At 39.1% G+C, this 72,089-nt stretch overlaps 4 protein-coding genes and 1 long non-coding RNA gene across 6 annotated transcripts in view; 2 read left to right on the top strand and 3 right to left on the bottom strand.

Moving 5' to 3' along the window:
- Positions 1-8,066: 8,066 nt before the first annotated feature.
- LOC145770253 (uncharacterized) lies at positions 8,067-8,762 on the bottom strand. The gene has a single exon (XM_082581852.1). It carries the CDS (start codon positions 8,760-8,762, stop codon positions 8,067-8,069), a length of 696 nt encoding a protein of 231 aa, XP_082437978.1.
- Positions 8,763-12,239: 3,477 nt separating this feature from the next.
- Positions 12,240-48,972, top strand: LOC145770257 (serine/threonine-protein kinase ATR-like). The gene is made up of 42 exons (XM_082581855.1): positions 12,240-12,361; positions 13,673-13,802; positions 14,071-14,200; positions 16,198-16,368; positions 17,563-17,744; positions 18,278-18,430; positions 19,747-21,692; positions 21,925-22,155; positions 22,458-22,665; positions 23,013-23,164; positions 23,838-24,054; positions 24,403-24,515; positions 25,237-25,366; positions 25,580-25,756; positions 26,055-26,300; positions 26,658-26,859; positions 27,201-27,267; positions 28,001-28,145; positions 28,611-28,769; positions 29,230-29,355; positions 29,717-29,856; positions 30,863-30,979; positions 31,240-31,405; positions 32,166-32,318; positions 32,851-33,024; positions 33,147-33,214; positions 33,864-34,067; positions 34,420-34,582; positions 35,069-35,248; positions 39,429-39,538; positions 40,284-40,428; positions 40,767-40,885; positions 41,579-41,767; positions 41,899-42,016; positions 42,481-42,612; positions 42,863-43,060; positions 43,932-44,089; positions 44,760-44,904; positions 45,633-45,737; positions 46,220-46,371; positions 47,603-47,807; positions 48,451-48,972. Exons 1-42 carry the CDS (start codon positions 12,303-12,305, stop codon positions 48,508-48,510), a joined length of 8,145 nt encoding a protein of 2,714 aa, XP_082437981.1. The 5' UTR covers positions 12,240-12,302; the 3' UTR covers positions 48,511-48,972.
- A 3,879-nt stretch (positions 48,973-52,851) lies between these two features.
- On the bottom strand, positions 52,852-55,374 carry LOC145770783 (uncharacterized). The gene is made up of 3 exons (XR_014289169.1): positions 55,108-55,374; positions 54,204-54,338; positions 52,852-53,925 (listed from the first exon to the last, which is right to left on the bottom strand). It is a non-coding gene; the product is annotated as an uncharacterized LOC145770783 (long non-coding RNA).
- A 2,688-nt stretch (positions 55,375-58,062) lies between these two features.
- Positions 58,063-66,001, top strand: LOC145771358 (protein disulfide-isomerase A6-like). The gene is made up of 10 exons (XM_082583112.1): positions 58,063-58,166; positions 58,401-58,597; positions 60,789-60,915; positions 61,100-61,188; positions 61,429-61,589; positions 61,797-61,911; positions 62,141-62,281; positions 63,999-64,235; positions 64,658-64,849; positions 65,736-66,001. The coding sequence occupies exons 1-10, from the start codon at positions 58,151-58,153 to the stop codon at positions 65,787-65,789; spliced, it is 1,329 nt and encodes a 442-aa protein (XP_082439238.1). The 5' UTR covers positions 58,063-58,150; the 3' UTR covers positions 65,790-66,001.
- Positions 66,002-70,225: 4,224 nt separating this feature from the next.
- LOC145769981 (large ribosomal subunit protein eL30-like) overlaps positions 70,226-72,089 on the bottom strand; it is a 7,019-nt gene continuing 5,155 nt past the window's right edge. For both annotated transcript variants that reach the window (XM_082581552.1, XM_082581553.1), the window contains 2 exons: positions 70,758-70,888; positions 70,226-70,314 (listed from right to left, as the gene is read on the bottom strand). In XM_082581552.1, the coding sequence (XP_082437678.1) occupies positions 70,253-70,314; positions 70,758-70,888 (193 nt within the window). In that variant the 3' untranslated portion in view covers positions 70,226-70,252. The remainder of the gene's footprint in view (positions 70,315-70,757; positions 70,889-72,089) is intronic.

Consider the following 72,089-nt stretch of genomic DNA (forward strand, 5'->3'; position numbering starts at 1 on the left):
AAATCTCGATATGTCATTAAACGAATTAGCAAAAGCTGCCGATCAAATGTCAAAACTAACAAACGTTTTCCATGCCACAGTAAACGCAATCATTTTTTATTATCTCGTTTCACAATGAGAGTTTCACAGTCAATATATTTCAGCCAGCGTAACTCAACTGAATTACCGGCTTTCGCGTTGGTTGGAATGGCTACCTGGAATACAAGCGGAAGAAATTCGCCAAATGGTGATTACTCACATCGTGAGCAGTAGCCTATCGAGAACGAGGGATCGGAGAGCGAAACCGAAAAATCAATGAATGTCATCGCGGAGGTTAAAGATACTTTATTTAAATTGAGCTCTATATAATGCCCTGAAAAGATCGATTTTGTTGCAGTGGATCTCGTTAAAAGATTTATATATATATATGCTAAACTATCAAAGCACGCTTGGAACAGTGATACCTTTCCAAGTAAACGTTTTCAAGGCTTGCTTTTAAAATACAACACACCAATACCATCCAGCACGGGTCCCACGAATTACCCATAAGCCCCATAAGTACCCATAAGCACCATAAGTCACGTCGAATTACCCATAAGTCGCGTCGAATTACCCATAAGCCCCATAAGTCGCGTCGAATTACCCATAAGCCCCATAAGTAGCGTCGAATTACCCATAAGCCCCATAAGTCGCGTCGAATTACCCATAAGCCCCATAAGTCGCGTCGAATTACCCATAAGCCCCGTAAGTCGCGTCGAATTACCCATAAGCCCCGTAAGTCGCGTCGAATTACCCATAAGCCCCATAAGTCGCGTCGAATTACCCATAGGCACCATAAGTAGCATTGAATTACATAGAAGTAACGTCGAATTACCCATAAGCCTGTATAGTGTAGAGTGTAGTCTATAGCCATCTAGAAGCCTAGTAGTCGGCTGCATAGCCGAGTGGTGAGGAGCACGAGCTGGGCGTTCCAAAATATAGTTCGACACCGCTCAAGAGGGCTGTCTTTAAATGTAGCAAACCTAGCAAACCTCGCAAACGTAGCAAACCTAGCAAACGTAGCAAACCTCGCAAACCTAGCAAACCTCGCAAATCACAAAGTTGCCAGATGGTATTTTTTTTAATTGTATTTTTTTTTATTTCTTGGCGTTTTATTTATCGAGTGCATTTTTTTAAAAGCCCTTTTGATTATGTTATTTGTTTAGTGTTGATGTCTTATTTTTATCAGTAAAAAGATATCAAAATCTCTGCTTTGTTGGTTATGGTTAGTTTTGATATAAATACGTTTAAAGCAATGCCTTTGCGATCAACATTTGTGAGATGTTGAAACTTGAAAGGTAATATTAACGCAATTTATATTTGGTAGTCAGACATTCGAGAATCAGTACTTAATCCCTTAGACCATGGTTGGGTGAGTTCACTAATCAGTGGTTCTCTAAAAACCGTGCTGCAGACGATGAATAAAACTTAACTTTTGCAGGTGACCGTAGTTCCTGGGCTACGCCGTGTGACACAAAAGGAAGAAGTTCCTAATGACAAGTTTTTGTGTGTGTTTAGAATGTAAGGCATATTTTGTAAACGAAACCGGTTTTTCCAAAAGTTTTGGTCATTTGAAGTGTGTTTAAAATGCCTATATGCTTTGGCTCCTTTTTGGGCTACGGTACTTGCAAAAAAAATTGGTTTGAAACGTGTTTTTAGCTGGGTAATTTTGTGGAATCTGGCAACTTTACAAAGTTTGCTTCTTTAAATATAGCAAACCTAGCAAACCTCGCAAATCTTGAGAAAGGTTTCTACAATAAATTGATGGCCGATGAGGTTTTCAACTGTTCATAGTTTGCACCAAATAGATAGGCCTAGACTACAGACAACCTTATCATTACTTGCTGCTAGTCTAAATCTATCATCTTTAGGGAGACTATGAAAACCTATTGCGGTAGGCTTTCAAATGAAGAAACCTTCTCAAGCTTTGCGAGGAATTCGGAGTTCGCGACATTTAAAGACGCCCGCTGAGAAAACCTCATAACACAAAAAATGTTTTCCCGTAATTGTACAAATGTTCAAACCTTGTGAGGTTTGCGAGGTTTGCTACATTTAAAGAAGCAAACCTTGCAGAGTTGCCAGATTCCACAAAATTACCCAACCAAAACACGTTTCAAACCAATCCCAAAAACAAACCATTTTTTTGCAAGTAGCCCAAAAAAGAGCCAAAGCATATAGGTATTTTAAACACACTTCAAATGACCAAACCTTGGAAAAACCGGTTTCGTTCACAAAATATCCTTTACTTTCTAAACACACACAAAAACTTGTCATTAGGCACTTATTCGTTTTGTATCACACTGCGTAGCCCAGGGCTGGACGTACGGTCGTCTGCAAAAGTTAAGTTTTATTTATCGTCTGCAGCCCGGTTTTTAGAAAACCAGTAATTAGTGAACTCACCCAACCATGGTCTAACTAAGGGATGGAGTACTGATTCCCGAATGTCTGACTACTAAATATTGCGTTAATATTAACTTGCAATAGGCTATCTCACAAATGTTGATCGCAAAGGCATTGCTTTAAATGTATTTATATCAAAACTAACCATACCCAACAAAGCAGAGATTTTGATATCTTTTTATAGATGAGAATAGAACTTCTGCAACATCAACACTAAACAAGTAACTTGTTCAAAAGGGTTTTAAAAAACATGCACTCGATAAATAAAAAGCCAAGAAATTTAAAAGAATACAATAAAAAATACCATCTGGCAACCTTGTGGTTTGCTACGTTTGCTAGGTTTGCGAGGTTTGCTACGTTTGCTAGGTTTGCGAGGTTTGCTAGGTTTGCTACATTTAAAGACGGCCCTCAAGAGCAGGACACTTGAAGGCATGCCTAAAGGTGGACACGAAGATTGGCTTCGTTGCCTTCCCGTCCGCTTATGTGTAATCTGCAGTTTGCTGCAGCAGATGGAGTGTTTTGTCCAATAAAACACCTTAACATTGGGCAATTTTCCCTATGAACCAGGTGACTGCAGCATAGCAATCGTTCTCGCACTCAGCTAGAGACTTAATTCTTGCTTTGAACTTGATAATTAAAGAAAAAAAAGAATTATGGCAAGGGTGGGAATCAAACCCGTGTCACAAAATTCAATAGCCTTTGCCTTAACCACTCAGACACGCAAGCGCTCGTGAAATCTTCGCTTAATTTGTTTATATGGGTAATGTTTCGAGAATGCTCACAATATTATCAGTTTAGTTTGTTTTTATTTCTGACCATCACAACGAAAAAACAATACACGACAAACTTAGCACAGATCTATAAAAGGTAGAAGCGACAAAACGCGGACGTCATAACGTGCACGATACCAAAGCCTGCAGATTACATATACGCTGACATGAGGCGTAAGTAATTCCACGTTGCATTTGGGTAATTCGACGCGACTTATGGGGCATTTGGGTAATTCGACGCGACTTATGGAGCTTATGGGTAATTCGACGCGACTTATGGGGCTTATGGGTAATTCGACTCGCGTCGAATTACCCATAAGTCGCGTCGAATTACCCATAAGCAACGTGGAATTACTTACGCCTTCATGTTAGCGTATATGTAATCTGCAAGTCGCTGTTGCGACTTGCGATCGTGTCACTTAAACTGATTGTCCTGCTTTGGTATCATGCACGTTATAACGTCCGCGTTTTGTCGCTTCTACCTTTTATAGACCTCTGCTAAGTTTGTCGTATATTGTTTTTTCGTTGTGATGGTCAGAAATAAAAACAAACTAAACTGATAATATTGTGAACGTTCTCGAAACATTACCCATATAAACAAATTAAGCGAAGATTTCACGAGTGCTTGCGTGGCTGAGTGGTTAAGGCAAAGGCTATTGAATTTGGTGACACGGGTTTGATTCCCACCCTTGCCATTATTCTTTTTTTCTTTAATTATCAAGTTCAAAGCAAGAATTAAGTCTCTAGCTGAGTGCGAGAACGATTGCTATGCTGCAGTCACCTGGTTCATAGGTCTATAAAAGGTAGAAGCGACAAAACGCGGACGTTATAACGTGCATGATACCAAAGCAGGACAATCAGTGTGACACGATCGCAAGTCGCAACAGCGACTTGCAGATTACATATACGCTGACATGAAGGCGTAAGTAATTCCACGTTGCTTATGGGTAATTCGACGCGAGTCGAATTACCCATAAGCCCCATAAGTCGCGTCGAATTACCCATAAGCTCCATAAGTCGCGTCGAATTACCCAAATGCCCCATAAGTCGCGTCGAATTACCCAAATGCAACATGGAATTACTTACGCCTCATGTCAGCATATATGTAATCTGCAGGTTTTGGTATCGTGCACGTTATAACGTCCGCGTTTTGTCGCTTCTACCTTTTATAGATCTGTGCTAAGTTTGTCGTGTATTGTTTTTTCGTTGTGATGGTCAGAAATAAAAACAAACTAAACTGATAATATTGTGAGCGTTCTCGAAACATTACCCATATAAACAAATTAAGCGAAGATTTCACGAGCGCTTGCGTGTCTGCAGGGTTGGTTGGGTAAAACCTCTGGGAGGTTTTTCCCAGTTTCCCCCGGGTAAAACTGGGGGAAACCGGGTAAAACTGGGGGAAACTGGGTAAAACTGGGGGAAACCCTTAAAACTTCTAAATGTGTTGTTTGCGGAGTTTCTTATGCAATATAATAACTAGCCAGCTGTTTAGCTGTTATCTCATGACATTTTCCAATTGAATTGCATCAATACTTAGATAAAATAGATAAAGCTTCGGATCATCACAGAGTGATATTTCAGGTTTTTCTTTTGACACTTTCTCAATGCGTACTGACCCACTGTCTGCTGGCAGTACCAAACTACCAATAGTAATTTCTTATTGAATTCAGATGGTCTACCCCCAGCTCAAAGACCACGCCAGTCAGTGTTGTGCTGTTGTGACTAATTGCTTCAGTTTAAATTGCAGCTTGCGAACCAACTGATATCTTCCAGCACTTTGCCAGAAAGCAGTAGAGGTCGTCCACATAGCCTTCCCAGTCCGAGTCCCTCAGTGGTAAGCACTTTCCTAAAACGCTTCCTCGCACAGAAAAAAAAAGAAAGGCCTCAAAAACGATGTCTAGTGTGCCACTCTCAGGGAAGGAGAAAAGTGAGAAGAAAAATGGAGAAAAATGAAGGAGACAATGTTGATCAGTTTCAAAAATATATGACTTTGTCTGCAGATGAGCAAGAAACTGCACGCAACTTTGTTTTTGAAAAAGATGACAATTTATTCTCCTACTGTCAGGATATGAACTTAAGGACTAAGGATACATCTATTTTTCCAAACATCTCTTATCAAATCAATGAAAAAATTGTCACCAAGTGCTTAAATATTGGCAACACATAAGAAAAGTTGCAAACAATGAGCCAGTAAAGAAGTTTTGTTCATTGATGATTGCAATATCATCATGCCCACCATCCATTGCTGGAATAGAACGCTTGTTCAGTAGCATGGCTTTAATCCACACAAATAGTGTAGTCATATTAGGGTTTGACCCGGAAAAAATTCGTAACTTAACAAATTTGGTACCAAAAGAAGAAAAATTTTATGTAGATCATCATATCCAAAATCCTCTTCAATTGGCTTTGAGCAAATGGAATAAGGGGCATTTGAAATTTGCGTCTAGCGCCCCCTAACGGAAATGAACTATAATCATCTTTTCTAATACTTCCATACTGATTTCTGCTTTGTTTTTTCAAATATCGCAATGTGTAGCTTTGTAACAACATTTTGGTAAAAAATTCTGAATGTGACGTCGTGATGACGTCACAAGAATAATTGGTATATCGTAATTACTCTTCAATACTGGGGATGAATGGAATGCAAGAATACTCCCAGTAAAGCCACTTTTTCTTTTCGTTTTTTACTTTGTTGAATACAATAAGTTTAATGGGGAGTGATGGGCTACTTAAAACACATGTTGCGCCATCTAGTGCATAAAATGTAAATGTTGACAATCGAGAATTTCCAGTGAATGCAATCGTTGGTTTGTGCGCATTGTTTTGTGTTCACTTACTTGAGTAAACCTTTCAGAGCATTTAGAAAATCAATGAAAAATTGTATTACTTGCAGTAGCAATGGCGTCATAATGCACTGGTTAAAAGGAATGTTTTATGGACGATCAGGAATATCACTGTTATAAGGTAAATAGTAAAATTCAATATCAATCTTTGCAAATACTTATCAACAATAATCTACATGTCAAACCAAACATATCATATCAGTAGAATGCGTTTGAAATTAATTAAAATTGTTTCAAAAGTTTTGTTTTCATGATTTCTTTTCCTGACTTGTAAATCGCTTTTTTTTGCAACCAACACTTCAAAAAAGTTAGATTTTGAATAATTTTGACCAAATTTGAATCTGATATTTATTTTTCAACATTAAATATGTTTTTATCCGGTTCCTCGTCACTTCCAACGCTGTCTTCGTCTGATGAAACTTCGTCTTTGTCATAATTTTCACAATCCACTCCATTGCAATTAGCCTACCACACGCAGAAACACATGGTAGCCCGTGCCGCCTACAGCTGCAAACGTTGGTACTGCAAGAACTTTTCTTAGTGACGTTACAGTTACATCGTACAAAGCGAAGAATGTTATCAGGAGCCGCACTCAAATCTGTCAGAATAGGATCGTAACTCCCATTGGATAATTTCCAGCCCCAATCGAGCGGATTTAGTTCAACGCTCATCAGTGTTTTCCATTCAATCACCTGCAGATGGATTCGAAGAAAATGATACTTTGCAGCATTTTTGGTTGGAGCGAGAGACTGTGGCTTGATTGTCGTTTTAGATGTTGCTACTGCCTTCATAAACTGATGCTAGCGCAAATCTTCTATCGCCTAGTTTTCTTTCCCACCATAGCTAAAAAGATAAAAATTGTAGCCTATATTAAAACTGAACACACTTCTTAAACTTTTATTGATGATTTGGTGGTAGGAACTTGACATTATCGTTATAATACTAATGTAACTTTTTAAGTTACCTAAACATTAACAATTTAAGTCATTTTTGTTCTACTTCCTCTGCAGTGGCTGTTTCGTCTTCTAATACTTTAGCAGTTTCTTGGAACACCTCCCTTGTCCCAAACTTCTTCATGGTACTAGTTTTTCCTGACATAAAAGATTATAGATATAAGTAGCCTGTGCATAGCTTAACCGAAAAATTAGTAAAGAACGAAGGCAATTCCGAATATGTTCTTCGTGTACAATTATATTAAAAAGAATACGATAAGGCTTATCTAAATACAATATTTCGTAAAGTAACATTTACATTATTCAAGCAAGTAAAACCAAGTTTATCATGAAAGTTCCTAGTTGCCAAAAACAAATTGTAGGTTACCTTGTCCAAACAATGCACACGTAGTATTGCAACCCGACCAAGCATGGATGAACAAAATATGACTTGTAATGACATCTCCAGTTGATTTGACAAAATCTTCAATTTTCCAGATTTCTTTATCACCTTTGTTGCTAGCATCACAAAGCATGTAGAGATGCATACCATTTTTTCAGTGAAACATCAACAACACTAGAATATCAGTGTCAGCCGCTACTACAACCACATCTTTGTTGTTATCTTCTGCATACTCCAATGCTGCTGAAACGATTTGAGTGTCCGCATCTCCCAAACTGCTTCGAACATCATGACCTTCTCTTCGCAGCTCGTCTGATAGGAAAGATATGAACTGTGATTTATTCTGCTCATTCTTCAAAAATACTTCTTGGTTGAATGTTGGGATCATTTCTAAGTTATCCAAACTTACAAAGGCACTGATTTTCCCTGTTCTTCGTTTGTGTTCATGATCTTTTACGTAGGGACCATTATCATATCCATCAAAAACTATACACGGTCGTCCATATTTCTTGTTTACATACTTTGTGTATTGATCCAAAATTGACCGATATGGACGATTTTTGAGCCACTTTACTTTATGCAGCAGAGCACCTCCATCCAGTATATGAAATGATTGATCCCATATGTAGGTGGAGGATGTGACATCTTTCTTTAAAGCCTGTCCCAGTTTTGCTTTGCTTGATTTTCGCATCATCGAATTCTAAAACAGCGAGGTAGGAACGGCTGTCAGCTCATATTGGAAATAGCTTTGTATATCCTCTTCTCTCTCAATCAACACAAGCAACCTGGAAAATAGGAGCAATGGGTCGACATGCACTTTCTCCTTGTCGATTCTTACACCAATCTTTAGTGCTTCCAGCGTCTTGATCTGATCTCTCTTCTTAATTTTTGCTTCTGAATACGAAACACCATCTAGTTGATCCTGGATTGCTTCACCAACACTTTCTGCATCATCACAATTGATTCCATCTCCTTCTGTTGCTGTAACTCCTGTTGCAATATTTCTTAGTACAGGCTCAATTTCATAGAAGGGGTTATGGCTTTCAATCCAAGATCGAATCTTTACCAAATCATCATTGTCTCGCTTCATACGGCTTGTTCCTAATTCTGCATGTTGATTGCTTGTTTTATGTGTGTTCCCAGTTAATGTTGTCATAGCGTCATGTATTGAAGCGCAAACATGCATCGTGTGTACCCAGGTCAGCATTACATTTTCTGTCATCCCTCTTCCACGGGTTAAGCCACCACGTGTCTTCAGTGAGCGCATAAACACCTGTTCAATCGACAGATCAGTCCAAATTCCGTTCCAAAATCGAGCGCTTCGTCGGACAACATGATATCCGTTGAGCGTGAACTGTTCATGCAAATCTGGGAATGTTGATGGGAAATCATTCATCATTTGCAGATAAAGTCTGGCACTCTTTGCGTAGTTGATATGACCTTATTCAAATACCAACAAAGATATTAATCATTAGAAATCCCATATGCTGTATAGCCTAACTATAAACAATCCGGTTTACATCGATTCGAAATACAGTAGAATCAATGTAGTAGCCTACCGACCATACCAACAGGAATGCACGTGTCTGACACTCTAAAGCAGTTTACCTTCAGACATCAACTGCTCCTCGTACTGAAACGGTACAACTGTGATTGTGAACTAGGTGATCATGGTTTCATCCGGTTTGAAGTTCAAGTCAGTCTACGCACAACAAAGAGCCTGTAAATTACGTCGAAATTGCATGCTTTTATCACCCAGATCACATATGACAAGCCGACAATGCTGAAGTAACCCAGTTTCACATAGAAAAGAGATTTCTGGTCGTTACAATTATATAAGAAGACTTTGCATTGCATTACACATACAAATTGTTGTTTATTAATTTTATTTTTTTCTGTCGTCACTATACAGTAGGCTATATGAATCCGAAATTTTGTTTTTGTACATCATTCGCTCTGAAGATGCGCATTGCCATGATGCGCGAAATGTCAGTGAAGCAATAAACAACGTATCTGTTTCTGCTTTTCCTGATGAATGGATATGAATCCATTCATCAGATGAACGCTGCAATTATTGTTAGAAAAGATACGTAATATTCCTGGTAAATATCCAAACTTCTCAGTATTCACTTTATTTGAAAATCGAAAAAGTGAGTTTTGACAAAATTAGGTAGAAATACCTACCTTTACTAAATTTGCTATCAAATTTTTTGCTCAAAGTCGATTAAAGAGGATTTTGGATATGTTAATCTACATAAAATTGTGCTTCTTTTGGTACCAAATTTGTTAAGTTACGAATTTTTTCCAGGTTGACCCTTTTTTTGAGCTTAGATGACTACACTAAAAGCAAAGAAATAGACTGGGCAATGAGAGGGTTGCCAAATTAGTGCATGTTTATTGACACTTTGGATGGAAAGAATCTGAAACCCTAGATGACGAGCTGTTCAATGTCGACAATGAAGACTGTCGACATATTATCAATGACTGAGATTATACCGGCTCTTAATCTTTCTTTCTTTGGCTTTTGTTGTTCAATGTTTACAATTTTGTTCGCTGACTGCATGTTAGGCACAGGTGAGCATCTAACTTGATAACATACTGGTATCATACGTATGTTCATCTATGTAAACTAATGATTGGACCTATCTATTATTAGATATTAGTAAACCACAGTATTTTTCTTTTTTTGTAGGATGAGCACAGGAAATCTTATAGGTTCATTCAAAATATGATGGTAATAAACATTAACTATGAGGAGTAATCATTATTAGTCATTCACATTTGCAAATTTCAACAACTGAAGTTTTACCCAGTTTCCCCCAGTTTTTCCCAGTTTCCCCCAAAAGGTTTTTCCCAGTTTCCCCCAGGGTTTTACCCGGGTAAAACTAAAGTGGGGGAAACCTCCTTGGCCAACCCTGCGTGTCTGAGTGGTTGAGGCAAAGGCTATTGAATTTTGTGACACGGGTTTGATTCCCACCCTTGCCATAATTCTTTTTTTTCTTTAATTATCAAGTTCAAAGCAAGAATTAAGTCTCTAGCTGAGTGCGAGAACGATTGCTATGCTGCAGTCACCTGGTTCATAGGGAAAATTGCCCAATGTTAAGGTGTTTTATTGGACAAAACACTCCATCTGCTGCAGCAAACTGCAGATTACACATAAGCGGACGGGAAGGCAACGAAGCCAATCTTCGTGTCCACCTTTAGGCATGCCTTCAAGTGTCCTGCTCTTGAGCGGTGTCGAACTATATTTTGGAACGCCCAGCCCGTGCTCCTCACCACTCGGCTATGCAGCCGACTACTAGTCTTCTAGACGGCTATAGACTACACTCTACACTATACAGGCTTATGGATAATTCGACGTTACTTCTATGTAATTCAATGCTACTTATGGTGCCTATGGGTAATTCGACGCGACTTATGGGGCTTATGGGTAATTCGACGCGACTTACGGGGCTTATGGGTAATTCGACGCGACTTATGGGGCTTATGGGTAATTCGACACGACTTATGGGGCGTATGGGTAATTCGACGCGACTTATGGGTACTTATGGGTAATTCGACGCTACTTATGGGGCTTATGGGTAATTCGACGCGACTTATGGGGCTTATGGGTAATTCGACGCGACTTATGGGGCTTATGGGTAATTCGACGCGACTTATGGGGCGTATGGGTAATTCGACGCGACTTATGGGTACTTATGGGTAATTCGACGCGACTTATGGGTACTTATGGTGCTTATGGGTACTTATGGGTAATTCGTGGGACCGTCCAGCACTGCTGTGGAAGACATGTTTTCATTTGGAAAAAACATTATGCATCCCAAACGCAGCAGATTGTCAGACAAACGTTTTGAAATGCTTGTGTTTCTACAAGGAAATAACTACCGGTAATAGGCTAAGCAGCTAATTATAATACATTCTCAAAACATAATGTCTGCTCTTTATTCATAGCTATTGTTAGCCTAAACAAATACTTTCGTTTTGTGAGACCCTGGCTAAAATAGCGCAAAGAATTAGCGCTGACGCCGTCAATTTCTTCGAGAGCTGACGCAGTACCGGTACTTTACGCCGTAAAGTTTTTAGGCAATTTGCGCTGACGACGTCAATTTATTGACGCGTACAGTCGTACAACACTACCCATAAGCCTTATGGGATGGCACTACTGTTCCAGTAATCGTTATCATATCATTTTACTATTTTATCATTACTGTGTTCATAGCAAAAAGTATGGTAGTGGTACTAGCTGCAATATCGATATAATATAGATTACTACCGATACAGTACAGTACCTTAATACGCGGGATTGATTGAATCTTTATCCTTGGACTGGGAAAGCTTCTTGTAGAGCTTAATCCTGGCAGTTTCACATACTTGTAGAGGCTTTGAATCACTGACGTAGGCCCGGTCACCGAGATTAATAGAGTGAAGTTTCCGATTGTTGAAGTCTTGTTGCTGCGAAATTATTCCATCCATTAGATACCACTGAATGGAGAGCAGTCCTTAACGTGTGTTGCTCAAGCGCACACCCTGAGGGTCGAACCAGTGCCACTTGATCTTGAAGCTTTGTTCCAGAAGTAAGAATATTTAGGTAGCAGTAGCATGGACTGGAGTATGCATAGCTGTACACAGAGATTGGATGTTTGATTTAATATTTATTCTTAGTCTGGGAAAGCTTCTTTGAAAGTTTAATCCTGACAGTTTCACTTTCTCTTTTGCACATGAAATTTTTAAGTTCAATTGAAGTATGACATGAAATATATTTGACAACATCAGCACAGATGGTGCACTTCAGAACAATAGATTTAAAATACTGAAGATTGAGCCATGCAAGCTTATAACGTTTTTTTATTTTATTTATAAAAGATAGCTAAGCATAGGCCAATGTAGTTGTAACTCGTATCTACAGTACATTGCTTAAAGTTTAGATATATGGATTATGGACTCTACAGAAAACATCTTAAAATCCATTGTGGATGATTACAATGCAATTGAAAGGTATATATGCTCAGGCCTTGAAATTCACGGCGGACACCGCGGACATGTCCGCCATCACAGCATGTAATGTCCGTGGGAAGCACCCTCTAGATCGGTCATATTTGTCCGCCGAGAAATAACACAGGAACTAGCGATAAAAATCGTCATTGCATAGCACGAACAATTGTTGCGATTGTGGGAATATAATTTCCATGCATTATAGCGCTCATCTAGAAAATGTGAATACTGTATCCCTTAGATTCCATTCAAGCAGAAAAACTTTCGATTTTTACATTGCTTTAACGATTGATGACATTGAATCAGCGTAACAAAGGTGAATTCTTCGCTAAGAATCGATGGGAGCACGCGCAACTTAGTTCAAGTCTTACGTCACAATGTCTGGCTTTGATCTCTGAGTAATATTGATAAGGCAAGGTTGGTTACAAAATTAGATTATACGAGTAGGCTACTACAGCAAGATGTAGCAAAATTTGTTAAGTTTTGGTATTACAGTAAGAAAGAAAAGGCCCATGGAAACTTTACTTCCGCTCACATAACACGCAAAAATATACCTAAAGAAAAAAGCCCAGTGAAACTTTGCAAAGCAGAAAATAGTAGTGCGGTAGTGTAGAAGTTTCCCGACTCGTGCCCAGAGGATTGTGACACAAAAATCCACACGACCTCGTTCGGTGGAAGTTAATCAGTTATGCGGCGTATTGCAACTACACGGCGCTTTAACTTTTCGAGCGCACGTCGTTGGTCTGATAAAAGCCTTCGCTGAAATTTTAAAAAGCCTTCCAAACCGTAGCCATAGCTCTTAAATGGCAAAGAATTTTCAAGATAAAGTGATTAAGCATGACGATCGACGCTAAAACTGGCGTGTCCGCCGTGAATCTTAATTTGTCCGCCGAGATAGCTGCTCAGACCGGACACGTTTGTCCGCCGTTAACAAAAACGAATTTCGAGGCCTGATGCTATTGTTGGCCCCATTTAGTGCACATAACCACATGCTTGCATGTTCATCAGTTTTGTATTATTTATATTATTTTTTCTTTGATTGATCATGTTTGATCAGCTGTGATCTCCCATATGAACTTCCTCCATTCTGTTCTGTCTTTTGTTTTTAGTAGTACTTCCAGCATGCTTTTCATTCTCGTAATTTTCTTGATATTGTCAAAATGTTGAAAGATGGTTCTGTGACTTTACAACAATCAATTATAATTTTATGATGCTAAAGCTCAGGATATTCTTCAAATGACTATTGTTTTGTAACCTTAAAACCTATGACAGCTATTTTGCATGATTTGCTTTTGACTAACTTTTACATTGCAGTTCAAATGATTTGCTTTTGGGATGCTGCAAGAAAATTCAGCAAAGTATTTGTGTCATCATAAAGCAGCAATTACTTGATGTTAGAAAGGTTTCCAGTGAGCTGAAAAAGGCTCGTGATCATTCATCACAGGTATTTTTTTCGTTAAAGACTGTTTAAAGGAAAGATTTTGATATATCATAGGTAGCCTAACTAAAAAGCTGTCTCAAATGAATACCAAAAAAAAACAATTACTGATCGTGTTATACAGTTTTAATAAAGATAAGTTTTCGCGTACATTAATAAGACTTAAAGGAAACTCAAGATTTAATTAATGGATATCAATGTAATAACAATAAATTTATTATGCTATGTTTTGTTATCTTACACAAACCGATATGTTATTTAATTATAAATTTAGACCCAAACTGTTCTTGATTTCTTTTACTATCTCGTTGATGAGCTTCCACATCCAGTGTTTGTCCCGTCAACTGAACAATGCCACGCACTTGTGAAAGAAGATGCAGATGATTACTTAAATGAATACACTGGCAAGTTTTTATTTAATTTCCGATTTTGTGATATTTCATCTTTACTATTTTGGTTAAAGCTTTTAGAAGCTGTATAGAGGTGAGGTTAATGTTTATGCCAGTGGCTCTCAGTCCTTGTCACTCATTCAACATGCACCACAATAAACGTTTAATGTATAGACAGAATCAATAAATACGCCACAATGTTTTTACCAAGACTGATATCAGGCGATTTATTGTCATTCGTACGCAACTACACTTATATATATATTGCAAAGTGGTGTTTTTTATACTCACCAGCACAATTTATTATCTAATTATTATCGTCCAACCCTTACAATACAGAGAACAAGAGACGTTAAATCGTATACATAGATATCTAGAGATTAATGTGTAACACAAAAGAACTGATTTGATCCTACAATCCTATTTAAAAATGATCTCTTAAAAGCTTCACAATGTAAATACTAATGACGTGTTTTAGCATCAGGTTATCAGGCACCATCATGTTTCAGCTTCAGGCTAAAACAGGTCGTTAATATCTACATTGTGAAGTAAGCAACGATCATGCTGCTAAAAGCAAACCCCAATCTGTTGCACACTCTTAAAAGTTACCACACATTCCCAGGGGCCAGCAGTCCTCAGTTTAATTATATACTTGCATATGTGTGATAAAGCCATGAAATTGTTTTTTTGAGACATAATAAAACTGGACACTCAGATCTTTCAATCCAACAGTGGTAGTGTGCCTTGTGCCATTATGCCATGGCACTGGTTCATACGTTTGTTTTGGGATGTGTTGTGTAGTTGATGTAAATAGATATGTTGTAATCGGCACTAGGAAAATTGCCCGTCGGAAAATTGCCCGTGTGGGAATATTGCCCGCCAGAAAACTGTCCGTGTGGGAACATTGCCGTCGAGAAAATTGCCACCCGGAAAATTGCCCGTCTTTGAGTAAGAAAATAGCTGTGACAAAAGTCCAGCTGGAGTCTGTATTGAACCATTGTTCCTCAAATAGTTTAAACTTAGCGTCCAGCTGTGATAAAAGGCGTGATAAATTTAATCTGCAAATACAAAAACTAAATGAAAAAATGCTTCTGGGGAATATAAATATCAACTCTTTATCTCATGCCGACAAAAGTATACAGCTTTACACTGTGTTCTAAGGACAGTCTTCTTTCGGATTAAGCTATTGTCTTAAATTTTGTCACCCCAAAATGGTGACCATCGTAAAAAGTAAGCGCTGAAAAGACATTCTTGTAGATGAATTGATGGATGTATTTTCATTATTTGCCTTCTGTATGATCGCTTTGGTTAACACATGAGCAACAATAGTAATCATGTAAATTTCTGATATCAATTAAACCTTCCCCATACTTGTCATTCCCACATGAAAGTTGTTGCTACTTTCAATGTCTAAATGATAAATTTATGATGTGATGTGCCTTTATTACTGCGAATTGCCTAATGTGCATTTTCAAGTTTGCTACAGATTAAAGTAGGCTACTTCATGAATTTCGTCTAATACATGACAAAGATCAGTGTCAAAACGTGATAATTAAATCTCGTCGCACCAAGCTGGTTGCAAGGGTCCTAAGTTTAGACTATTTGAGGAACAATGGTTCAATACAGACTCACAGCTGGAGTTTTTTCGCAGCTATTTCTTCCTCAAAGACGGGCAATTTTCCAGGTGGCAATTTTCTCGACGGCAATCTTCCCACACGGGCAAGTTTCCGGCGGACAATATTCCTACCCGGGCAATTTTCCGGCGGGCAATTTTCCTGTCACGGTTGTAATCGCTTGGAGGAACCAACAAGGTCGTATCTTGAACTTGATTGCCTTACAGTGTTGGGTCATTTGTGATCCTCACGTTAATCTTCATTTATATATCTGTTGAATTGTTGCAAAAATGAACGAATTCTCACCAGGATGTCCACACTTTCACAAGAATGCAAAACAGTGTTGCCATATTTTCTACTTCTTAACCTTTGTTTTTAGATTATTTTTAATATTAATAGATTTTGCAAATCTCTTGTATTCACGGTTGGTTCAAATTACCACTTGCTTGGAACTGAAGCAGCTCCATGATGTGGCTAATAGAATAATATTGTTATGGATGCAATTGATTAAAATGAAGAATGTGAAGTTACATCAAGAACTGCTCATAAAATTAGTTGATCTCTTGACAGGTACGTTGCCCCTTTACTTCACTATTGCGTATGAAACTCTAGCAAATAGGATTGCATGCAAAAGCAAACCTTTTGAGCATGTACGTTTTTTACAGGATTGTTATGTGCAACATATAGTGAAGACTCGGTCTGCTACGATTTGGAGATATCCAAATTCCGAGAAAGTCTTTTTCAGACACAACCTTTTTCAAAGATTTCTAAAATAGCACAGTGGCATCTGATTATTTAAAGGAATTAGCTTATAAGAGGTTAATCAAATAAAGTCTTCAAAGCAAAAAAGTCTCAACTAAAGTCTCCGCAAAAAAAGTATCAAACAGCGTTTCATAGCCATACTTGTGACGCATGAATCATTATCACGGTTTACACATCTGTGGCAAATCTGGCAATCGCTTTCTTAAAACGTACCTAATAAATCAACATTATTAACCTGTCAGGCAGACTATGTTTCTTTGTCAGATGAAATCGCCCCCCCCCCCCTCAATGATACTAACATGATCCACCACTGTGACATGTCGACCAAACGTCCTGTCGACCAAATGTCTGTCGACCAAATGACTGTCGACCAAATGACTGTCGACCAAATGTCTGTCGACCAATCGACCGGCCACCAAAATAATCGTTGCTAGATATCGCTATAGCCTATACCCGCAAGAATTTACATCTACCTCACCGAAGCAATAACTGCTCGTTTGCATGGGTATGGGAAGGTAAACACAAAAACCGCCTAACTAAATGATCCCCACAAATTCTCTAAATAAACAGAAGCTGTCGCTGGTCTTTCAAAAAATCACTGAATTGGTTTTCTCCAAAAAAGGCTTTCTCCATATAGGGATTTCTCGGTGTCGGCGTCTCCAAAAACGGGCCATTCCGGTAAACATTTGTAGTGCATTGTTGTCTCTTTGCAAACCTTGCACACTGCTTAGTGCTTAGATGAGAGAATCGTGTCGTTTACTAAGGAGTGTTTTTGGTTGTTTCTCAAGAAAAAAACTATTTTGACTCGTTCCTTCTTGGTTATTTTGCATATTATGAAATGTCACTGATTATTATCATTGCATCATATGAAATATCTAATATGAAATCACATTTATTGCACTGAAGATGAATACAGTATAGTTTTCGAAACGTTTGCTGAACATATGTTTAGTATCTACATTTTAGGCTCTGTATTTTTGTTTAAATATCACTATTCTGCAGAATTACACGAGATTGAAAACTCTTTCTTTCCAATGAATGATGATTTTAAAGAGACCGGTCATGACATATCATTGAAAGCCTTCAGACTTACAACAGCAGAATTTCTAAGCATTCCATCTTTGAAAATAACTTCTTTTGAAGGCTTAGAGAGGTGGCAGTGTGTGTGTACTGGGTTGCTTCAGGTTTGGATAACGCAACTCATCAAGTATAATTTGCTTAGGCTATTATTGTGAGTTTGTGTGCCTGCTTTCATGGTTGAAGTTAAAAACAATGCTCTTCAATGAGATCTGTGTTGGCAAAAATGCTAGTCGTTATCAGAAACTATTCATAATATTTTAATGGCAGCGCACAATGAATCATCCTTTATTAATGAGAAATATTTTTAGCAGTGTAACAAAAATTAAAAATACTGGTTTTGAACAAATAGTTTGATTGGTAATGAGAAAGTCACTGTAGAATTCTAATCCAGGCAGTTTCACAGACTTGTAGAAATTTAAAAAACCCATACAATGGTCTGGTCACCGAAGTTGAAGTGTTGGTTTATATAACCAAATGTTTATTGACAGTGCTATCCCTTAATGACATTTTGAAATGACAATGTTATTAATTGAGCAACATCTTAACAGTTTTGTTTGCAATTTATTTTAACAAAAAGTGCACTATTAGGCTTAGAAAACATCCGAAGTCGCGTGTTTTAACAAACATCTATTTTCAGCTTCACGCGTGCGATGTGAGCATGCTGGTATTCCACAAATGCGACGATATTTGGCGGGTGATATTTCATCAAATTAAATTCGGTGGTTTGTCTTTGAAGGTCATTTCCATGAAGTTTGCAAGGATGTTTTATGAGGAGTTCCCATCATCCGAGGTGTGTGCTTACTTGGCAGTTTGTTTTCCAAAATGTTGGACGTACCGCACATGAAATTTGTGAATTGTGATGCAACTACTTGGATCTGTGCACAGTATTCAGCAGTTACTGCACCCAAAATTTTAAATAAAATAATTTTTCAAAAATTTGTTTTTCTTGTTGAATTGCATTTCTCAAAGAAATAATTGACGCCACTACCAGGGTTGGTTGATTTAAATCAAATGATTTAAATCATTGATTTAAATCATGATTTAAATCAAACAATAAAAATCAAAAAAATCAATTAAAAAAATCAAATGATTTTTTATTTGCTAAAATAAAAATAAATACATCAACAAACGTTTCACTGCTTCTCTGTAATACAAAAGTTATATTTAAATACTTTAGGCTATAGGCTATGCATGCTTTGAAAGGCAACTTAGTTTACTTGGCAGTTCACAAACGGTGTTGTTCACTAAACATAGTTTTTGAGCGAGTTTTTTCCACTTTTGGTCTGGTTCAATCAGAAGCTCGAAATCGATTGGGCACTGCAAAAGCTGGTGAGCTTGTATTTATGTACAAACTTCTCAATGCAAAATAAACTGCAATTTTGTGTCATCTGAACTTTTATTGTTTTGGTATGGAATGTCGGTAACATAATTATATTACACCGGTAAACATTCTTTGCAAAAGCCAAAAAGAGTGGTTGTAGGCTATGCATCAGTTGAGCAAAAAAGCAAAGTGATGTGTGCTCAAACCTAAGGAAAGATCTTAGTGTAGTGAGATGACAGTCTGAGACGTACCTCAATCTCGATATGCACATTATGATTTAGTATAAAGCAACATATCACACCTACTTAAAAATAATAAAATAATTAAATCAAGCAACCCTACTTAAAAATATGTGCAATAGACAGGCTAGCCTACAATATGATAATAAAAATGATTAAACACTTGCAAACCAAAGCCTTTCAATCAATCAAGGGGTTAAAAATAATTCTGCTATCTTACTACAATGATCTCTTTCCCCCAAGTAGACGCGACGCTTTTTTATATAAAAAAAATCAAAAAAATCTGATTTAAATCAAAAAAATCCGATTTAAATCGATTAATCCGATTAAAAATCCGATTAAAAAATCCGATTTTTTTGATTTTTTTAAAAAAATCATGATTTTTTCCAACCCTGGCCACTACATGTTTTCGCCCATGAAATACATTTGAGTAACTGGAAGATTTTGACAGAAACAGCGAATGTCTGAACCTCAAACGTATCCAGAAACTTCGATCAACAAACCGCAAGAAAATTGTTCTAAAATTCTACTATTTTTTCTTCACAGATTGCGGACTCTTTCACATCCTGTGCCATTCCAATGATCGAGCAGAGCGCTACGGGCAGCGCCAAGTCTTCTTATTTAGAGGTGGGATGCTGTGAAGAAGAGATCAATAGTTATGAAGAAGCTTTAACTGAATTTATTTGTTATTTCTTTGGTACGAAGTCGACTGGTGATCGATTGTGTTTGTCCAATTTACCAAAACCAAGATTACAATTAGACATAAGATACACTATCATGCTTACCGATATACTTCTGTGTGATCTAAAGCCTTCATCATGTGATACACCATGTTTATCTGTCTGTCGCTATATCGTCATCACAGCACTTCATCGCTGGGCCGGTAAGACAGAGGCTTTGTCCTCGCAGTTTATCTCAAACTGCCACAAGTTGACACATTTCTTGGTTAGAGAAAGTTTCAGTCATCCTGGTAATGAATTTCTATCTGATGTTCTTCTCTATTTCTTTGTGTTTTTGTGTTATGTTGACAAAGAAAAGAGTTTTTCCGTTTCCGAATTCCCTCCAAGTGCTTCTCTGAAGAAAAGCGCACATCCGCTCTCTCGGAAGCGCTCCCACGCGGCTGAAGAACCAAAAGATGAAAATAAAACCACAAAGAAAGATCCTCCTCATTTACTTGAGGTCTTACAAAACGTTTGCAAGGACCTGGCCGCAGAACAGGAGATACTGGCTAGCGAGTACAAAAACCAAGAAGTTGCCTTAGATGGAGTTCTGAAGAGGACAAGAAAACACTTAGAGAATTTGTCACGATTGTTTCAGCCGTTTGTCCTATCGTTTACTATGGTGAAGGACGACAGCACATGCGTTGCTTTGTTTTGCCACGTCTACAAGGAATCGGTAATTTCAAATGTTTTCATGAAGTGCTTGGAAAGTTTTAGTTTCATTGCGACCGAATGCTCGAAAGTGAACAAGGAATTGAACCCGGACCTTGTGATTGTTGTTTATGGGTTGGTTGCTAAACTAGGACAATTATTTGCCAATTGGCTTCATATTGTACACGATGAACTGCAAAAACCGCAGAATCAAGAAGCCAAGAATCTTTCAGACATACTCGCTGTTGTGTTATCTTTATTGTGGCTAGAAGACTTCCCTGCAAACGATTTAAAGTTTGGTTCAAGAAACCTTTTCTCAAAAACTTTCATGATTACATTGTCTCAAACGTTGCATGCTGTTGGGTACACAGAACTCAATGCTCTCAAGAAAAATGAAGCAGAAAAACTTTCAATTGTCAATAGTTGTCTCACTAGCCTGGCAGTGTTGCCAGCCTCTACGGCCATCTTGTGGAGGTTGTCGATTCTTGTGCGGTGGAGTTTCTCGTCTCGTTGCTTGAACGTTGAAATGACGTCATTTTCATTGCTTCCGACTATTTGTACTAAAGCCAACTCGCCTGGTATCAACCAAATTGTTACTGAAGCGGTTGGTTATCTAAAAGGAACAAAGCTTGACTCTGTTTTTGATGAACTGGTCGACCAACTCATCACATGCCTTCAACCACTAAAGGAGGCATTGTTGGGAAAGTCTTCTTCCTGCACCTATTTACGCGAAGTTGATCATTCCCCTACACCTGCCATGATGTTGCAAAGGAAAATTTTGAGAAATTTTGATGAAGATTCTTTGCCGCTGGATGGCAGTAAATTGACTTTATTTGTTGAAATTGAAAGGGCTACCTGTCAAAGTTTGATTGAAGCTAGCTCTACTCATCGTCACAAAGAACGAGAAACATTGTTTGGTCTGCTGGTAGGCGGGATCGCTAGTGTGCTTCAACATGCCCCTAAAACTGACCCACAGGCTCACACTCTGCTGGTAAAGTGGGTAAAATATCTCGACTCCGACTTACCTGTAACAAATCTCGAATTAGACTTTCTGTCCATCGGCGGCGATGGCATGGGCAAGTGGCATGGGATTTTCCTTGAGCAAGTGACGGCTTTGTTACGGTAAGCAAATTTTTGATTTTGAAGTTAATGTACCACAATTCAATAAATTTGTAACATTTAATTTTGCCATTACTATTAGAAGGATTAAACTTAGTCAAAGCAACTTTGTACCTCTATATATACCTCTATGCCATGTCATCGCAGTGTTGCATATTTTGGGTTGTATGGAACTTGCCTTTACGTCTCCGTGATGATATAATGAAAGACAAATTTTTATTTTCTGTTTCTTTAGAAAAGCTGTGAAAGACAAGCAAACTGTAACATTATGCAACATATCTCGCCTTTGTGGAACCCTGGCCCGTATGTGCGCGCATCGCAGCCTCACTGAAGAACCGCTCTTTACTAGTGCTTTGTGTTTTTTATGCAAACTTTTTTCGTTCGTCTCTGTACAAATAAGCTCCTCTGCCCATCTACAACTGGAAGAGTTATCGAATTTATACGAAGCAGCGTTCAAGAGTAACAGGTCAGTAAAGGCAAACCCTCCTCCAGGAAGTTGGTCGTGTTGAGCCAAAGCGATTAATAGTATAAGCTCCCAGAAGATATGCCCACGTGTAACAATCTCGTTGTTTGTTGAGAGATGTAGACAATGCTATCCATGATTTCCAAAGCTTTGCTTTATAGAAGATGCAGTTTACTACCAATATTGTTGGTTGCAAGTGATGGATTGCAGACTTTTTTTCAAACGTTACCATTGAGCATTGTACAGTAAAAGTTGGTATTGATACTATTTTACCTAAAATTGTAGAATGGTTATTTAAATTACAGGAAGAAACTTTGTTACTTTGTTGCTGAAGCGTTGGTCGATGGGCAGCACAAATCTCGCCGACCGCTATGTGTAATAGAAGATACGGCACACTTGTTCCACCTACCGGTCCAGGACTTCTTGGCGGGAAATCTTCAATATCTCCTCCCTCCTATTGTGGTGTGTGACTCCTCCTGCCCTCCGGACAAGCGAGAGGAGCTGCTCTCTCTGGTAGGGATCAGTTGTTAGAGCTAGGATTGTGCCGATGATGCTTTCGAGCGTTTGGTCGAAAGTGATTGTGGATAATTTTATACATTTTAGAATGAAATAAGTTTTTGTCACGCAAACAATGTTTAACACTTGAGTAACTTTTTGAAATACTTTGTTGTGCTACTTTAGTGGAGAGATGTTTACTAAGTTTGTCTTTTCATAGTTACATTTCGAGGCTATGACTGTCAAAGATGAAACGTTTAAAGCAAAATTGATATTAACATGTGTTACTGTCTGTTGAAATGATGTATGTGATTGTGGTGCAGATACAGTGTTCCCTCAATGAGATGCGACTGTGTTTACTATAGTTTTCCAGAACATCCAACTGCGCAATCCCTGACGTCATCATGCAGAACTTCAAGTTTATTTTCTGCCATGCTGTGGTCTCAGGATTTCAACTTGAACCACTTTTCAATTTCCTAGAGAAGCAAACCAGACTCAAAAAGGAATCCCTCATATTGTGAGCATCGTGATTGGCTTTGATTCCTTTGCTTGGTTGCTGTGTGTTTTGATAAAACGGAGCGTATTCGTCATCCTCCGTGTGCCTTAAAAGTTATTTTGAAATATCTTTTAAACGTGTCAGTTTTTGATAAAGATCTAGCCTACTGTAGCAGATGCAATAAAGGTGATTAATCAGAACTTTATCTAATTAGTTTAAAACTAAGAAGGAATAACTTTTGCTTCAAACGGTTTCTCTTGCAAGGCCCACTTCTGTGTGTAACCCTTGTATATGAATATAGAAAACCTAAACTGGCTAAGTCATGCGCCACCTAAGGGTTCATGCTAGATGTCCTAGCATCAGGCGCCGCACTTATTCAAATAGAATAAGCATAACAATGAGAAAAAATATATTTGAATAAGTGTTGCGCCTGATAATTGCGCCTAGCATGAAGCCTCAGGTGGTGCATGACTTAGCCAGTTTAGATTTTCTATAACTGTGTTAGCTCTGCTGCATGCATTGAACACTTTGTTTGCAATTGCTACATTTTATCCTTGGAATAACCCTTGCATATGTAATGTATACGACGTAATATAACAATATGGCTTTTTATTGAATGTCAATCTGTTTTTTTTTCTATTTACATTTACTCTGTGTTATTAAATTCCTCTCTTGCTTTTACCTTCAATTTCAGAATGACATATGGCAGCTTAACTCAACTCTTGTTGGCGCACATGAGCATTAGCAATGAGAGGATTTGCGAGGTTCTCCAACTAATGCATGAGGTGAAGACGAACGATGGCAAAGTGCTTGCAGTGTCGGAGCTTGTCAGGCCGCACTTCTTGTCCTTGCTCACCTACTTCAATGGTCAACTACGGCTTCCTACAGTCACTTTCTCTGATAAGAAACAGGCGAGTTGTTCATTTTTGTTTTTGGGCATGCAATGCATGTCGTTCGATGTCCATTAAGGGATGTAATTTGTTGATACGTGCAAAGCAGCCGCTGGAATGTCTACTTGGAGTGAACTACCAAAGTGGTATAGAATGGTGAAAGTAACTAACTATATAATAAACCGAAAATTAAGTTTCACAAATATCCAGACAGTAAATCAGTCATTTTTTGCGTTGATTCAACGTAGACCTGCAGATGTTGAATAAATGCAAAAAAACGACTAATTTGCTGTCTGGGTACTCTGCATAGTTGCTTTGCTCACCAGAGTGGAAAAGACCTATTTTTTATTCTTCTTTATTTGTGTCCAGACTTTTGAGAGCTTGATCTGTCTTCTCAACATGATGGACAGATCGGACGTGACCGCGGTATCGGTAAAGATCGTGAACACTGTGTGCCTGGCGCAACAAGTGTTTGCGGACAGGTGGGTACTGAGTGTTGTATCCTAGTTACGCTTTCCATAACATTGCAACAACGTTACAGAACTGATTTGTCCTGTTGGGTCTGGTTTAACATTCATACTGTGCTATTTTAAACTATGTAAATAACATAACCGATTATTATTATTAATAAATTTGGATGTTCATTTTCTGCGTTTCTTTTGAAGAGTGTGAAAGTAAAGCAGTGAAGGCAAAATCATAAACATAAAACTGGTTGTTATTGCTTCATTGACGTTTTGCGCATCATAACAATACGAATCCTCAGAACTGCTAGCATACAATGTGTTTTCTCCACAATATGTGTCGCACCAGACTTCTTGGCATCACTGCGGTGTAGCTAACTGCTCTTGGCTGATGCTGAGCTGCGTCGGAGTCTGCCTCGCTTTCTGACCTAGTCTTATTCTGAAACGATCCCTGTTCCATATCTAGAAAGCTAAAACCTCAATTGCTAAGGTAACAGGGATCAGTTGTCAGTAGATGTTACAGAAAATATATTTCGCACTTATTCAGTGCATCGTCAGTTCTGATCTGCGATCTGCAGTTCATCACTGCGGTGCATTATTAGTTGATTACTTCCATTTGCTGGCAAGGGCCTGGACATTATCCTCAATTATCAAGGTTGCCCACTGCCCAGTTGGTCGCTGTGACACCTGCTTGTATTTGCAGTTAACTTCATAGTTTGAGATTGTGGTTTATTTGTTCCAGCTCCCACGCTGATGTCTGTTGCAAGGCCTGGCACGCACTTGTGCACTGCGTGGACCCCGTCATCCTTGGAGGTCTGCTCAGCCAGGTCGCCGTCATGCTCATGCCATTTATGGGGAAGTACCCGACCCAGGTGAGGTCACGTTTGCATCTCGGTGATGACGTCATGATAAGGATGAAGTACCCAGTTCATTGGCTTTCTCAGCAGTGTCGTTTAGTTTTAATGGTACTTCAAAACTATAATTAGACTGCCACTTTGATCAAAGTGTTGACGTTGAAGGTGTCAGTTGTTTGGATGCCTTGTATTTGCTCAACTCAACTCAAAACTTCTCTTCATTGATTTAAGGTCTCAGGGATTCTGGAGTACTTAGTGGTTGACCAGAAAGCTCACACTGGGAGCAACATCGGTGAACTGTCCTTCCTCCCAGATGATGCGTCACTGAAGCGTGTCCGTGATCACGTAGCGAAAGAAATGAAGAAGAACAAACAGAATCAAAACAGCTTCTTGAACACCCTAGAACAGGTCGCTTGATTAGTTCGTATGGTATATTACTGTAGTTGTGCAATGTTTGTTTTGTGTAGTTTGTGTGTTAGTCCCGAAAGTGTATGTTTCATTGAATCCTTCATGAAATGAAGTGGTTCAGCTGACGAAGCGTTCGACATTGAATACGTTGTTTTCAATGTTTAACAAATTTTACTCAGACAACAAATCAGTTGTTACATTGATTTAACGTATGCAGACGTTGAATCAATGTACAAAACGACTGGTTTGCTGTCTGAGTCATGATTCCCCTCACAAATCTTAATAATTCCCCTCACAGGCTTCCAAGCAGCTCTCTCACGAAAGTGTCGATGTTCGCCTCTGTGCCCTCGCTCAACTACGCCGCGTCCTGCAGAGCAACCAGACCGCTCTACAACGTCACCTGCTGGCGAGCGGTGGTTCAACCGACCTCATGCAACGTGTGGTGACGTCATTGCTGGCCTGTTGTCGCGATGGTAACAGCAACGTCAGGCTTTTGTCTGTCAAGTGTTTGGGCGAAATCGGAGCCATGGACCCAGACAAGTTAGTGCTGCCTTGGTCTGCGATGAGACGGTGGCGGCTTAATTGGTGTTTCTGTACTTTCTATAAGTTTGATTTGTTGAATCGAGGAACCCTTTTGGGGGAGAGATGTGTGTCGCGTTCAGTTAGATGTGGTTTAAGAGGGAAGGTGCAGAAGACAGTGATCGATGCAGAAAAGCGATTTCAATCCTTTTGCTGGTTAGAAAAGCGTCATAAAGCGAAAAGTTTAATTTTGAATCGGTAGCATACTAAAGGATGTGATATCATGTGATTTTTTACTTATTTGGACCATTGAAACTTCCAATCGCTCACCCATTTCATCCGCTCTCATTGATTTTATTTGGAATTTTTCAGATTGCTGCAGTGCCAGCAAAGCAATGTTGGCAACTCCCCTATGCGTGAATCCTGCTTAAGTTTTGAAGAGCAGGATTTTGCTTTTCATCTTCTAACTTGCCTGGTTCAAGCTTTCCTCGCCGCCAACCCAATCCATCAGGATGTGTCTGCCTACGCTATCCAGGAGTTACTCAAGGTCTTTGAATGCAAGGAAGGAACCAGGGACGTCCCTGGTACGTGGGTCCTCTTTGTGTTCTGAAGATTTGTTCTTTGTGTCCAGTACAAGTTTTAACTTTTTTTTTATCTTTTAAACTTCATCCTGGCAGTTACAGATACTTGCTGGAACTTTGAACCACTGACGCTGGGCTAATCACCGAGATTGGCAGATTGAAGTTTTAGCTTTTAATTAAAGTGTTGTCTCCACTTGCCATCTTGCTTACCAAGTTTAATTTAATTTCCAAGTTTTCCAAGTTCAATTCACCCAGCGCTTTTCTCCTAGCCAATTAGCAAGCGTTTCTTTTAGACTTTGAACCATAGCCAAGAATAACAAAAACATTTTTGTTTTTCTTGACAGGCCGCCGTTTATGGAGAAGGTTCCCGGAACAGACCCAAGTAGTTCTAGAACCTCACCTGTCGTCCTGGTAACGTTTATTAATTGAAACTCAGATGATGTCAGTCAATGTTGTGGCCCTTACTCTTTAAACATTTGTTCCATGAAATGTCTTCTTCTCAACAAGGTGTTTTAGAACAATAAATGCACCGAGATGCTTGCCAATATTTGCCAACTATAATGATATTCATGTTCTGTTTTGCACTCAGTGCGATAACATACAGTGCACTTCGATCACAGATACAACATAACAAAAAGAAGCGTCATTGAGTCAGTTGCTTCTATTACTTTGGCTTTTGCCTTTAGGTTCTTCTTCTTGCGTTTGAGGCCGCCGCAGATTACGTTGTTACATCCAGGCACAGCAGCCAATGGATTGTCTTTTCATCGAGCATTGTTAGGTCCACATGTCTATCTTGTGGTCGGTATACAGGACATTGATAGATAATGTGGTGTGCAGTTTGAAAATCTGAGCCACACGCACAAGATGGTGAATCGGCGAAGCCCCACTTTAGGTGTTTATGGTGTCTTGTGCCTTTAGGTGTCTTGTCGGTACACAGCCGCGTGCTCTGGAGCGGTGTCGAACCACCGCCTATCGAGTGTCGCAGAGAAGTTTTCACCACTCGGCCTCGCAGCAATTTGTTAAAAAAATCCCGGTTTTGCCTACAGCTGACTGCCTACGTCACCCCACCGCAACCTTGCATACTTGCGTGGTTTACCTTCAAAGTAACCCACGCTGCCAGTCATAGCTTTAGCATCTTATTCAGTTATGTACTCAAGAAATCCGATATCAACCTGGCAACCCTGAAACGACCTATACTCCACCGCAAGCAAAACATGACATTCAGGGAGTGGATCGGGAGCTTCTGCGCTGTTCTTATGCAAATGGTAAGTCTCCCTCGCTGCTTGTTTGTGTTTGTTGTTGTTTCATGGATAAGTTTGCAATATGACCAGTACTGTATTCAGCAAACCAACACAAGGAACAATGAAGGATAAAAGCTGTTCCTCGTGTTACAAACTTCCTTTTGGGATCATTCGAAACTTCCTTTCGGAATCATCACATTGGTTTCAACGGTTGCTTAACGGCCACACGCTGATGCAAAGAGTTAAACAAAGTTATATAAAACGCGCCCGGAACCCAACCTGCAGCCTTTTGTATCTAGCCTATAAAAACATTGATTTTCAATAGACGCTATGAAAATCGTCGTGACGACTCGGATATTATCACCACTGCTACATGATGTTTTGTCCATGTCTCTGGTATCAATCCTCAATAATAATTTGGTGCTTATTTTTATTGTCAATACGTTCAAATGGTAAAGTTCAAAGACTGAAAGATCTAGAGTTCATTAGAGCTGGCCGTTTATTTGTCTTTAGGCCTCCTCAGTGAGTACCTCACCAAAGGTGCGCGGTGTGTTCGACGCATGCGCCTCTGTGACCCGCAATGACGTCAATGTGGCGCTCTTCTTGCTCCCAGCGACTGTCGTGGAAGTTTTAAAGTGCGGAGATCAGCATGTCTCCTTCATAGCTGAAGAGGTGAAGTGAATCTGAGCCCAACTTTGTTTTGTTCTTTTGCTGCTTTCTAAAGACTTTAGAGCAAAACTACACCGAAAATTAAAAACTAGCCAGAACATATACCAAAGCAAGTAATGCACTGATGAGTTTAATAATTGCTTTTAGTTTTTCAATTGAAATGGTTGCCCAAGCCCTTAGTTGATTGAGGTTTCCAATGAAACTAAACCGTTCTGTTCTTTATATATATTCAATCAAACAAGCAAAATTTTACACTCAAGATGAAACAAGATTAGTTTTCGAAGCATAAACCGTGAGTCTAGTTTCGACATGTCAGGCTTTGTACTCATCGTTTCTTCATTGAACATCATGCTGCTCTCCCGCGATCTGTCAGCTCTTGGAACAACTACCCTTCGAAAGTGGCGTCATAATCAAAGTACGACGAAGGCAACAAAGCATGATACTAATGATGATGATGATGCAGGTAATGGCGGTTCTAGACAGCACAGAGATGCTGAAAGATACCAAGGATGACGGGAAGTCATCAGTCCTCCTGTCCTCTCTTCCATCAGGGAACACGGATGACCAAAACAGTGACAGCTCTAAAGAGGTTCGTATTACCAGACGACCATAAGCGATCTTTATGACGTCATTTTTCATCGACATAATTCACCATGACCTAACCTGCTTGTGATTGTGATGTATGTACGCATCCAGGCGGTGCATATAGTGTACAATGTACATATCACATTGCTTTACTTTTAAACGCTTGGAGAGTTTTTACCTTTTCTCGTTATTGATGTGTGAATAGAAATAAATGCTATTTTGAATTTGATGTTAAAAGTAGCAACATTGTTGCAAACAAAAGCTCAGATATTTTTCAATATTTACTCGAGCTGTAATTCAATTTCAACCATATTCGTTTGTGAATTGGATTTTGTTCCTAAACAATTTTGTTTCTATTCTAAAAGGTGACGTCATCGTCCGTTGCGTCACACTTGTCACAGTTGAGCGCGCAAGCTATATTCTCAGTCTTGGATCACGTGACCATGTGGCACAGACAACCCCAAATCCCAAACAGTGGCCCCCTGGCCCGAACCAAGCACGAAAAGTATGATTTACTAAAGCGCACTGGCTTATTCAAGAAAGTTCAACTTTGTTTATGGCAGTTGCGATTCGGTTGAAAGGCGTCGTTGTCTCATTTCTATTCCAAGAGTTCTAAAGTTTACATATTTCAAGTTTAAAGTTTTCCTCTTTTTCAGCTTGACGAATTTGTTATGATAAACTAAATTCCCCCAACCAGCCATTTTCAAATCAAAATTTAGAAATTTCTTTCGTTTATTTCGTCTTTTGCTTTAGTAGATGCACCATCTGCATGGAGGTAATTTGCCCCCGAGAGTTCAGTTACCCCCGCCACTTGTGAAACTTTAATTTATTCGGTTTGAAAAGAGTTCCAGCGTCTGGGTTAGGGTTAATGATAATAATAATGCGCCCATTGTGACAACATACAGTACACTGCGATCACAGATGCGATACAACAGACGACAGGAAGCAGCGAAGTGACATATAGTCTTCGAGTCAGCTGTTCCCCTTATTTGGCTTGCCATTAAGTGTCTTTGTCGAGACACAGCCGCGTGCTCTGGAGCGGTGTCGAACCCAAGTCCTTTTGAACGTTGCGCAGACGTTCTCACCGCTCGGCTAGGCAGGCGATTGTCTCAATAACTGGTGATTATGGGGCCATGCGAGAACTGGTTGGGCCGCAGTACAGCGGTTCTTAACCTTTTGCCTTGTCGGTACTACCTTGAAATTACCAACCAGTTCTCGCACCCCCTCCTAGGATTGGCTGAAAAGTAATAGTCGCCTACAGTTTGAAATTTTTGTTAAAACCTGGTAAAACAACTTTGCTTCTTACGTCATATTATAACAAACCTTGATAATTCAGCATCCCCGCACTGCCTAGGCACAGGTCTCGCACCCCTTAGTGGTGCGTGCACTCCTGGTTAAGAACTCCTGGCATAGGGTAAAGTTAGAGCCAGCAGTTGGTGGCCAACGCTCGTGGGATATTTCTTCAGTTACGTTTAAACAGATCTGACGCTAGATGTATTTGCTCCCCCTAGGGAGAGGGAGTGTGCGGCCCAACTGCTATCGCGGGTATCGAAGAAGACTCTCGCCATGGCCTCCCTACAGTGCAGGGCACACAAGAGGGCTCTATTGCACTACGAAACCTACTTGAGGTATGAACTACTTGAGGTAGGCCTAACCGGCGGTTAAAAATCCTTTTATTTTATACATTCCAATAAAAAAAAATTCGATTTTTTTTTACCGTTACAATATCTGTGTCGTCATTATCTAACTTATTGTTTCATGTGTTTTCGAAATTTCAGTTGTATACTCGTTTTGTTTCTTGACCTTTCATAGCATTTGTGCCGTTTAATTTATTCCGTTTTATCCGTCTTTTCCGTTGATCCAACCTGATTCCATCGATTATTAACAGGGAATCCTGTGGCGGAACGTGCGACGAGGCCTCGGCTTCATTTCTTCAGCGGGTCTTTGTTGAAATGAACGAGGCAGATGGGGTTCAGGGTGTGGTCAATGTGAGAGGGGTCGAACCGAACCCAGAAACCCAATTACTAGTTTTGGAAAGCACCGGAGCACTCCAGGTAATGCTTTTTCTTAATTCTGGAGACAAAACCGAATGAAATATCAACGAGCAAGAATCACTGGCAACAAACCTCGTTAGAAACTTTCCGGTTTGCATTTCAAATTACTTAATTTTGCTAAGTCAGTTCAGTCTTGTTTATTAATGCAATTGCAGATAGAAATATTGAAAGTCAAGCTTAATATTCAAAGCTAACTGGAAGTGTGGTTGTTTATCTGGAAATAGTTTTTTACCCAAAGAGTAATAACACTGGTCAGCACGATTTTTGGTACAACAAGGATAAGAGACGTTTTCGAAGGCGAGAGACGTTTTCGAAGGCGAGAAGTTCGAGAATCAATTTTATTGTGTCAAATCTGCTTTTTTTACTGCAGTAAAAAAGCAGATTTGATATGGGAAAACGAACCTCTTTCAAACTCGGCTACCCAAATTTACCCTAAAAACAAATTTTTTGTTCATGCACCAGAAAGTTTGTTTCAAATTGTTGACCTGTGCAATCTTTGGTTGAATTTCTTCAAATAAAATGATATTTCAAGAATCATTGGTGTTTTTTAATTATGTTGGTTCATATACTTCGGTACTCAATAAATACTATTAATGCTCCAAAAAGTGCTCAAATCTATATTGAATCTAGTTTATTTGAATAGAGACCTTCTGGTGATACCCTTTTAGGAAGTAATACTAATAACTATATTTGATCTACTTCAGTACTCAACTACTCATGTATTTCAATAAAATATAAAACCGATTCTTTTTGACGATAGGACGCAGCCTCGTGCTATGAGCGGATAATAAGGGCCCATCCGGGTGACCTGTTCCATCGCAAGGGCTTCCTAAAGTGTTTGATAGACCTGGGCCGGCTGTCCCAAGTTGTGGACCTGGTAGATGGGACTGTATGCAACCACCCCAACTGGAAGGTATCTTACTGGTTCCTCTTTATTTATCATCAGTCAATGCTATCCTCGTTTCAAGGGCCGAAGACATTTTTTGCAGCTATTTCTGTAGGCGTTTGTGAATGCTTTCCTGTGTTAAATCTCCCGATCATTTAATCCACTGCTCCTCTTGTAATGCTTTGACATCATACTGAGGCCAAATGACATGTCTACCAAAGCTCAACCTTCGCAGAGGCTTGTTTTAAGATGTGAAGTTTGAAATACGTTGCCTAACGTAACTTCATAATGTAAGCATAAGTTGGCTGACAATGATGCTGCGAACTATTAGCTTAAAATTTAGTACGGTGCGACGTAACCGGCATGTTTTAAAGCAGCGAATAGAACAGTTCAGTGGTGATTATTGATTAAATTACGTTCCTTCACATTTATTCCATGTCTGGTTGAGTTTATTCTCCTTGAGGATTTTCTCTCCCTGGATCAACCCTCAGGGGTGAACCTACATTCTTACCCCGAGTTGGGAATCTTGCTGCTCCATTTCAACAACTTTATCTTTCAGAACGACCTCAACCCCTACTCCATCGAGGCATGCTGGAGGTTGGGCCAGTGGGATTTGTTGGATAGAAAGGTGAAGGAAGTGTCATCACCAAATAAGGACTGGAGTGTGGGGGTGGGGGAAGCCTTGGCTACCGTTAGGAGACGCGATTGGGAAAAATTAGACACCTTGCTGGACGTATGTGAGCTGAGAAATACGTGATTGTAAATTGGATGCACGCATTTGCCAACATGTTTGTTTGTAGGGTTATTATTCCATTCGGTCACAAGTGTCCTCTGTATATAAATTTGTGTGTTCAGGTTTTATACCAAAACGAAACCGGCCCTCTGTCTGCCGCCAGCATGGAGACTAACTCCTTCCAGAGAGGGTGAGTTGATGCGTTATATATTTAGTTTGTTTTATCACTCAGAACATGACGTAGATGTGACGTACGCAGTGAAACCTGGTAATGTCGCGATCTTGTAGAACTCTGACGTGTGTCGTGGATTAACTTTACCTCATAAACTTAGTATTCATTTTGTACACGATTTTTAGTGAAAGCTCACACGTATTCAAGATCCTAAATGAATGGACATATTCTGTTCCGCTAAGTGACGTGAATGCAATAAGAATTGCGTCTCTATTACGTCATGAAGTCATTTTTACCATTTTGTGGTGAATGCCGACAAAAAGTACTAGGCCTGATCAGTAACGTTTATTTTGTGTGTTTGTCTACAACATTTTGTTTGTTGACCGACCCAAGAAAATGATTGTAAAGACATTGTATCGTTTCTCTTGCTTCCGGCGGAAGTTTAGTTTCATTGGCATGTGCAAAGCATTATCGGAAGTCAGGCATTGTCTTACAAAGTTGGTCATTCTTTGTACGATCCAGCTGCTGGTTGATGTTTGCCCGATAGCTGCTGGTTGATGTTGATGTCTGATAGCTGCTGGCTACTGGGTTCTAGCAGATCGTGAACGGTTTTTTAGCGTGCGACGACTGATCTGCATCGCGTGAAAATGAATTTATTTGTATTCAGCTACAACCATATCCTGCGTCTGCATCTTTTGTCCGACCTCGAGAGGTTTGCTTGCGTCATGAGCGACCGGACGCGCTTCACGTCACTCGATGACGTCATGTCGCTATGGAAACTTCGCATCCAAGGGGTGCAACCGTCATTTCAAGCCCTGGAGCCTATGATGTCACTGAGCAGAGTTGTCCTTCCTTTGTTGTGCAACCAGGGGTGAGCTGGAGGAGTTTGTTCAACAAGTGTAGTTAATTTATGTGTTGAGCTCTTTTGTTGAGTGTTCAACAAAAGCAACGTATTCTGAAGGCATGGTCTGCAAGACTTTGCATTGTTTGCTACTGGATGATAAAAAACTGTTTTTGTGTAAAAAAAAAACTTAAATGAGTTTAAGATCGAGTAAAAGCATGAATGACTTGCGTTTTCTTTGCTCTTGGCACGTACAGCGCACAGGAGCATGGCTTTTTACTATGGATGTGGCGCTATGTAAATGCTGGTATCATTATTATTATTATAGTTTATGAATTACCGTTCTTGTCTGCTTAGTTGATTTTACGATGTTACTTGCTAGTGATCCGGATGTCGACCGCCATGTTGGAAAGTTGTGGCTGCAGAGCTCGAAATTAGCCCGTAAGTGCGGCCACCTCCAGACGGCCCATGGAGCCCTGTTGTCCGCCCAGCCCCATGCTCTGCCGGGGTACTGCATCGAACATGCGAAGTTACTATGGAAGAAGGTAATCAAGTTACTTTCACAAAACTAGATTAAACAGGAACTGTTTTTAAAGCCAATATTACTAAAACCGCTGCAAATCTTAACTTATTAAAGAAGATTTGTATCGGTTTTGTTAATCTTGGATTTAAACACAGCAGGCTAACAACTAATTAAATTGCATTGTTAACGAGTAGTCCTCTGTCCTTGCCATATGAGTCTTCAGGGCCGAGAGTCTATATTTTTACCACTCCACGTTGGCGACTTTTAACGGACTACACTGGAAGGCTACAAGTGAGCAGCCAGTACTTGTCTCATCATCCAAAACATGCAGATCTTTTTTGTCCAATCAGTGGGTGAAAGATGATTCTGGTACTGACGGTGAGGTCTGCGGTCTGTATCTCAGCGCTACACTTTCAGGAAGAAGAAGACTCCACTGACGCCCGAGCACCATCTTCACGATACTGCACGCGTCGATTCGTTTGATCGGAACAATGTTTTTCGTCCACAGCATGAGAGCCACCAGGCCTTAATGACTCTCCAACGCGGATTCCTCAAACATTTCGCCAACGATTCCTCATCACGCGGCAAAGAACAATCCAAGGAGCGGGCCAAGGTGATGCTGCTGGAGGCGAAATTGATGGAGGAATCAAGTTTTGACTCCAATACAGTCCTGAGGAAATACAAGGAAGTAGGTGATCGTGATGTGTTGATTAAACGGTGATGTCTCTAAATTCTTACCTGAAAAGTTTAATCGATCCTTTTCAACTAATATTTAAAAATGGTTATAGGTGAATTGTTCGTAAACAGTTGTTCGTAAAGCAATTGTTCGTAAACAATTGTTCGTAAAATCAATTCTTCGTAAAGCAATTCTTCGTAAAGCAATTCTTCGTATACATCAATTCTTCGTATAGGTGAATTGTTCGTAAACAGGTGATAGGTGAATTGTTTGTGAACAATTTTTCGCAACAGCAAGGTTTGTCTTGCAATTTCCGATGAAGGTGCGTAATGCAAATTTTCCTGAATAACCAAGTTACGACGACACAAAGAAATAAGCACAATGAAAAAGCGCATTTTTTGTTGTTTATTGGAATACAACAATTGTCTGTGTTTAGCAATTCTTTGCTTACACTACCAATACTACTTTGAGTAACTTCGTACAAATTGTCCACGAGCGAAGTTTAGTATGAAGTAAGTTATTGTGTGCAATTCCACGCAAGTAATCACAAATTTCATCATCTTGAAAGTCTTGACGCCAAGTTCGGACGACTCTAGTTAGTCTTTCTGCACTGTCCTTGTAGGCTACTTCTTCTTTGGAGGGGGTCCTGCCTGGCCACTGACATACTGTTCAATGCGAACCTCATTTAGGTTTTGCTCTCGCTTGATTGCAGATATGAACTTCCAAATATCTCGATGATTTGCAGATACCTGGAACATGAACCCTCTGTGCCATCCTTCAATGCTATTATTAGTTTTGGGAAGGCCACCGAGGACGCCATCATAGCAGTTCCACATTTGAATTGCAAACATTGGAGGACGGCGCCCTTGGCGACGATCTGGGCGCCCAACCCAAGTGTCTTCAAAGTAGTCAATTACTGGCTGAGCAACATCTGGTAATACATTCCCATCAATGAGAATGTCAAAGGCCCGGCTGAATTCATCAATAGGCACAAAGGCCAGAGACGACAACATGCGCAGCCTTAGAGAAAACTCTGCACTTGTCTCGTACTGCTCCTTCAGGCCACTTGATTGCGTCTTTCTCCAAATGCACTGGCACAAATGGAAGAAACAGCCACGGTGAGTTGAAAGTAGGTACTCTCTGCTTACTGCATTAACCATGGCCATCTCAAAGTCAGTCATGATTGTCTCTGGAACAGCAACAGCAGGTAACAACTCCTTGATCTTTTGCAGCAGATGAATGTATGTCCCTCTCCTTTTGTCCCCCAGCAGGGCATACACCAGAGGCACTGAAGTATTTTCCTTCAGTCCGTGTATTGTGCAAAGCTGTTCAAACAGTGAAGGCGTACTGTCTTGAAGGCGCCGTCAGCATACCAGTGCTTTGAACGGGCAAGGAGCTGCAGATTTCTTTCAGTGGCAAAGAGGCGTTAAGTGCACTATAATCTTGTGCGTTAAGTGCACTATAATCTTTGTAATAAAGCTGGCCACTATACAAAAGTTTTGGCTTTCCTTTTTCGCTGCTTACAAACTGTAATGCCATTCTGAATCAGGGACTCTACACTCTGTCTGCTCGTCTACACTCTACAGGTACAGCACGTCTTTAAGCACAATTAGCACATCTCTAGCATATAGGCTACCCTAATTCAGGGGTCACCAAACTACGGCCCGCGGGCCGAAACCGTCCCGCGAAATGATTTCATCCGGCCCGCCACATGCACTACAACTGTTAAGAAAAAAAGTTACCAAACTTTTTGTAAAGGACTGACGTTGCTGTTTATCATTAAAGTAAAAGTAAAGGTGAGTCCCATACTTGATCCAAGCATCGGGGAACGAGAAGATATGGTTCTCATTAGACTAAGTCATCGGCACTAAAGATCATTACTCATTAGTTTATCATTAGGCCACCACAAATGGGGACAGCTTAGGCCAACTTTGGAAAGATGTAACGTTTTTTCAAGAGCATGATGCCCTGTAGTTTATCACAACAGGGGATAATTTTTCCAGCAACCTTTCGATTTTCATCACAACTTTGCTATTCCACCGCTGACTTGTTATTTATTGTGCTTCTAAATAGTTGTATATCTTTTCGCACTTTGCATCCGGCCCGCAGCTGTTAATCTCGCAGCAATCCGGCCCTCAGAGAAAAAAGTTTGGTGACCCCTGCCCTAATTGATTGTTCGTAAACAATTGTAACTGTTTTTTTTTTTTTTAAAGCTGTAGCCTAACTTTTATGAACATTTGTTTACGAACAATTAGTATTACGGTCAATTGCATGCCCGAAGAATTGCTTTACGAAGAATTGTTTTACGAAGAATTGATTTTACGAACAATTGTTTACGAACAATTGCTTACGAACAATTGAAGCGTTTAGAACGAAAAGTGACTAAGTCACAAAATACTACTAAGGAGATATTGACATGTTCAGTTTTCAATTGCATTGTAAAATCAAGATTTAAAAGATTTTTTTGTTTTTACCATATGTCAGTGTCTACAACCCCAACCTAGTTCTGATTGCACTATTAATTGATTTTTTAGTTGAACTTGTCAAAAAATATTAATAATATTCTTTTTTGGACTTATGCACTTTTCTTCAAAATTGCTGGACTTAGGCACTTTTAGACACAAATGATGGACTTAAGCACTTTTAAGTGTTCTATAGGCCTAACAGAATTTGCCATCTCTTACTCCAGATACTACTGTAAAGTAAGCTATTTAAATATATTTCTTTAAACCTCGCACTAATATGACATTGGAATAATCTGCAAAGAATTATTTTAGGTTAGAAATATCTTGAAAAAATTAGGCTGGTAGCACATAAGAACTGGTACTGGTAATTAATGGGGTAAAAAACAGGTAAAGTACAGAGACTTTCCCACCTTCATTGGCAATGTACAGTAGAATAATAATTGGGTTAGACCTACTAAACTACATAATAATAATTGGGTACACTCTCAAAACCTTCTTCCCTTCATTAGTAGTGTAGTATAGAAGTAAAGAAGACTGGTAGATAGGCTAGGACCTTTACAAAATAAGTTATAAAAATAATAGTCCAATCTAATAGGCTACTTAATCTTAGGTTAAGTGTACTTCATTTCGTTATCTGCTGGCACCAACACTCCATCGAATAGCCTAATCATGTCCTAGGAATATTGAAGTCTGCACTGCTAAACTTCTTGCAAACTGGACCTGTGGACTGCTGATTTTGATTCGAAAGCAGTAGGCCTATAAATACTACCGGTATTTGATCACTTATTTGCAAAATATCTACAATTAAAATCTGATAAAAACACTACCGTTTTTAACACTACCAATGATCCTAATCCTTCACCTACCCTACCTAAACCAGAGGCAGTGTCCTAGTCTAAATAACCGGTAACCAGCTAATGACTTTATATCCTCTAAAATGGAACCCGATCAAAAAGCAAAATAAAAATCATGTCACGTGGTTAAATGACTCGACGCTATTGGTCAGAACGGACTTAGCTACTTTTAGAAGAAAAAATTACCTTTCTGCTCAAAACCTGTATTCGAAAATGATGGCTTAGCAACCTTTATACCAAAATATTTTTGTGTCTGGTGACAAAGGACAATGAAAGCAATACGTTTTTGTACTTAACTCAATTCGAGTGAAAATGTGACTTAGTCACTTTTCGTTCTAAACGCTAAAACAATTATTGTTTTACGAAAAACTGTTTACGAAAAAAACGTCGGACACCGTAGAAATTACGTTTTAATGAAGCTCTTTCAAATGTATAGCTCGTTTCATTTATGGAAGACGGGACCATTGTCTGAAGCAGTTATGTCATCCAGATTATTGCTAATCTTACATTAATTTTAATTAGTGAAGTCAACTTAAATGCTCTTTGCTTGGTTTCATGAGCAAACTCCGAATGGTTTTGGTTTTGATTCATTCTGTACAGAGGTTGTTTGTCTTGTCTAAGCTTACGATCGGCTGTCGAATGTTTAGATTAACTGGACGAGAAGATATAAACTTAATCTTCGTCCGCACTTTTAACTTAATGTTACGTATCTTTCTAAAAACACAGCCGCGTGCTCTGGAGTGGTGTCGAACCCGCGTTCTATCGAATACCGTACCAGGGTTCTCACCACTCGGCCGGCTACACAAAGAATGAAGTTGCATTAATGTGAAAAGTTAGTTTTTCTTCGACTGATGCATTTGTTCCCCCCCCCAGGTCGTGGCATACATGGGGGATTGGGAGGACTCCCACTTCTACTGCGGGAGGTACTACGACAAGTTGATCACTACAACGCTGGGGGAAAGCAAGACGGGAGCCAAGGCTCAGTGAGTGGCTTAATACAAATGTGTTTCTTGTAATGGTTAAATACCAGTCCATTTTTCATCATCAACAATCAATGAGCGGCTTCGTCTAGATGTGCGACTGATCTGTTGCGTCATATTTGAATTTTGTTTTGCATTTTCGTTGCAATTTCGTCATATGCGTCATAATGTTGTGACACTGAGGTCGGTCTATGCACTAGCGAAAGCTTATTCAAATAGAGTAAACAAGAAAACTTTTTAAGCGTAACTACATTAGATTGCTTTTGATAACTAGATTTTCTGTTCTAGTTTTCATACGGTTTTTACTTCACCATTAACGAAACGGTAGCCACTTTAACAAGTCGAAATTCTGCCACTGAAATTGACTACAATGCAACCGCCAACCAATCAGAACGTGTTATAAGAGGCTACCGTCCAATTGTGACCCTTCTAGCACTCATCCAGAGAGTTAATGCTTGTTTTGAACTTTATTTGGTAATTACAGAAGAAAAAGAGCAATAGCAGTGGTGAGAATCGAACACGCGTCAATGAAATGACTACTTTCTAGCCCTAACCTTAACCCCTAAGCCAACCAGCTGACAAAAAATCCATCACTTAATTTGCTTTCTATGATCTTCTTTTCGCCATTTTTTACGTCACTTAAACCGTAGCTTATGATTGGTTGGCGGTTGCATTCTAGTCAATTTCAGTGGCAGAATTTCGACTTGTTAAAGTGGCTACCTAACGAAACGCATTGTTACCACGGCAGCCATCTTTACTACATCATGCATCACTACGGTCGGTCACTCTGCTACGGTACCTCACATATATACGAGTCACTCACCAAGCTGCTCACTCTCTGGTTGGACTATGGCGCCACTGCGTCCAAGCTGGAGAAGAGTGGACGGCCGCAGGTAGGCGTAAATGAGCAACGTAAAGTTAGCGGCACTCGCTGGTATATTGGAACTGACCATCCCAGTCATCAAATGAGTTTTTTTACATTGATGCATCGTCTGCAAACGTTACATCAATGCAAAAAGAACTTGTTTTCTTTCTGAAATGTAATTGTACTTAAATTTATCTATACGACGTATACATTGTGATCGAGTTCTTTTTCTTTTCGCGAATCTCTAAAAGTAATTTGTCGATAAAACGATGACAGTGTTGCTGCTGATGTGATCGAGAGGACATGAGTTCGCCACCATGATAAGTCATATTTTTTTGATTTAAATATTAAACCTTCTTTCAACAGAGCAACGAAGACGTTCAGCGATTGGTCGAAGTGATCTCTGACGTCAGAGCCCGCCTACCTGCTTACGTATTTTACGTCGCTTTTTCCCAGCTGACGTCACGCATATGTCATCCGCATCTGTGAGTACTCCACCGCCTGGCAACCAGGCAACCTTGATCATTGTGACGTTGTTGTGACGTATCAACATCGATTATGACGCTAACTTATTTTGATAATTTATCCAGACAGCAAATCAACCATCTTTTACCTTGATTCAACGTCTGCAGACGTCAATGTAATAAATGGTTGACCTGCTGTCTGGGTAGTCGCCTCATACTTGCTGAAGAATTCATCAATCAAAGTAACATGAATTTGTTATATTTTGATGCGCTATCAATCTTGATGCCGCTTATAAGTTCTTACCTGCTGGTCTCATGTGGCTTGCAATTATTTTTATTGTAAATTTACTTCGTTTCCCTCATCCGCGATGTAAAAGCATGGGAGAGTTATCTATTCTTGCAGTGCTGAAGCATGGCTGCCTGGAGATTTGTTGTTTGTCGAGTTTTTACAGATTGTTGTCAACATTTTGACTGAAGTTTTTTAAAGTCACTTTCACTCTTCATGCCTGGTTGTGATAGAAAATCTCATGTCACTTGGGGAGGAAAGGGAATGTGCTTTTTTTTAGAAAATTTAAATTAAAGTATTAGCACAGTCTGCAAAATGTAACTAACAAATAGTAATCACCGCTAGCGCTGTCCTTTTTCAAGGATTTCACCTTTTTGTTGCGCAACCATGCTCCTTTGTGACGTGACATTAACCATCGATGTTTTCAGGCCAACCTACAACCAGTTGAAAGAGATCCTGGTATCAGTCATCCAGGCGTTTCCACAGCGCGCCTTATGGTCGATGATGGCGATATCCAAGTCCTCCTTTCAACAACGAGCCGCTAGGTGTCAGGAGATATTCGAAAAAGTCACCCTCAAAGACCGGGGCCTCAAGAAGCTCATAGCTGACGCGCTTTCGTAAGATGACGTCATTGTTTGCTAAACAATTCGAACAATCATTTGAATAAGTAGCAAGACCAACAATTCGTATCCTGTATAGTGTACAGTGTTGGTGCCATAAATTTGACGTTATGTCAATGTACTTCTAGGCTAACCAATCGTTTGTTGGAGCTCTGTAACAAGCCTGTGGCTTCCACGCAATCTCTGAGTATGAGCAGCCACTTCAGGGCGTTAAAAAGGCTAGTGGAAGGAAGTGGCTTCAGCGAAGTGAGATATTGTTCGAATTTTCCGCTTGAACTTGAGATTTTGATGCTTTTGCATTTATTTTTAACGTGAAATCGATATCTTAATAATCTATCTTATTATTTTTTACCATTCTTGGTAAGTAGGAGGCTACTGCAAGTTGTAACCGGCTTTTTCATCGTGAAAACAACAGTAGTGCTTAATCATCAAGCATCAAAATATAGCTTATCATTGGTTTAACATCTTGTAGCAGCCTATCATGCAGCTCTCGCAAGAACAGCATAGATTTTTTAATTTGATACCTGATGAACAACCTCAATTCTTATTCATTTTTATTTGAGCCTCTGGGGCGTTTTCTATTCATTTGTTACCCCAGATTAATGACGTTTTTCTGAACTGCATCTAAAAGCCAGAGAAAAGCCTGTCTTTTGGGTAGAAAACCATTTTTTTTATTTATGACTTCATGTCACTTTTAACTTATTGTTCAGATCATGCTTCCTCTTCAAAAGTTAATGAACGTGACCCTACCTCAGACCAAGGAGCACTCCACTTTTGGGTCACAAAACCCACACAACCCCTTTCCTGAAACCACCCTGCATATGGTTGGGTTCGATGACACGGTCAGTGGTAATCCAACTTGAGCCAAATTGTCAATCATGACTTGAGATTTGCAACAACGGAGTTACACTTGAGCGCTACGCTTTCGTACGACATTGCTATATTCCAGAAAGCAAATCAGTCGCTTTTTGCATTGATTCAACGTCTTAAAGACGTTGTGAAAATGTGAAAATCGACTGATTTGCCCTCTGGAATCTTCCACATGCAATCAGCAGCTACCAATGCAGCCAATTCATTGCAATTCTTCTCTAGGTGGAGGTATTGAATTCGCTACAGCGACCCAAGAAGATCTCCATCCGGGCTAGTAACGGAACGTCATGCACGTTCCTCTGCAAGCCGAAGGACGACCTACGCAAGGACGCACGACTGACCGAGTTTGCCACGATCGTCAACAAGTGCCTGAAACGGGACCCGGAATCGGGGAAGCGCCAATTGAGGATACGATCCTACGTAAGATGACGTCACAAAACGTGATTTTTTTATAAATTGAACTTTTGAAAGGAAGGTATAGCTTTGTTGGTAGCTTACATATCTGAAAAACGAGTGTTTTTCCAAACATGTACACTTGTACAGTTGTACAGTTGTACACCGTACAGTAGTTCACGAAAAAAAATTCCAGTGAAACGAGATTTAACTTGTCAACAGAACTTTTAGATGACTGGGCGAAACATCCTTTGTATAAACATTTCTTTAATGTAGCATTGTAACTTGATCGTTTGTTCATTTTCGATTCGATTATTGCATCACAGGCTGTGGTCCCCCTCAACCCCGAGTGTGGGTTAATAGAGTGGGTCCCCTGCATGAAACCACTCAGGCTGATACTGCTTCAGATATATCGAGGTCGAGATTGTTTCTGTTCAAACCGGGAATTGCTCAGCTACGTCCCGCCCAAAACAACCTCGATTCAGTTCAGTCCGGTTTAATCTGGTTTTACAAGCTAATGTCACATTGCTATTGCACTTGCACCTGACACCTTCCGTGCACATTTCACATATTTGAACCCTCAAGCGTTTGCGGTTGCAGAGTGTTCTAACACCATGCAAAGATAGACAAGCACGAGTAGTCGAGTACCCATGTGCATATCATGGATAAACAAGCAATGCTGCGTCACAATTTCCAATCGTTGATCCGCGCGTGGCAAGGGGTTGCATTGATGCCGGATGGGCCCCGGCCGAATGCAGAGCAATGAGCAGGCTATTCTTGGAAGACATATGAAAGGATTAGTCACACCTAGGCATGGTACATTTGCACCTTTGCGCTGCATGTTTGCTTAAACACTTCCCAGCATTATTACACCCCTAACAACTTGTTGTTAACCCAGGCGGTGATTCCCCTTAACGAGGAATGCGGCTTGATCGAATGGGTTGACAACATGAAGGGATTACGTCACATCCTGTTACCCATCTACAAAGCGAGAGGAATATTCTGCTCCGGGAAACAGCTGAAAGCCTGGCAACTTCCGCAATCAGCCACGGTCGAGTATGCGATAGTTTGACCAATAGCAGTAGCATTTTTAGAGAGAAAAAAAAGTGCTGAAATATAAAAAGTTTAATTTATTTAGTTAGAAAAGCGGATTATTTGAAACGTCGTCTTGATCTAACTTTAAATCCAGTGGATGTGCTTTTGAATGACTACTACTTATCCAAAACAATTACGTGCGTTTTTGTGTTGTGACTTTGTGTGAGCAACAACACATATTGTTCTGTAACCCAAAACTAGTCGCTTTGTTAGTGAATGGATTACGATAGCACTTGTTCACTTGCAACTTTTTGTTTTATTTGCTTGCGCACACACTAACCTTAGTCTAGTTTTGCTTTAGCTTTTGCTTATTATGGTTTAATTTGATTTCATTTTTCATTGCTGTGGCAAACGTGTAGACTGTAGAGAACGGCAAAGTAAACACACGAGTTTGGCACCAACAAAAGGGAAAGGTGGCAAAACCAAAAGGTTTAAAATATGCAAAAACAGTGTTAGGATATCACTCTTTTTACTTGGCACAGCCAAGAGACTACACAGATTTTATATCTGATAGTTTATGGAAGTTATTTGGACATGTTGGGTGGAGTAAATGTTTCTTTGGTGTCGTGAGGTAGTCGTTTACAATTTTCACGCAGGTTGATGTATTTTCACACGTATTCAATTGCTACAGGAAAAAGCTCGAACTCTTCCACACCAAGTTGTTGCCACGTCATCCCCCGGTTCTGCATGAGTGGTTTCTTACCACGTTCACCGACCCATCGTCCTGGTACAATGCGAGGCTCGCCTACGCCAGATCGGTGGCTGTCATGTCTGTGGTGGGTACATGTTGGGCGTGGGGGGATGATACACAGCCTTGAAAATACTTAAAGCCCTGTTTTATCAATTGGTGCTTCAATACGGTGATCTTAGCAATTAAACTATCCCCGAAATAGAGGCGGTTGAATACCTCTCCCCGAGCGTTGATTATGGCCAAGTTGATCAACAGTTTGTCGTTTGAAACCGCAGATCCCGCACCTACTTTGTATGTTATTCGCTCTGAGAATGCGCATTGACATAGTGCGCTAAATGTCAGTGAAGCAATAACACAACTTGTATGTTTCCTCTTTTACTTTCACATTCATCAGACGAAGGTTGCAACTACTGCTAGTAACAATAAACTTTTTAATGTCTAACTAATTGTCCAGTTGTCAACTCAACCAAATTGATACGTTCCCTCGCAACTCGAAGTTAGATTTCATGAGGTAAATGGAGTATCATGATCAAAAGGGTTCGTAGAGCGTTAGTGGATGCTGACCAACGTTGATCTTAACCTGGACAAACTGTTGATGCAAGATCATGGAGTGCATTGCAATCTTCTGGCAATCGGGACTTACGAAATAAATCACCAGCTGAAACCAATATTCGTACTTTTTGACAAAATATGTGGCAATGCGAAATTATTGCATTAAAAATTGATAAAAAGATATTGTCTTATCTTTTGTGTTGCCATACTTAAGATTTCTCACTGTCATTGCTAGCGACTAACTTTCTCCTCTCACCACAGGTTGGTTACATCCTCGGGTTAGGAGACAGACATGGTGAGAACATCTTATTCGACTCCAGGAGTGGAGAAGCCATGCATGTGGATTTCAACTGTCTCTTCAACAAGGTAGGTTTTAGGACTAATTTCTCCAAAGAACTTTGCAGTAATCACCCAATATCAGCAAAAGAAACGGTCTCAGTGGTGAAAATTTAACCCAGTCCTGTATAAGAATTTTTGCAAGGCTGGTAAATGAGAGGCGGCTAGGATGTTCGATTTGTTCTCTTGGGTATCCTGGCAGTGGGATAGCGAACCGCATAAGGCGTTGGCTTTCAAATAATGCCAACCTGGTTTGACAGCAGCTTTTGCTGATTGTTGATCAGCACGACTCACCTTTACCTAGTGTGTAATAAATTGGGTAGGCGTAATTGCTGAAGGAAAGGCGGCCGAGAGAGATGAACTGGCCAGTGGCCACCCTGCTCTCGTTAACGATGAAAGTTCAGTGTGATGAAAACCTTGTCTCATTTCTCGAAGCTTGGTATGGAACCACTTTTACCTTCAGCATACACTAAATTGACTCCATTTTTTTAAACTGTATTTTTGTCGATTAGGGAATGCACTTGGAAGTCCCGGAGATTGTCCCATTCCGTCTCACCCACAACATGGTGGACGCGATGGGCCCCACGAAGTACGAAGGATTCTTCCGGAAGGCTTGCGAAGTGACCATGAACGTCATAAGGGAGCAGCGGGAGCCCCTGATGAGGTTGGTGAGGTGGCTCCTTGGTCGAGCGCTTCCCTCCAGATGTGCGGTCGTTTGGTTTATTGATGTTTTGTGTAGTCACAACAACAACAACGCTATAACCCGGCCTGCAAATCAGTTCTTTTTATATTGATTCAACGTTTGTAGACGTTGAAGGAATGTACAAAAGTCTGATTTGCTTGCTCGGAATAACAAGTTTGCGATAAGTTTGTTTCTTGCCACAAAGCTCTACGACCTACTATGTACCTCAAATCTCGCCTCTTTTCAAGAAGTGGGCCTGTGTGAGGTCAATACAGATGCTGCCGATTACGTAGTTGTCCGGCACATGAGGATTAGGGTGGAGTGAAAAAAACTTTTTATAAAATTTTTATTAGCTTGGGATTGGAAAACTTGCCAATTACTACTAAAACTAGTTGTACAAAATTAGAATGTAATCTGACGAGAGCTTGATCTGCCACCAGCCACTTGAAAATTTACCATTGGGCCATTCCTTGTCAATTCACACAGTCAAGAAATTCAACCTCTTCAATTTTTCTTAAATTTTACACACCTTTTCACTATCTTATATGATGAACACCTGCAAAACTTGAGTGAAATTTATTGAGAAACACGATAGTTATAAAGCATTTAGTTTGGGGGGGGTCTGCCGAGGGGGCACAATTTTTTTATCTTTGGCCGTGTTTGAGGTCTTATTACTGCTTAAGTAAACTAAATGCTTTATAACTCTCGTGTTTCTCAATAAATTTCACTCAAGTTTTGCAGGTGTTCATCATATAAGACAGTGAAAAGGTGTGTAAAATTTAAGAAAAATTGAAGAGGTTGAATTTCTTGACTGTGTGAATTGACACGGAATGGCCCAATGGTAAATCAAGTGGCTGGTGGCAGATCAAACTCTCGTCAGATTACATTCTAATTTTGCACAATTAGTTTTAGTAGTAATTGGCAAGTTTTCCAACACCAAGCTAATAAAAATTTTATAAAAAGTTTTTTTCACTCCACCCTAATGAGGATATGGTGTCCTAGTGAGCTGCAAACCTGCCACTTTGGCATCATAATGGTTTGGAAATGTTGTTTCGTTTTAGTGTTATCAAATTATGTGTCAATTTTTTTCTTGTCACGATGGGTTTATGTCTTCATTGCTGTCCCAGAAAACAATCTCTAATATCTGTTTTGTGGTATTGCAAGCGTATGACGTTCATATGACGTTTTCAAAACATTGTTCATCACTTTGCAGCGTTTTGAAAACTTTCATATACGACCCTCTTGTGGAGTGGAGTAAAAAGGGAAAGGGGGCGGCTGGGACCTCCGGAGCGGGTGAGGCACTCACTGAAAAAGCGCTCACTCATGTCAACGACATCGATCAAAGATTGCGAGGGGTTGCCGGCAAGAACAAGGGGTTACCACTCTCCGTCAAAGGCCACGTGCACTACCTGATTGAGGTGGGTGCTCTTATGCTGAGCCAGCAGTTTCTAATTGCTCTAAGAATTAACTTTCAACTTCTTTTCGTTAAGTGAAGCTCAACACCGACCATTGTCATGGGTATGTTTTCATGTGCTGTGATTGCGGTTCATGTGATTGTGATGTGATGTGTTCATGTGATTGTGATTGCGGTTTCACTAAACATCATAAATGTTTTATAAAAACTGATGAAAAAGTATTTCCATGAAACTCATAAAAACCCGAGTTTCAAGACATGTGACGTAGTGCAGTGCTGCCGGAGCTCCACCACATTTTTTTTGCTGGAAATTAGAAAATAACCTGGCAACACTGGTAGCTATTTAGTGAAAATTGTCGTTTGATAAAAGTTGCAGCCAAAGTGTCCAACAGAGCTCCAATATTTATAAAGTAACTTCTTCCCCAGTGATGCCATCATTATCAGCAACTAATTTGGACAGGCCATGCAGTATTGCAGTAATCCTCATGTTGAGGGTGTGGCCTGTCTTGTGCAAAGTAGGCTACAATTGTTTTCGTTATCTTTGAAAACGTGTTGTATGTGGCAGTACATAGGCCAGCAGCGGATATCGAGATTGTACGAAAGCTGCAATTTATTGAAATCAACTTGATTCATCAATATGGTGACAGGAAGCTACAGATGAAGAGAAATTGTGCCAAATGTACATTGGATGGGCCCCATTTATGTGACGCGTCGATTGAAATGGATCAGCAACGAGGGATAGAAGTCGGAGAAGTGTTTTATCACAAACCTGGTTTGAAACACGCCATGACTCTTTCTTGGATGCATCTGCGCTATCTGTTCCCATATCGTGCCTTGTTTGCATACATTCAATGTGCTGGGCGTTAAAAATCTCCATTTGGCGGAGAAGCTAGCGTGCTTTTAAAAACTATTAAGTTAAAGCTTTTTTATGTTCTTAGCCTTAAATAGCTCAGCCAGTCAACCTACCATCCCAAAGCCTCTAACTTGCTCACGTGATCGCTTATCTTTTCATTGGCACAACTTGCCCCTCTAATGTACTAGGTGAAACATGGTGCTGGTTCCTCCAAACAATTGTGTCCATCGAGCTTGTTACGATTCTATTGTTCATTTGTGCCATTGTTCCTTTCTTAGCTTTTTATTTGAATCTTTAATTTCTAATAAAATTTCTTTGAAATAATTTTCTTCAATTGTTCTGTGATTGAAAAACGCTTGGAGACAACCAAAGTTATGTAGGCTACTCGCTGCTTGTTGAAGATAGCCCAGACAATAAAATCCGCCATTTTTACATTGATTCAACGTCTGCAGAGTGCTAACAAACGGATATTCGACGTCTGCAGACGTTGAATCCTTTTGGATATCGCGCCATTTTCTTAGAAAGTGTCTTGATTTGAGGCTCGAAAATTTCATTGGTACCGGGCCCGAATTATTCTCAACGGCCTTGGCCAATGGCCATGGGTGTAGCTTAGGCCTTAGTAGGCTACTGGGAACAGTTGGACCCTATGGTCAAAAGCCCAGGCTTCAATCTATAGTTTTACACAGTGAAGTTCTTTGCGACTGCAGCATTGCAACTTACAATCAGTTTCTTATGTTGTAAAACAATGAGCGCGATTTATCCGAAACGCTTTTCGACCACGTCAGTTTAACATCAGCCCTAGGGCGTCCGCAGGTTTTCAGTTAGGGGGGGTCATGGCCACCTGGAGATGCGGCCTGATTTGTCACATTTTGCAGATTTTGATTACAGCTAGTGCTTGACTGACAATTTTTTAGATGTTTCTACCTTTTGCGGTTTCCTAATGACAAAAAACTTTTTTGTTGCCTTGGGGAAGCAGTAGCAAATGAGAAAAAGTAAGTTGAAAAACGCAAAATCAGACTTATTTGAAATTAACAGTCTGACCAAAATGTACAAAATCAAATTTTCTGTGTTCTTCAACATGTGAGGATGTTAAAACCTATTGTGTCATCTGGGGAAAAGAATAAAGAAAGCGTAAAAATCTAATTTTTAGAAAAATTAGTTTAAACGTTCGCCCAAAGTTAGAAAAACCTGGAAATGTCTGAAAAATGTGACAAATCAGGCCGTATCTTTAGGTGGCCATGGGGGGGTCAAGGTGAGTTCACTCTGCCCTTTCGGCCGGATGCAAAATTTTTTTGAAAATTTGACCATTACACCATCCAGACAATTTATCAGTGTTTACATTTCTACGAATTTACTATACTACCATTAGAAGAAAATATGGCAAAAAGTTTTTCTACGGATTTTTATCAAAATTGGCCTGAGCAAAAATTATCAGAGTTATATAATCGTTTTATTGCATAGCCTACTATTATCGTGCTCAAGTGAACCTTGTGTTAGGTATAATATAGCCTATACATTTGGGGTAATAATGCACTTTGTTTTGTCATAACCAGTGATGTACGCGCATACAAAAAATATTGACGCCGTCAGCGTAAACGCAAACGTTCGAAAAACCGTATGCCGTATGCGTCAACGTAACTTGTAAAAAAAAGTTGGCAGCGTCAGCGCATACACTAGCGTAAACTCATTTTGTTTGCTAGGTGCCAAGCATTCACACGGTATAAATCACTCGAAACAAACAAGTTTTATTTTAAATTTCCACGAAGAAACACAAGCATCTAAAAGTGTTCATCTGACATTTTGCTGTGTTTTCGTTCCAATATGTCTTTGCCCATTGAAAACATTCTTTCAACTTATTCAAAATTTGGAAAGTTTGATAAAAAAAATGCAAACAACAGCTAAGACATTAAAAAGTAGGCTATGCGTTGACGCTATGCGCTAAAAAACCGCGAAAACTTTACGGCGTAGCCTCAAGCGACAACTATCCAAAAAATGTGGCCGCAGCCCGCAAGCGTTAGCGTAAACAAAAAGTCTACGCCGCATGCCTACGGCGTAGAATTTGCGTGGTATAGCCTACGTACATCTCTGGTCATAACTGTGTGGTTTCCACAGCGACCGACTGCTAGTAGCTAGTAGTGAGAAGAAGAGATAGCAAAGAAAAGTAAGAACAGAGAAAAAGAAGCATTTCAATTACGCGATGGTATTTGGGAGTCTATAATCTTTAAAACCATACACAGAAAAAAGTTATGAGTTGTGATTATATCAACAGCAAATTTGAAAATTAGCGATTGTTCAAATAGCTTAGTTTCACTCTGCCAAGGACTGGTAGAAGTGTGGCAAGCTGTTAATGCAGTTTCCCAGTAGCCTAGGCTATATGTGGTGATTTGAGATTTGCAGTGAACCTAAAAAGATTTAAGCATTCTGCACTAATCCCCAAAAGCAATTATTCTGATATCTACGAACCACAAAATCACCATATAACTGCATTTGTCAAAAAACTAAAGAAATTGAACAGCAAGCGTATAATAGGAATTTATTTTCTCATTTATGTTTGGTTTGTATTGGACCGACTTAGTAGTTCAGTGAATCTTCGCAGTTAAACTGCCTATGCTTCTGTATGATTCATTGTTACGAACAGCTTCATTGAATTCACGAAATACGAGATGATTTTATCTGAAGCTGTGAATTATCCTTCTTCAGATTTATGTGAGATAAAGCCAGTGTCCGCACTAGTAATGTGGTTCTGAGAGTAGGCTATGCTACAAGAGTTCAAGTTGTCGAATTTTGCGATTACGGGTAGCTCGTAGGTATCTTCGTAAATTAACAGAGGAAGTGAGATACCTACTCCCGAAGAAGGGTGATGATCACAATCGGAGAGCTTGACCAGCCAGCCATCACTCTCACCACCTTCACCCCTCCTTTCAGAAAATTGCCTATTTTTGCATGTTCTCCCTTTTTCATTTTTTATCCAACAATTTTCCAGGGGTGGCAGCTGACCCCATTTGCCCCTATGTGCGGACGCCCATGCATCAGCCATTGATCTGCGAAGCAAGTCGACCCTTGTGTTCCGTCAGAAACAATTTAAGTTAAATTTTTTCGTTTTTGTAACTGAAATATTAATTTTTCTGTTTTTTAGCACCGGCAAAAGATTAATGTCACAGTAGGCTATATGGCGATGACCTGTTTGTTTTGGTAGGCCTAGGCCTACTTTAAACGGAGCCAGCAAACTTAAAATGTTTTTATTCAAATTCATAAAAGAAATAGGCTGCAATGGCCTAAGTTGATTTTCCAACTTTGTGGCATCCAATAGCTTCTGAAACCTTAGTCCTTGTCAGTCATGGCTTCTTTATTAGCCTGTAGCCTAGTCACTTTTTTCTCGCTATTTTGGCTTGCGGGTAAGTTGTGCGCTATGTTCATCTTCTACTGTGTGCCGAGATTCAAAATAAAGCTTACTTTTAACGGTAGGCCTACCGTAGTTGCTTGGTTTTGTTTGTTTGTTTGTTTATCTTTATCCTGCATTGCGGGAAAGCGGACTTGAGCGCTATGCATCGGTGTACGCCTTCCGACATACGCCTGACCCACGCTGCAGCCGACGGCAATGTCTGTTTCCGGTTGTCTACTCTACTTATGACTTAAATTTGGTACTACCCATTACTCGAAATCGATCACTGGGTAGAGGCAATTATCGTAAAGTTTCTTGCCTAGAGAAACAACAGCAAGTGCGGGTGGCTGGAGTCGAACATGCAGGCTTTCGACTGTGAGCCCAACGCGCTAACCTCTCGGCCACGGAATAACCGGCTAACCACTCGGCCACTGAATCTTTATCCTCGGAGTGACAGAGCCTTGATAGGTTATTCCTGGCAGTTTTCGCATACCTGTAGACTGTAGAGGCTCTTGACGCAGGGCTGGTTACCGAGATTGATAAGAGTGAAGTTTCCGATTGTTGAAGTGTTGTTGCCGGGGAATTATTCCATCCATTTGGTGCCGCTGAATGGAGAGCAGTCCCTAGAATGCGTTGCTCAAGCGAACACTCCGAGAGTCGAACCAGCGCCGCTTGATATTGAAGCTTTTTCCTTCACCAAGTCGCGCGCTATCCAATTGAACTATTGGGGCAGAGGAAGTCTCCTGTTTGCTTGATTAGATTAGAAGTACGGTAGCCACTAGGGACTTTATATTACGGGACGCGAAACTCCGCTTATCCGCCAACACTAGAAGGGTCACTGCACAATTTAAGTAGATACGCAGTCACATCGAACAGCACCATCAATTTTGAACATATGAATGTATTGTCACTAAAGAATGGCAACAACGTTCTAATAAAGTAATAAATGTATCAAAACGCTTATATGACATTTATTAATAAACTGACATAGGCCTATGCATATTGTATGCTACAGGCTATATAAAGCTATGTTGCATACATTTCACATATCAGAGCATTATAAACAATATTCACATATCAAACATTGTCATGTACATAACATAAGTAAACAATTACACAATGTATAATAAATATGGTTCTTCTATAACCAAGCAACCTCTTCTCAATATATATTTAATGATTGCTTACAGTTAGTTTTTTGAAGGTAGTTTTTGAATTTTTCGCGATGAACTGGCAACCAAATCTTTTTTAATGTCTTCAAAACGTTAAGTTCATTCTTTGCGACACAATTGAAAGCAGTTTCTACAATCATTTTAAAGCTTGCATGACCAGAATCACACTTTAAAGATACGATGACAAGAAGGTAATTAAACTGAGACACTGCGCATTCCGTGAGAGCGGAAACAAAAATATTACGTTGATTTCCAATAGTGAACAGTCCTCCTTTTAAATTCCTTTTAATTTTCCACTCTAACACTCTAATAACACAGCATAATAATGGTGCACTGCAAGAGAGGTTACAATAAAACATAGTTCTGTTGGCTTGGATAAACCACCAAGATCAGCTAAAGCAAGAAGCTTGCAACACTCATTGCTTTCTTCCACTAAAGTGTCATCTTGACCGGCAACAAGAAGTTCCTTGCAAGCATTACATTTCCTACGAGGACAAATGCTTCTGTCAATATACCCAGCAACATAGTATGCCACATTCATGTCAGATGTGGATAGGTCATCTAATGTCACAATCCTAAAAAAATCAACCAGCCAAGTTACTGACAATGCAACTTTTGTTGCTGTAATCGCTGGGAAATTTAAGGATGACAATTTGGCTCCAGCTAGCAAAGCTTCTTGTTGAAGTAAAGACAGCATCATCTTGTATTTTATTACCTGAAACATTGAGTAAATGTAGTATCTATCTAAGAAGCTTCAACTAATTTCGGCATAAGCATAATCTTTGGGTAGCCTAATGACAGTACTTTATGAAGATAATGTGTTCTAATATGTATATTTTTTCTTTGTAATCAGTCATACAAATTTTGGAGGTAACATGCCAGAAAGCTTCAGTCTCCACAAATAATTAAACAATTAAGAAGAAACAAATATACTTCTTCATGTGTGCCTTTGCAGCAAAATGTTATATAATATTTATGTGAAGTTGCTCTAACCTTTAAACTGATGTTTCACAAACATCACTTTCCACAAATTCTCCACCATTTTGATAAATCGAGCGGATTCAAGAAAAGATGGGTGATCCTCAGCATAAAATTCCAATCCTCGACTAGTTGATTCATGGAAAATGTCTTAAAATGTGTCATATGTTTAAGAGTTAATACATTGCAACTTTCAAGAACACTGAAGTTAATGTAAATGACAGTCATGCAAAATTGATAAGCAAGCATATTTCTTTATATTGCAAACAAGCATATTAGATTACAATATAAAATAGACAAAACCGGATAATTGCATAGTCCAATTGTCAAAATTTTTATGATACATGCGATTATCCAATTGTGCTATGGTTTAGTATTCAAGAATCTCATGCGATAAAACGGTTTGTGTATTTAACCAAGATATATATTGAACCATAGGCATACAAAGCCGAGCAACGTTATCAAGTTTAGCATATATAAAGAATATTATATTTACAAAAACACAAAACTACGCAACAATTAAATATCGAACGTTTTCGACATCACAAGATGTCCTCTTCAGGAATAACATACATACAACTTCAGGAATAACATACATAAAGTTGTATGTATGTTATTCCTGAAGAGGACATCTTGTGATGTCGAAAACGTTCGATATTTAATTGTTGCGTAGTTTTGTGTTTTTGTAAATATAATAATTTTTAAATATGCTAAACTTGATAACGTTGCTCGGCTTCGTATGCCTATGGTTTAACAAGACAAACTCTCTACCGAAGCTGTATCAAGATATATATGTGATAAATCAATTTTATCTGCACAAGTCAAAATTTTAGTTTACGATTAACAAAACGAAATAAAACAAAGTAACTTCAGTTACTTAGATTAACAAAAAATACTGTAAACATACTTTTTGACTTACTGAGAGCATGTGTCAGAAAAACATGGCTTGCATGAGTGTTCCAAAATGTGTTCAAAGCAAGAAGTTGGAATATCAAAATCAATCAATCAACTTCCAATTTTTTCATGGTATTGCTCGCACCCATTTTTCCTCAGTTCAACATCATTGGGAAATTTGAACAGAGAAGTTTTAACCTCGCTACTTGATTTATATCCAGTTGTACATCCGGGTACATAGCAAGTGTTAACCATTTTATGAATTAATGGTCAAATGCATTATATAGTTATACATAAATAGTACTAAAAGTATAAGAATGATTAGTACGTTAAAACTACAGAATTACCTATGACATCAATACCTTGCCTAGGTTTTATGTGTGAAGCATTTTCTGGTATAAAAACTGTTTTATTTGAGACAAGTGACAGATTTTACATAAATAAAACAATTAAAAAGTATATGGGCAATCCACTTAGTTTTCATTCTGCTAATAACAGGATTTCTGCTTTATTTAGAATTTTACACAATTTTAGAATTTTACAATTTTTACACTTTACAATTTTTACACAATAGAATTTTACACAATTTTCCTTAACATTATAGCGTACGTGAACAATGAACATCAAGTCTTGTGCAACATCATAACATTTGATGCATTCCTTCGGAAATATGTTTTTTCTTTGGCAGTGGCTATTTGACCGGCTCCGGTCTTTGAATCTGAAACACTATTTGACCGGTCATGACGTCACTACATAAGCGCTTCTCTTTCAAAGCAAAAGACGAGAAACGCCGATATAAGTTCTAAATTCAACACGTTTCCTTCAACTCAGTCCGTGGCGCGTAGGTTACGTCTCCGACTGCCGTTCTAGAGGCGATGAGTTCGATACTATCCGGAAGCATCCTTTTTTTTCATTTTTTTTTTATCTAAAAAAAATGGTAATGGTAAAACCATTTTTTAAAGAAGTATTGTATATAACTAACTTGAGGGCAAAAATGTAATTGGTCGTTCGGCAAACACGGTCACTTATGACGATCGGAAAATTACCAAGAGAAATTCTCAAATTCCAGCAAATTAAAAAAAACTCTAACTTTATTACTCACATTTGAAAAGACATAAAGGAATGGGCTGTAGGCTACTCAAATTAATAATTGACCACAAAAATGCGCTTCGGGTCAAAATTGAGATAAAAAAAATGAAAAAAAGGATGCTTCCGGATAGTATCGAACTCATCGCCTCTAGAATGGCAGTCGGAGACGTAACCTTCGCGCCACGGCCTGATTTGAAGAAAACGTGTTGAATTTAAAACTTATATCGGCGTTTCTCGTCTTTTGCTTTGAAAGAGAAAAAGAAAAAAGCGCTTATGTAGTGACGTCATGACTGGTCAAATAGTGTTTCAGATTCAAAGACCGGAGCCGGTCAAATAGCCACTGCCTTTTTCTTTTGTTGGAAGATGTGAAGTATCATCTAACTCTATTGTTGCCTCCTTGATGAGGTCCGACTGCCATCGTAAATCAAATTACCGTCTTCAGTATAATAATTCTATGTATTCTATTATTTAGTTTTGATGGCTGCCATGTCATCTGATTGTTTTTATCGTTCTGAATACTTTCAGTTCTTCTAACTTGTAACACTACCGTACCATTGACTGTAAACTTGTAACAGTTGATAGCATATTTAGTGAGATTTTGTGCATTTGCAGTTTGTGTATTATTCGTTGTTTTTCGTTGTTGTTGTTCGATGTTTGCAGTTTGTGTATTATTTCGTTGTTTTGGATATGGACAGCTTTGTCTGATGCAAATAAATATTGTTATTATTTGAACAAATGAATAATATTTATTACCTACATTACATGACATCTAATAATATTTATTACCTACATGACATGACATCTAAGGTTTAACAAATACCAACATACCTTCAATGTCATCATTATTATAAACTAATTGACTACTGTCACTGACTGACTAAAATATAGAGCAGACTATAAGACTAAAGAAAAGTTTGAAAATAGTCTCCACTGCTAAACTGTGAACTGGTTTGAAGTGCAATAGTCACACCAACAAATTGTTGCCACAGTTGATACCTATATGATATATCCCACACCAAATTAACGTGTTAGGCTTTACTAGTGAATGCTACAGTCCATAAGCAAAAGGTGGCCATAGATTCAATGCAGACATTATAACTTGTTTTAGCAAAGTCCAAAGCCAACCAAACTATAAGCCTGCCTTGGGCTAACGTACTTCTCAAAAGCACTTTAACAAATTTGTATAGTTAACAACTTATTTCCTTTAACTTCTCCAAATTGAAGTACCACAGCAACAATCTTTTGGTTACTTCTCACTTGCAGATACGCTGCACGCTAGCTTATTGCTAATCACTAAAAGGAAGTATCCTGAAACTAGCCCTTCTAGTGTTGGGATAAGGAAAAAAACGGATGAGGCTTCGTATCCCGTAATATAAAATCCCTAGGTAGCCACAACCTCCCAAGCTGTGAACGAAACCAAGAGGTCTTCTACAAGTGAATTCAACTCAACATCTTCAGTAGTCTACATTAGAAAGTATAAAAATTATCTTCTTGGCACGGAGTTTTTAATGATTTTTACTAAAACTTCTAAAGAAACAGATTTTTGGTAAAAAAGAAGGTCAAAAGGTTGACACACCCTAGATCTAGCGCCTCTGGTGTTGATTAAAAGAACCAATCAGAATGAGACACACCGGGCATACACGAAATACAAGTAAATGATGACTGGTCATAACAACCCATAATGTACGCCGGAAGGCTGGTCTGTGTTTGTGAGCAGTCATAGAAATTATAAAGTACTATACTATTCTTAACAGTTTTGTAGCAATCTATCTATGAAATGATGTAAAGTGCTCTTACAAACATACGCTTGTTTAAAGCTTTTGCTTCATTTCAAACCTTGAAAAATAGTAGTTTTTGCTGCAATATGTCCACAAGCAGCCTGAAAACTGATTTGAAATCAATTTTTAACTGTTAACATTCCTCTGTTCACATTTTAGATATTAGTTATAGACTATTGTACGTGTTGTATTTATTAAAACATGTGGATAACTACAGGTAAGAGAAGCGGTACCGGTACCAATACATTATTTTGTAGTTGCATTTTTTTTTATGAATAGATGTAGGCCATAGAGTCCGTGTGCATATTTAGACCATCGAGGTAATTGCATCTACTTAACAATTTTTTTAATATATTGCAATTGAAAATAATTTGACCAAAAAAAATTTAACCGTTTATTTACCGGTACTACAACTCTGTGAAAATTAATTAATCAAATTTTTTTTATACAGTGTTACTGTTACTTGGAACATCATTCACAAGTGGCTTGTATTCATCAAGTGACGATGTGATTGAACTTACTGGATCCAGTTTCCAGAATGAAGTAATAAACAGCGATGAATTATGGTTAGTTGAATTTTATGCCCCATGGTGTGGGCATTGCCAGCAACTAGCTCCAGAGTGGAAAAAGGCAGCTTCAAATTTAAAGGTAATGGATATTTTTTATAATTAGCTATTGGCATCATTAATTTCAAAACAGTTTTTGTGGCATAGGCTAGTAAAGTAAGTTTGCCTCAATTGGACATGCAAATTGCAACTGGCTAACAATCTGTCATTGTCGTCCTGTTAATAACTTATTGCTAGTATGCTAATGCAAATGTATATATATTCTCTTGTACTCTAAGTCAATGGCAAATATTTTCAACTACAGTCAACCCCACTTAATCAGACCACATCGAGACCAAGCCAAACTAGTACGATTAAGCAAGAAAAACAAGTTTTATTATTTTTGCATGTTGTGACGTTGCTTTGTTGCCATTCCTATGTCTGGTGCAACTTGAACTCCTTTCCATGTTTCTCTGTGTTGATTCATTTGCACAAGATTATGTAAAATGAACTAAACTAACATCATCAACAATTTTAAACAAAATGTTATGAAGAACCGGTGGCCATTGAAAAAATGCATCTAGCTTCAATTGGCTTTTGACATTATTGCGAATTGTGTTATGGTTAATTTCATTTAAAACTAAATTTCACAAAATAAATATATCATTTCTAGCTAAAGATTTTATTTTTGACTAAGTTGCGCAAACTGTCAAATATTTGGCTACTTCTGGGCTTTTTTTAACTTGTAACGTGATTAGGCTACTTCTTAGTTGCGCTTGAAACTGTGCTTGAAACTGCGCTTAAAACTGCGCTTAAAACTGGGTTAAAAAAATATACAAAATATCTGACATCTTTGCCACTAATGGCCAGTAGTGTACGCCGTACGGCTGTAGCTACGGCGTGTACGCTCATATAAAAAATATTGACGCCGTCAGCGTAAACGCAAACGTTTGAAAAACCATACGCCGTATGCGTCAACGTAACTTATATATAAAAAAAAGTTGGCGACATCAGCGCATACACTAGCGTAAACTCGTTTTGTTTGCTAGGTGCCAAACATTCACACGGTATAAACCACTCGAAACAAACAAGTTTTATTTTGAATTTCTACAAAGAAACACAAGCATCTAAAAGTGTTCATCTGACATTTTGCTGCATTTTTGTTTCAATATGTCTTTGCCCATTGAAAACATTCTTTCAACTGCAGCGCTGGAAGGTATTGGCGTATTGTAGAGAAAAAATAACATTAAAAAGTATGCGTTGACTCAATGCGCTAAAAAACCGCAAAAACTTTACGGCGTAGCCTCAAGCGACAACTATCCAAAAAATATGGCCGTAAGCGTTAGCGCAAACAAAAAGTCTATGCCGCAAGTCTACTGCATAGAATTTGTGGCATATACGTACATCTCTGCTAATAGCTTTGCAAGAACATAGCATGATTGCACAGAAAAGTGGATTAAGATTTGGAACTAGCAAAAACAGTCCAATTAACCTGGTGGTCTGATAAAACGTGGACCGATTCAGCAGGGCTGACTGTGCTTGGTTGTTCAACTATATGCTGTGGTTTTTTGATTTTTGCAAAAGATAGTTTTGTAAATTGCATACATTTCTTTCAGGGAGCTGTCAATATAGCTGCAGTTAATATGAAAAGACACAAAAAGCTGGTTAAATCTTACAATATAAGTGAACCAGCAGCTATTCTTTTATATAAAAATGATAAATTTAAACCTGAACGTTACAAAGGTACAATTGCATTTTAGTTATAAATCACTGGATATAGAAATGTGACATTTCTATGCTGTCTTCATTATAGATTTCATACTTTCATTATCATATCTTTACATTGAAAACATTTAAAAGTTAGGATATTTGTTATTGTTAATATGTAACTAACATCTGTCAACACCTGTCTTAAAAACTGATCTTGATAATAATTTTTTGAAAAACTGGGTTCAAAGTTATTACTTTTGAACATTGATAAATCTTTTCATATTTATATATTTTTATCGATGACATAAGGCAGTTCATTTTGGTGGATAAACTATGGAACTTTAGGAAATTTCTTGCTTTAAAGTTAGTTTGCAAAACTATCATCTATTACCCGTCACCTGGTCTTCAAATATACCTATTTGCTATATTTGAAGATTTATATATTATTATTTCTCCAGTTTTTTGTAAACTGAAATATTTCAAAAGCATCTTAGTTTGATTTAACAAGTATATAATAGAAAGATAAACTGCTTCATTTTCACTGTAGTTGGAAATGTTTTTGACTAGCTTTCATTTTCATTCAGGGCATAGCAAACGTTGGTGCTGTAGATATGGACAAACACCAATCTGTGGGTGGTCCTTATGGTATAAAGGGATTTCCCACTATCAAAATTTTTGGTTACAATAAAAATAGCCCATCAGATTATAATGGTAAGTGTGAAAGTATTTTTCATCTGGGTATGTTTTGTTCATTGCTCATGTTCATGTTTGTTGAAGCTCTACAGTCTACGCATGCATCACATTTGCATTGTTTATTGACAATTTCCTGTTTTAACTTCAACAATCTCATAATTTGTGACTTATGAGCTTCAATTCTAATTGAATTGTATTCAAGGTGGCAGAGATGCTGAGTCAATAACTAATGAAGCCATGAAGGCATTGCGAGATATGGTCAAAGAAAGACAAAGTGGAGGGAAAAAAAGTGTAAGATTTTTTTTATTTTGTCATTTTAAAGTTGAAATTTTTTCAAGCCATATTTAGATGAGGTACGCTGGACGCTGGTGCAGTAGCCTATATATTATAAGTATTTTTTCAAATATTTTTAACATTCTTTACCATTGGCAAAATTTGATTGAGCTCTTGTGCAGTGATTGGTTTGTTTAATTGTTTTGATTCACTAGTTATTTGCATGATGTCGTTGCAATGATAATGATGATGTGACAGGGTGGTGGATCCGGAGGAAGCAGAGGTTCAGGATCTGGAGGAAGTGGCAGTTCTGATGATGTTGTCACTTTAACTGATTCTAACTTTCGAGAACTTGTGCTCAACAGCGATGAAACTTGGTTTGTGGAGTTTTATGCTCCTTGGTGTGGACATTGCAAGAAGTAAGTGGAAAAGATTTTTGATGCTGCATTTGAATTTTCAAGGTTGAGTGGTTGATTTATTCAAAACCAATTGACTTGTCTTTTGCAAGCAAAATGAGTTTCAGTTTAAGTTTGTGAGAAAATTTATTGTCACTGGCATTTATTTTCTATCCTTATTGTAGAGTATATTGAGCAAAGTATTTCATTTCTTTGTTACTTTTTATGCAGTCTTGCTCCCAAATGGGCTGCCGCTGCCACTGAAGTAAAAGAGAAGACAGGAGACACTGTGAAACTGGGAGCACTGGATGCCACCGTCCATCAGAGCACTGCGGGCCAGTATGGAGTGAGTATGTGTATAATGCCATTGCACTATTGGTACTTCCTCGATCAAGCAATGAAGGTTTCTGGCTTCAAGTTTAAACTTGAAATGTTTTGCAATTTAAATCATAAACAAATGTTGTGTCCTCCCTAATTTTTTCTTGCTTGAATCACAATGAGATAATGTGTCGGTGAAAAAAGAGTCAGTTTTAAAGTTGTTAATTACTTTTAAACTTGTGGCATCACTCTCCCAGATTCGAGGCTATCCGACCATCAAAATATTCCGCAAAGGTCACAAGAGTGAGGGCCCAATCGACTACGAAGGCGGTAGAGACACCAGCGGCATTGTCGATAAAGCGATGGAGTTCTATGATGAAAACATTGATCCACCCACAGTAAGTTGTCAACTCGATTCCAAATAAAGACATTCGCCGAATAGTTAACATGATGAATACTATTAAGTTGTATCAACCAATATCATAATGTAATAGTATAGCTTTGGTAGAGAGGTACTTTTTAAAAACCATAGACAGACAATCGATAACAACTTAATAACATTGAATTGCATAATTCAAAATTAATACAGAAATGAAATAGATACATAATTTCGAACGTTTTCGGCAAAACTTTCTGCCCTCTTCAGGAAAATATCTTAATTCATCTAAACAAATCCGTGTTTGTTCGTCAGTTGTTGCTTGTACGCAGGTCAGTGCAGTTTTATTGAATTTCAGTCATTTATTATTAACATTTCACGAATAACTGTTTTGTTTAGATGAATTAAGATATTTTCCTGAAGAGGGCAGAAAGTTTTGCCGAAAACGTTCGAAATTATGTATCTATTTCATAATGTAATAGTTGATCACGGAAGACCCGTTACTAAATGAGTTCAATCAGATTACTTAAGATTAGCCCGGAGCTTTCCGATTGGGAGACCGAGTCAGCACAAAGATGATGATTTTCTACTGTGGCTACATTTAGTATTGTCTATCCACTAACAATGCAATACAGTAGTTATTAACTATTAACTACTAGTTAATCACCAAAGTTTCGAATCAAAATGTTAATCTCGTAAATTAAGAATACTATAGAACTTCAGGCCTTAAAACTCGTGTTTTTTTCCGGCAGCCATCGTGGCCTACCGCGAGAGCTCCTTCTCGGTGGCCAAATCTTCGTGCTTGGAGGCCAAAATACAAATACGATAACGCAAGTAAATAGAATTAAACTTTCAACAATGCCAAAATGATTGATAGTGTTGAAGTCTGGGCGACGTCCTGCTATAGAATCGTTGTACCACGCAATAACTGCTTTATCGGGATTGTAATCCGGTATTGCGGGACCATCTAACGACACTAAATTGTTCCAACTGCTCGCTGCTCAGTAAATTGTTTTAACTGTATACCGCCTTTCATAAAACCTGACGATTTATGTTGTTATGATGTCACCATTGAGGGTGTGAAGTCACTAAGTAACCCACAGCGGAAACATTTCTCAACTCTGAAGACACGTGTTTTCCCCTCGGATGGCAACTAACCTACCCAGACTACAAAATCCGTCACTTTTACATTGATTCTACGTTTGCAGTCGTTAAATCGGGGCAAAAATGATGAATTTTGTTGTCTGGGTAGTTCTCCTTTTTAACAACGATCCAATGTCCGACAGCATCGAATCGACATAAAAACAACAATATTGCCAGCCGATGTAAATTAACACTTCGGATTAACACGTTGTTAAAATAAACGTCGGGAATTACAAACAAGTCTTATAGCTGGTGATCGCAGCTGGATATTTTCCATACAATAGCAAATGTTTCCGCAAATACAACAGTGGTGATTATGACGTGCTGACCTAATTCCGCGCCACTCTTTGATACTACATATTTTCGACAGTTAATCCACGATCATTCTATTTCGAAATTAAATAATTGGCTAGAAGAAACCGGCGGCCAAATTGGCCGACTGAGGAGGCAGCACCGGCGGTCATTCAAGCACTACTTAGCGGCCATGGCCGCGATGGCCGCCGGCTGCTTTAAGGCTTGAACTTTCGAATAGGGGTCCGCAACGCTCGGTGGTTTTATGATTTGATAAAGGCGATTGATCTCTGCGTTGTCTGCAGATCGATGAGTTGATCAATGCAGAAGTCTTTGAAGAGAAGTGCGGATCGCATCTTTGTGTCGTCTCGTTTCTTCCTGATCTCATGGACAGCAAGAAGGAAGGACGAAACCAGTATCTTGAACTCCTCCAGAGTCTTGGAGAGCACTTCAAGAAGCAGAAGTGGGGGTGGGCATGGACACCGGCTATGGTCCAACCCGAGCTGGAAAAAGCTCTTCAAGTTGGAGGATTTGGATACCCGGTGAGTTGGATATCCGTAAATTGTTTCCGACCTTTTTTGTCTGCCGTGTTGAAGCATCGTCTGGTTAGTAGAATCATATGTCGCTTCGATGATGTGCAGCGGGAATGTGCCTTCCTGCATGTTTTCACAATCTTCAGAAAACGAAGCGTTTTTGATAACTTTAATACACAAATGTTGTGAAAAAAATTCAGGACAGTTAGCAGGCTTCAGTATCTCAAGTGACGTCATTTATTTATTGTGGTACTGTACAATATTATTGCTTTGTATTTAATACGTCATATATTACATATACGTCATATATTACATATATTACATATACTCATATATTACATATGCTACATATACGTAATACGTCATATACTACACCTTTTATAAGTTATGTGAAATATAACTTCATTTTGATGTGAACATTTTGTGTCCAGGCGATTGTAGCACTAAACAAGCGCAAGGAAGTCTATGCGCTTCACAGAGGCTCCTTCAGTGACGAGGGTCTGAGACCTTTCCTGAATGTTCTCACCTACGGGCGAGGGAAGCTCAACACGTATCCTCTGACAAGTGATAAACTTCCTGAAATCGTCACCACAGAACCCTGGGATGGAAAAGACGCTCCAGAGGTGATTCATCATACAATAATGTTGTATCAGTTTTTATATGCTGTAGGACATTACACTCATATAACTGTCGGTATAGCTATCTTTAATTGCGTTGTTTTTGTATTTTGTTTAAACTTCATATTTTATTTTGTTATTATACCCTACTAGTGGCATTTTTGCCGGTTTGTTAATTTGATTTTATACAATATATTTAGCAAAGTTTTTATATCAGTGCTAGACCTGTCATATTTTGTTTCATAATTTCTTTGAGAAGACTGTTTAAATATCATGTGATGTCATCTAAAGAAAAGCAATGTTGTCCGAACGTCACATGCACCTGAACAGTGAAAAGCATTTTGAACTAAAACCGGTGGCTCGATAGATGCACCAGTTACATGTTTCAATAAGATTGAATGAGTGGATTATATTTCCAACTTTATTGGGAATAACGAGCTGAACGTTCCCGGAGGCAACTTTCTAAAAGGCACCATTAAAAATCCTCTTTGAGCAACAAAAGAAAAAGGCAAATAATAGCTAAACTAACTTATCGGCTTGCTACTGGTTGACTTGACGCAGAGGGTTAGGGCGGTGGTAGTCATTGCATTGACGTGGGTTTGATTCCACTACTGCTATTCTCTTTTTTCCTCGGTAATTACCAAACAAAGTTCAAAGGGGATTTTTTAATGGTAACTTTCCGAAACTTGCTTCCCGATGGTGCCATTTATGTTGTGAATGGTCCAGAGAGGGGGAAAATGGGGCAATCTCCCACCAATCTTGTTGGGTCGGCCCCTGTGCTGACGTAGCAGTTGACTCTTGATTTTTCTTTGTTTCCATATAGACCCACACTTTGCGTTCTACTGTGGCCAATCATCACTTCGCGAACTGACATGCGACGTTTCTATTTCAGGTTGAAGTCGAAGACATTGATTTGAGCGATTTCAAATGGGACGATGAATTATGATGCAGCTCAGCAACGACACTTAGTGAAGCAAATTTTGAAAGCAGTATAAACGAATATTGGATAACACAGTGCAATTCCGGCACAGTTTTTAAGTTGATAGAAAAGTTTTCAGTTTTCTCCAGTGTCTTGTGTCGCCACCACACCGGCAACTTGGCCGCTCGCAAATCACTTACGATCTTTTTATTTGAAATTAAAAGGAAGCGTTTCTTTCATCGTGAAATGCTTTGAGTCAAGTAAAACAGCAAAATCCGTTTCCAGGATATTATTTTATCTCAGTAGCACAAAGTTGCTTCTGACCACAAGAATCGACTTGGCTCGCTCAGCAACGTCCGGAGTTCCCACTCTCAGTGTATTTCTGCTGCGTGCTTCATCATTAAACAAAAACGCGCGTGAATGGTAGGATTGACCAAATTAGTGTGGAGACTGGCCAGTACACAGACATCAAATCATTAATTCAACATATGCACACGTTGAATTAATGTAGAAAACAATTGATTTGCTGCCTGGGTAGTCACTAGGGTGTTTCATTTTTTCACCATTTTTGAAATTCAAAATGCCTGGGGTCTCATCTGGTGGTATTTGGGGTAAAAAGTTTACCCCCCAAATATTTTTCAATTACGACGTCATATTGAGGTGGTCCACGAGGTTTGAAATTTTTAGGCCTCAAAATTTCGAAATTTGGCCGTATCTCCGGAACCACTCATCATAGATCGACAAAATTAATATCAAAATGCGCAGAAGGGTCGATTTCCTATACCCGATGTAGAGAATATTAAGGTCTATGTGCTTCAGAAAAAAAGTTACTTCAAAAAATCTGATTTTTGGTCTATTTTCTCCTGATGAACAGAGATCAGGTGATCAAGATAAAAGTTTTTCTGTATTTTTCCATCTTAGAAGCTGCTGTTGCGTAATAATAGTCTTTGTTTGTTTTGCAAGAGATGAAATGGTAATTTGAAGGTATTACTATTATAATAATAATGTAACCGTTGAGGAAGAGGTATGCTGCTCACCTGCTTTAGATTAAGTGTCATTAAGGTCAGGTATTAGTAAGTCGATGCAAAACTTCAAGGAATTCGAGAGAAATGTGCTTCCCCTTATATCAGATATAGTCGGTCACTATTTTTACTTGAGGAAGAAGGTAGGCACTTTAACATTACCCACTCGTCGAAAAGCGTACTCGCGATTCAGCTGATTTCAGTCATGTGACTCGACACGTGATATTCTGATCGAAAAATTTTGATACAATAAAATTTAACTGAATGCTTCGCTACAACCAGCGTTGCCTAATGGTTAGATGAGAGGAGTAGTAATATCGATTTCGTGGGTTCGATTCCCACACTCTGCTAATACTATTTTTTCTTCTGCAACTGAACTGAGTGCAAGAAGGATCTTAATGACTGCAATCAATGGAGTTTATAAGGAAAATTGCGACTAAAACACAAAGCAATTTCACATTGAAAAGCAGGCACTCTTCGACGTGTGGGTAATGTTAAAGTGCCTACCGAGGAAGAAAGAGCCGAAGCTAATCCTAAGTTTTTGAAGAAAATACCCCATTTCAAAGATTTGCAAGATGAACTGCTGAAAGATGTAGTTGGCATGTGGAACAAAGCTGGTCTTCCAGTGCTTAGCAAACAGAGAAACCTAGCACTTCTGGCATAAGTAGTTAGATGTCTACACAGTAGCGAAAGCGACTCTGATGGTGATATGAATTGGGAAGATGATAAGGAATACGAACCTCTGAAACCAGCTGTTAGGGAAAAGTGTACAAGAAAGTACATTCTTTTTCAATAAATGATAGAAGTTGTGTACTTGCTGATCGTAGGATGACTTCGGTACGCCAGCAGTCAGATCTTATGAGGTCGGTTCTTGAAAAAGATCAAGTGGCTGCATCACCTTTGACAGTATACCGCCAATGACAAAAAACGAAAGAAAAATCTCTGATGGAAAGTGAGAACCTTCTCAACTCAGCTTCTGCCATGCAGTTAGGCTATGTTATGATGGGCGCGTTGTCGATAAAATAGATCGATACGTTTTCTTGGGCCAACTTGTTGATGATAATGGCATGAAGCACGAAAGTGTGCTTGCTGTTAAATCTTTTCCCAAAAGTGTGTCGGTCACTGCAGAACTGATTTTTGGCACCATCATCCAGGAGGCTTGCAGAGTTCACCTATTCCAAGTATATTTAGTCATGGCTGATACGACTGCTCTCACCACAGGAAAAAAGTCCGGAGTCAATACTCGACTGGTCAATTATTTTAATGATAAAGTTAGTCATGATATTCATACCCTTTAATGCATGTTCCACATAAACGAAATATAGCCTTCCCATGTCATTTCTTTTGTGGACGGCGCCAAGAAGAGTCCCGGAACAATGCAAGTCGGGGCTTTGCTTAACCAGATAGCAAGACTAGACAAGCCCAGTACTGAAACCTTAACACCAACTATTCTTACGCAATAACAGCTTCCAAGAGTAGAAAAATACAGAAAAACTTTCATCTTGATCACCTGATCTCTGTTCATCAGGCAAAAATAGACCGAAAATCAGATTTTTTGAAATAACTTTTTTTCTGAAGCAGATAGACCTTAACATTCTCTACATCAGGTATAGGAAATCGACCCTTCTGCGGATTTTGATACTAATTTTGTCGATCTATGATGAGCGGTTCCGGAGATACGGCCAAATTTCAAGATTTTGAGGCCCAATAATTTCAAACCTCGTGGACCACCTCAACATGACGTCATAATTGAAAAAAATTTGGAGTGTAAACTTTTTTCCCCAAATACCACCAGATGGGACCCCAGGCATTTTGAATTTCAAAAATGGTGAAAAAATGAAACACCCTTACCGCAGTTGAAGTACCATGACGTCGTTTTCTTCCCTCCGATTTGGTTGTGTGTTAGAAAGCGGTTCAACGATTGAACAGACCCAGGTTCGACACACACCGAGGGCGTCTGGCTGCATCTTGAAAGGACGCAAACATTGGGTTTTGGCCCTCCCGTCCACTTAAACCGCCGGGCATAGACGCGACTAACTAAATGTACCGTATCCTACTGACAACCTCACCAAATAACTCGTATTTATCTGGAGCAGGGTGTTGAATGCATATTTTCGACAACTATTTCTTTTCATGCATCAACTGTAATCCATTGATTGGAATCGCCGATTACTGATCCACCGATAAGCTTTACGAAAACCCACGGCTGTTATTTGGTTTTTTTAGGTCGTGCTAACTAACTAGTTTTTTTAGGTCGTAGCTAACTAATCGTGTAGTACTACACGATTTACTATTCAGGCACGTTTTTAGGTTTTCCCGTTCATTAACGTCCTGGTAGGCCTATATCGACTAGAAATATGTTTGACCAGGACGCCTTAATGACGAAAAAAAGAATAATGACCACAACTCTCACTGTGCTCAAGGCCACAATACAAGTAGAACTCGGTTAATCCGGATTCGATCGGCGATTCCATCCGGATTATCCGATGACGTTTCTATCAAGCCTGACGTTACCTAGATAGAAGCGTATCGGTAAAAATCACCGAAATTGAACGCATTAGTGTGGTCATCTGCCAATTCCGAGACGCGCGATTACCACACTAGCGATAGACTTCTTTTGAAATGCAGTAAGCATGTAAAATAAATGTATTTGTAGACTCTGCGTCTAACACAAGCACACTGGCAAAAGTTACATCTTCAAACATGCGTGTCGGAATAATTTGTAGTCACTCAAAACTTTTGAAAACACTTACGGAAGACGAGTTTCTTTGGAAAACTTGCAAAAAATCACGGTCAAACAAAGTCTTTTATTGGAAAAACATCACCGACATTACGACCGAAAACTCCTCCGACATCTTTTCAAGTTACAGTACGAGTTTGGGCATTTGCGCACAAATTTTGCGTTAGGAGGGATTACTGTTTATGAACGGAAGAAATCCGCAATGATTTATTGCGTCACATTAACGGAACAATAGATAAGAAATTTCTCGCAACAAGCCACGTTACGTTTTAGCATAAAATGGCAAAACTGTCGGGCAAATCCGGATAAAGCGATAGAGAAAGCGCAACTTTTGTCCGGAATAGGCGAAGATCCGGATTAAACAATCCGGATAATCCAAAGCTGCTTCTCAAGAAAAAGATTACAAATCATTTGTACTTCCAGTTTTATCCGGATTAACCGAGTTCTACAGTAGTTGATTTCGATACCGCAGCTGGCGCATATAATTTCGCTTCGTGTTTTACTATTGCCTTTGTCTGAAAGATGCTAGAAAGAAACCGAGGAACATTGTTTACAATTTGCGCTTGTGAAATGTCACGGCGGACTCTAATCTGCCGCAGCAAAACAAGACTAATACTGTACTTTCAGGGTTTTGCATTGCAGGCACAAGCGGTGTTTGTGGGCTCATCTCATAACCTCACTTTTTTACAAAGAGCAACAAGTATATTTTAGAATTTATTGAAAACAACTTAATCAGTAGCAGGAGCGCCTCCAGCGGCGGTGGGCATGCTTCTGATGATGTCACTGTCACCTGCGAAGAAATGAAGCGTTGAATTCTTGTAAATATTTCTTTGTTTAAACTTCAAAGCAGATACACACTACAGATCCTTCACAGCAACACAATTGTTGGTCTTTTGTCAAATGCGAGACTCAACAAGCGCAGTAAAATAGCTGCTAAACTAAATTTTATTCAACGAAAAGAAACGCATTAATCCGAGAATGTGTAACTGTACCAATGTTTTAAATCTACAAAGCAATCCAACTTGCTGGGTAGGAGTTACAACACGGTCTATTCATCTTGCTCTTGTTAAATGCAACTTGTCCATGTAAGCCGACAAACGCATATGCTAAGAGCTATCTAAGATGACGACTTAACCAGGTTGACCAATGACCATCATTCTTTCTCTGAAATAAATTTATGCAGTCCAATGGTTCCATGAAGTAACAAGTTCAACAAAGAGCAAGAAAGCATACCAGGGTCAGTGATGGTCATCGTGCACACTCTGAAGTACTTTCCACATGCCGTTCCCAGTTCAATGTTGTTTCCAGTATAGTGATGGACTCCCGTCTTGGCCAGCATAGCATAGTATTCAATCTCAGATTTCCTGAACGTAAAAAGTTGTTTAGATTTACATCATACTTATCGCACCTAACGAGCAAGAACCCCAACATTGCTATTTTTGCACTCCAACTGAGTTCACCATTTGCAGAGGTAATCCTGTTTAACAAATAAGTTTCGAAGGTTCAAACCGTAGCTTGATACACACTTTTTGCACCAATGAAATCATTCACGTCGTAAGAGATAGAGATCCACTCGAATATAAGTAATATGTATATTTAATTGAACGAATACCGTTGCAATACCGAATTATAAACGCAAATACAGTTTTTTAAATCGTTAAAACTCCAAAGTCAGTTTGTAAGTTTAAAGTAAATGCTAAACTCGTAATTTGCGCATATCAAACAAACTAGCTTCGTGACAGTTCTATTGAGGTTATGTGTTTCACAAGTCAAATCCAGAAAGTTCACATAATCCGACCGATGAAAGACAGTCGTCTCTTCCTGTACATTCATTTGAGTGAAGTGACATATCAGTGTCCTATCGCCCACACCTAGCTCCGTCAATCCAAATACGGTACTGCACTGGTAAGTCGTCCTTGATCTTGCAAATAGCGCCGCCTTTTATAAATAATTGTCCGCCAATGTTCGACCGAGTGATTGTGCAGACGCCGCATACAGCGACACACTCAGAAGGTTGTTGGCTCGATGCCCATCCAAGGTGCGCGACCACGTCTTGGCAAGACACTTAATTGTCGTCTTTGTGAAAGCCTCCGGGCCCGAGTGTCCACCTTTATCAGACAACCTGGACTGCATCGAAAGGATACTGGAGAGCAGAAGGTCTCTGTCATACCCAAGGCTATGCTTAAAGATGGGCACGAAGGCTGGTTCCCTTGCCTCCTCGTTTCGTGAGTTATTTAGGTGAGCTTGCATGTACTTTCCATCAGTGCCTTAGCAGTTTGTGGAAAAACTTCCATTTCGACTTGCGGCCACTTTTAATTGCATATTGTACTATTGCTGTGCTTCTAGCAACAAACAACACTTTAACAGATTAATCCCTCTCCAATCTTCTCTTTCAATTCACAAATCCTTGGATCTGTAAGATCATAAAAATGGAAATTAACCGCCGTCAAAAATCGATAACAGAACATTTGGAAGTGCTTCAGCATTGGGCAAACAAAACCTAATCGCTTTGGCATTAGACTATTAAATAATTTTTGTAAATTTTATAGAACATTGTGTACCATG

The sequence above is a fragment of the Aplidium turbinatum genome, chromosome 5, assembly GCF_918807975.1.
Source record: "Aplidium turbinatum chromosome 5, kaAplTurb1.1, whole genome shotgun sequence".
In the NCBI taxonomy this organism is placed as follows: domain Eukaryota; kingdom Metazoa; phylum Chordata; class Ascidiacea; order Aplousobranchia; family Polyclinidae; genus Aplidium; species Aplidium turbinatum.

Coding starts and splice junctions, on each gene's coding strand:
- LOC145771358 (XM_082583112.1), top strand. Junction 61,912..62,140: donor GCACTGCGGGCCAGTATGGA/GTGAGTATGTGT, acceptor TCACTCTCCCAG/ATTCGAGGCTATCCGACCAT. Junction 64,236..64,657: donor TTGGAGGATTTGGATACCCG/GTGAGTTGGATA, acceptor TTTTGTGTCCAG/GCGATTGTAGCACTAAACAA.
- LOC145770257 (XM_082581855.1), top strand. CDS start 12,303: ATGGACTCTACAGAAAACATCTTAAAATCCATTGTGGATGATTACAAT. Junction 33,215..33,863: donor ACTAACTCCTTCCAGAGAGG/GTGAGTTGATGC, acceptor ATTTGTATTCAG/CTACAACCATATCCTGCGTC. Junction 40,886..41,578: donor CGCATATGTCATCCGCATCT/GTGAGTACTCCA, acceptor CGATGTTTTCAG/GCCAACCTACAACCAGTTGA.
- LOC145770253 (XM_082581852.1), bottom strand. CDS start 8,762: ATGAATGATTTCCCATCAACATTCCCAGATTTGCATGAACAGTTCACG.